The sequence below is a fragment of the Aphis gossypii genome, chromosome X (genome assembly GCF_020184175.1).
Source record: "Aphis gossypii isolate Hap1 chromosome X, ASM2018417v2, whole genome shotgun sequence".
NCBI lineage: Eukaryota > Metazoa > Arthropoda > Insecta > Hemiptera > Aphididae > Aphis > Aphis gossypii.
Window position 1 is genome coordinate 39,292,373 of NC_065533.1, and position 64,468 is coordinate 39,356,840.

The 64,468-nt window shown below is 26.6% G+C and overlaps 3 protein-coding genes across 5 annotated transcripts; all 3 read left to right on the plus strand.

Annotated features, from left to right (window-relative positions):
* The first annotated feature begins 202 nt into the window (after positions 1 to 202).
* Positions 203 to 29,857, plus strand: LOC114129464 (histidine decarboxylase). 2 transcript variants are annotated; one of them, XM_027994203.2, is made up of 17 exons: positions 203 to 328; positions 12,417 to 12,489; positions 12,844 to 13,016; positions 13,092 to 13,205; positions 13,300 to 13,422; positions 13,942 to 14,076; positions 14,547 to 14,690; positions 15,669 to 15,735; positions 15,868 to 16,030; positions 18,938 to 19,008; positions 19,443 to 19,462; positions 19,532 to 19,630; positions 19,687 to 19,870; positions 20,649 to 20,801; positions 25,841 to 25,996; positions 26,073 to 26,222; positions 26,408 to 29,857. In XM_027994203.2, exons 2-17 carry the CDS (start codon positions 12,462 to 12,464, stop codon positions 26,545 to 26,547), a joined length of 1,920 nt encoding a protein of 639 aa, XP_027850004.1. In that variant the 5' UTR covers positions 203 to 328; positions 12,417 to 12,461; the 3' UTR covers positions 26,548 to 29,857. The 2 variants fall into 2 exon arrangements, with proteins under 2 accessions (XP_027850004.1, XP_027850006.1); XM_027994205.2 differs by lacking the exon at positions 203 to 328 and adding an exon at positions 3,587 to 3,894.
* Positions 29,858 to 44,557: 14,700 nt separating this feature from the next.
* Positions 44,558 to 44,944, plus strand: LOC114129433 (protein GVQW3-like). Its single transcript, XM_027994160.2, has one exon. It carries the CDS (start codon positions 44,558 to 44,560, stop codon positions 44,942 to 44,944), a length of 387 nt encoding a protein of 128 aa, XP_027849961.2.
* Positions 44,945 to 51,588: 6,644 nt separating this feature from the next.
* On the plus strand, positions 51,589 to 60,910 carry LOC114129450 (uncharacterized). Of its 2 annotated transcripts, none has more exons than XM_050207606.1 (13): positions 51,589 to 51,925; positions 54,047 to 54,095; positions 54,305 to 54,360; positions 54,438 to 54,546; positions 55,711 to 55,759; positions 55,967 to 56,031; positions 56,963 to 57,014; positions 57,078 to 57,157; positions 57,716 to 57,829; positions 57,939 to 58,155; positions 58,307 to 58,497; positions 59,023 to 59,139; positions 60,729 to 60,910. In XM_050207606.1, the coding sequence occupies exons 1-13, from the start codon at positions 51,828 to 51,830 to the stop codon at positions 60,834 to 60,836; spliced, it is 1,305 nt and encodes a 434-aa protein (XP_050063563.1). In that variant the 5' UTR covers positions 51,589 to 51,827; the 3' UTR covers positions 60,837 to 60,910. The 2 variants fall into 2 exon arrangements, with proteins under 2 accessions (XP_050063563.1, XP_027849984.2); XM_027994183.2 differs by having other exon boundaries at positions 51,590 to 51,925; positions 54,047 to 54,140.
* Positions 60,911 to 64,468: the final 3,558 nt, after the last annotated feature.

Consider the following 64,468-nt stretch of genomic DNA (forward strand, 5'->3'; position numbering starts at 1 on the left):
AAGTATTTAAAGTACAATTGTACGACTTATAGTCTAACAATGGCTTGATAAAAATAAATCCTTATTTTGTCCAAACCTCCAATATATCTAAAAATTTGACTGTGGCATTTAATTATTATAGTTAGCACATTGAAACCTAATATAGGTAGATACACTCCTACAAGCAAGCTGTACGCCAACGAGAGCGCTAAAAAAAAGGCATGCGCTAAACTCCCAACAGTGAGCGTTGGTATAGCCGGCGGACAGTAGTTATGGACATTATTCTTTTACGTTTGCTTAAAAGAAGTCTTGTCGGTATACGAATATATCGTCTCGCGGCATCTTAGAGGTAATTATTATGTATTACATTTTATTATAATATTAAACACTTTTGTCATTATTCAACCGATAATATTATCACCTGCTATAGATTTTTATAATATGTATTTATAATTGTTTTTATTTATTTATTTATTTTTTATGTACATAATATCGTAACAATTTTTGACACGTTCATAAAATCAAAATATCTAATTTCCCACATTTATGGATTTTAATGACATTTATTAATTAAAAATTAAAAAAATAATCTGATTAAATATACTATTGAAACATTATTATAATTAAATTATTTTCCATGTTCAATGTAAATTAAAACATTTATTAGTTATTTAATGACAATTTATTTATTTTATTTTTTTTGTATTAAGTCATATAAGATTTATATTTTTTCAAATACTTTTTCGTAAATAAAGTTAAAAATTTCGACTTTTCCAGTACAAAAATAAATACAAACTCTAAATTTAAAATAATGTTTATCACAATGACCCACCAACAGTTTTTTTGTTTTTTTAGAATTTTATTTTATTTTATAACTGATTTCATACAATTTAAATAATTATAATTCAAATGTGAAATTTAATATTTAAATTATTTCTGAGTTAAAAAAAAGTTAATAAAAATAAATTATTTAATTAATACCTAGGTAATAAAAGAATATATCAGACATTTAAGGGTTTAAACAGATGTGAAGTTCATAGTGTAACAGCTTAAAAACAACACTGTTTTCAAATTTTTTTTTTTCGTTAAATTGTTTTAATTCAGAATAATAAGAGTCTTTATAATTAGTTGATAGATTTAAGTAGTTGATCATAAGAAATAAGACAAATATTTCTCATTGCATTACTTACATACATAATTATGGCTTGAATTTCGTCCACCCTTTCTTTTTTCAAATGCCTCATATATAGGATATCATTATTAATTAATATTGCTATAGTTTATCACAATACAACGAGTTAATATTTGTAAACGATCATTTTTTTTTAATTGTATCGAATAACCATTTTCAAAAAAAACTTTTTTTAAGCAGACTGTACGAACCGAATACGAAAATAATTATAATATATTTATAATTTACATAATTTATTTTATCGTTTCTTCGAGGATGATATTTTAAAAGATTTTGTTTTATTTGTGATCTCGAAGCCTAAATTATGCGAATAAAAATATCCTTGAGTGGCCATAATAAAGGGCTAAATATCACATTTTTGATTTCTCTTGATACCACATTGGTTACAATGTAATAAATCTATTTTCGAGAACTGATATTTAATTTATTAAAATGAAAAATTACATTCGATTAAAATCAAACATTTAAGATATAATTTATATTATAACTGAATACACTCATGCAAATTCATTACATGTCGACTACAGAAGAATTAAACACACACTACTTATCTTTACTTAATTGATTTTTTACCCACCTGTAAAATAAAATATGAATAAAAATTAAAATATTTAGTAAAACTGTAATAAATCATTGTATTTCAAAAACTATTCTGAGCATTAAAGATTTATCAAAAAATTTAAATACAAATGATTGTTCATGTTATATTTCTTCAAATAAGTATTATAAAGAACCAAGATATTGAACATCATTTATATTATAATAATAATGTAGGTAATTACTTGGATAATATAATATATGAAGTGTTAATTTAATTCTAAAAAAAAACTGCTTAATGTTATATTAATCTAACTATCCTAGCTTTTTCCAAATAAAAACTCCTACTTAATACTTTATTTATTTTCTATCTATTAGTTATGCCCTAATTTTTTACTGAATTTTTAATTTGACAAATATATTTGCAAATTATGTAATAAAAATGAATTTGACTATGTTTTAAGGTTTTGAAATATTATAATAAAAAATAAATATTTACGTGATAATCTTCTAACATAATTAATCTATAATGATAAGATTTTTAACCGGAAGTTTATCAAGAAAAATCATATATTTTTATTTTAATCATACTATGTAATAGAGAATTATACTAAAAACACTAAAGATAGATTTAACCCTGACTATGATATAAATTTTGATCAAATTTTCGTCAAATTTTTAATAAAAAATAGAAAATTATCACTGGATTAGGTATAATACATATCAGTATTTAAAATTAATGGCTTGATTTATTAAAATTATGCCGGTAGCACAATAGAAAATTGAAATATTATTGAAATAATAATATTATGTTCATCTCCAAAATCTAGTTAGTTAGTTAGTTAGTTATATATATATAATAATGTGTTTATAGAAATAGAGATCTATATAGATAGATGACTGAAATGTGAATTTATTCTAACAGCTTTAAGATATAAAACCAACTACAATTGTACACTTTATGTTATTGATTATCTGATTGGCATAAAAACAAGCACATTACATAATTTATCTACTATTGTTGTTTTTCAAATAAAATATCACAACTGAAAATCTCATACCTACATAAAATATCTGCATCCACACCTACACGAGATACGTATGATTACCTAAGTAAAAGTCTCAAATAATAATGACCGTACCGGGGTATTTATATTATATAAATATATGCATAGGTGTATTTATATTTTATTTTTTTAAGAATTTCATATTATTCAAATGGGTATATTACATACATTTACGAATGTTTACTATTGATTTTGTATATCAAATTACACGTTAAGTTCTATGGTTTCGAAGTTGTGTTATTTGCTTACAACTTATATGTAACAATTTCTCTGGTTTCGTTAAGTATAAAATGAACAAAAACATTCATTTATATGATTATTATAAGTTTAAACATCCTAGTTGATTACGGCTACGAATAACAGTAAATTAAAGACATCTTTATTCCTATTTACCAAATACTAATTTTAGTTTATTGACTGCGCGATATATCTAGTAATAGCTAGATTTAAACAAAAACAAAAACTTCCTCGTTTAAATAGTTTGAAAATCATTGAATTATTATTTTTTAACCATATGTTTGTAATGATATGCTCGCTTTCACATGTCATAATTGTAAATGCGTTATTTTCATGCAATAAAATAAATAACGGTAAAGTTGTCGCACGCATGTAATATACCCTAAAAACCCCCAATAAATCAAATCACTGATGATTGGGACGATTCCCATTATCCAGTCACGTACAGGACACTGTACGGGATTATAACGATACGGCGCAACACATGCAATTTCTTTCATGTGCCGCCGGAGATAAGGGATGGTCCGGTCAGGGTCTTTGTCACCAAGGAATAAGACAGTTTTCTTTGGAGACACCGACACTTTTGATCGGGCCACCGATGACTCTGGCTTGACCAAAATCGTCTTCTCTCTTCAGTGCATGAGCAGTGAGCACCTACCAAAAAATTCAGTGCACGAGTACCTCTCAACCAGACAAGTGCAGGAGCACATCACAGATAGCCAAGACATATACTCAAAAAATCTTGCGAGCGACAACTGTGCCGTTTCATTTTTTTTAAACAAAATTAATAAGTTTTCAGTCATTTCTTTTTGAGTATTTAAAATAATTCTTTCTCTCCTTATTAACGTCGACTACGTGTTCAGACAGCTACCTACGGATAAGGTAAGGTGCATGCGCATCGATATTTATAAAGTCATAATTTTATATAGGTATCATATTTTATTTATTAATTTATTAGCATTTAATAAATTAATAATTCACTTAATATTTTATCAATGGTATACTTGATCGTTCTCGAATCACGACCTCGAGAGCCCTCCAACGATCAGGAGAAAGGTAATTACGCAAATTTAAAATAATAAGTCATAAGTTAAGATAACTAAAAACAACTAATAACTCTTAATAATATAAATAAGGCATTCATTCAAGACTTGTGTCCCTTTTGATTGTCTTACTTTTATTTAAACAACAATTCTACTCCCAATATTCTATATCACTTTCACAATTATATTTATAACTTTTATTTATTTAATTTTCTTTTCTTTTATTTTTGCGTTATTACATGTTTATTTAGTTTATCAAAATTAAATTTATTTGTTTTTTATTTTATTCGATATAATATTTAATCAATCATTTAATTTATTTTTGTATCATTAGAAACCGAATTAAACCGAATCATTATATTATACATTATAATATAATAATACGGTTTGAGAATTATTATTATAATAATAATCATATACCTAAATAAAAGTACCTATATTTTAACCTATTTTTACGATCAAACATTATATTAAATTAATAAGTCTAAATTGGGAGTCATAATAAATATAAGTAGTAAGTACAGATAGTATAGTCACATCACCAAATTGCGTTGTATAGTTACCATGTAAAAAATTAACATAATATTTATATTTTTATTAATATGAATTATAGTTTTTATCAATATACAGATGTACTAAATAATATTAATTATAACTTAATAATTAATACACATGTAAAATTACTTGTTTATTAATAACATTGATGAAAATATAAAATTAATATTATTTCTAAATTCGCAATAACTATGGTGTTTGATTACAATAATGAATATTTTTTGGTTAATACCTATCTGGTATTGAAAGAATACTTTAAAAATACTAAAATACATATTTACCTACTTCTAAAGAATTTAAAATGCATATCGAACAATATTGTAATCAATGTATTTACGACTTAATATAATCAAATATTATGTAGGTACTTGTTTATATTTATTTAAAAATTAATATTATTATTAATTTAAAATACTATACAGTTTTCAATTACAAAAAGAAAAAATATAATTAAATATTTAAGTAATAATTAATATTAGTTCTTGTTGTAGTTCAATAATATTATGATTATTAATTCGAAATATGCATGTATATTTATCTACAATATACTAATAGGTAGTTGTATGGAATTTCAATTTGTCATTAAGGCATAATATATAATAAAATAATCTGATCGTTTATAATATTCAATTGAAATTTGAAAATATGTTTTATGAAATAATAATATAACAAAAAAATAAGTCACCTGAAAATAAATAATAAAGTGCCATCACTCAAAAAAATATACATGTTATTTCAATAAATATGTTGGTTAATTTTATAAAATATTTGTTAATAAAACATATTTTTTTGATTAACAAGTAGAAATTCGGTTATAAATTAACAAATGATTATTTAAAAATTTAAAAATGATTTGTTTATTTTACAAGATTCATTATTTAATTAATTAAAAATAATGATAATATTTTTTTGATTTAAACATAATATATTTCGCTGAACTAACAACATTATTTTATTAAATCTATTAATTTACTACAAATTTACCTTTTTTAAATCTACATAGTATTTTTTATTTTAAAACACAATAAAAAATTTATTTTGTTATTTTTACAAATTATATTTTTAATTAAAAAACAATTAGGTAGTACAATATTATAATTTAAAAATGATACACACAAATTATATGTCATTTCAATTTTAATACATTTAAAACAACAAATAATAGGTATTTATTGAAACTACATATAAAATATTACACATATAACACTAAAATAATTTATTGTATAAAATGCAGTCTTTGTAAATATATATATATTTTTAATGAAATTTGTATGAAAATAGTCTGATACTTAATGAGTAATACTAGGCAACATAGTTATTAAAATTTAACTGATATCTGTTTAATTATAACATTTAATTCAACATATTTAGTTATAAAAAAAGTTTGAATTAATAGCCAAAAATCATTTGATTCAATAGGATATTTCACATTAAAGACGTGGAATATTTTGAAACACATAGTTTTTTTCGAAAAACTAACAATTTTGTATTTTTAAATTCATCAATGATCTAATGACTAAGACACGTAGTTGAATTAGACCGTAACTAGGCAAATGTTTAAAGTTGCATCCATTTCCACAACTATCGGTTTAATAAGAATGAAAGAGTTTTGTGCATCCTTTATATTTAATTTAATAAAATCTTATTTCACTATTTTCATCATCTATTATATACTATTTCATTATAAATATATAAAAATTACCTTTTTTATTAGTTAGGTATTAATCAATTAAATAATATTTTCGAATTTACAAGTTTATAACTCATCGGTTTAGTATACGTACCTATACCGTATACCGTATATATCAAATATAGCTTTAATTTATAATAGTTTCTTTAATAATATGTTGGCAAATATCTACTGTTATTTTTTCAAATTTCTTCCAAGTTAGACAAAATTAAATCTTTATCCATTAAATATGTGAACTCATGTTCTGATTTTGGTTCAGTAGGTATAAAATAAATACCAACGTAAAATATATTTACATATTATTAACTATTTCTATTTAAATTAAATTATATTTTCAATTATTTATTATTTATTATAAATTAGTATTTATTATTATTTACAAATATTATCATGAGGTTTTGTCATTTTTAAAGAATATTAACTACCTATCTTTTAACAAATAACTATTAACTATGAATACTGTAATAGTTAACGATTAAAGAAATACTCAGCCATCTAAATTATTTTAGATGCAAGCTACGTTTGAAAGTATGTATTTATATGTTGTCAAATCGCCTATTTATTTCAAAACAATTAATTTGACTATTATGCATTATAATAATTTTATATTTAAATATGAGTAAAAGAAAATGGACGTGTATATAATGTACATAAATATAATCGTATTGAAGCTTATTATAACATATCATACTACATTAATGCTTAGCTTATGAGAAACCTTATATTAATTTTTTCATTGTATTATTATAAATATTAGTATTCAAATCGAAAATTTTACGAATTTATGACTACATTAATACTTGAAAATTATCGTGGTTTTAAAGAATTCCCTAAAAACATTAATTGTATCAATATAAATATTATTTTATAATTTATTAAAAATTATTTTCAAAACATGTACCTATGTAAATAATATTTAACTTTTCGTTCACTAAAACGTAATATTTCTAAAAAATATTGATATTATTATATCATAACGTATTTTAACAATATTTTAAAGTATAATAATATTATCTGTATTTTGTCAGAAGATATTTTTATTCAATGTTTTTAATTTCTAATATAATTACTTAAAAATACTCCTTATATTATTCTTTATAATTATTATAATTTAGCAACACCTATTGTTCCATTCAAGATCAAATTATACATTTATATATTTTAATTGAGACATTGAATTACATTTTAAACTTCCTACTTTTGCTTGTAATATTTATAATTTTTTTAATTATATATTTACGTTTAAATAAAAACGTTTAATGATCTCTTTTTATTTTATTTTATTTTTTTTTAATTGTCATAAATTCAATATTATCCATTTTATAATGAGCAATAAATAACAACGAGTATCTAATAAGAGTCAAATGATAATATATGTCTACAGTATGCTATACTACTAAGAGATTAGATTCTATAATATACTACATATTATAGTAAGACTCTCGTATAGTCAAGTCATAAGCTCTTTCGTAAAATTGAATCATTTTCGAATAAAATATACCCATCATAATACAGAATTACAGTCAATACATTTTTTCATTTAGCAACAATAATAAATCTAATGTTTTACGATTTTAAAATTATAATATAAAAACAATATATGGGTATAATTAAAAAATAGTATAATAATCAAAAAATTTCATATGACAATACATTATATAGAAATAATATGTACTTAATAGAAAAAAAAAAGTTTTTATAAACTATACAATTTACTAATTCACACATAGATAAACATAAACACATTCTTTGACACTTTTATTAATCAGTTACTTAAAGAATAAAGCTCGATGAATTAATAGCATCAATCTATGCACGTTGCACCTGCTCGTTTGACGGTATTTAAGATATTAGATAGGTGTAATACACGTAATGTCAACAGGAAATTAAGTTAAGCAAATCTCTATATACAGACACTTTAGACAGATGTCTGATAAATAACAATCATAAAAAGTAATAGAGCGTTATTTGTTACTATGTAGTTTTTCAAATGTGTCTTTATTAGAATTTATCGATCAAGGTATCAGGTGAAGTCGACACTTAACAAATTACAACTACTTATCCTAAACTAATCTTATAAGTGTTTTCATCAAACATTATATAGTTTGTTACTTAATACACCAGAATTCATCACCAATAATAGATGTTGGTCGTATTATTAAGATTGTTAAAAATATGTAATTACTGCATTAAATTGATTAAAAAATAAAAGAAGAAAAAACTGTATTTCTTTACATTTCTGTCGATTTAACGACAGAAAATCATAAAAAAATATATAGTAGGAACTATAGTAGGTATTTAATTACTTAAATTGATACCTTCTTTGTTAAAACATTAATGTCATTAATAATCGACTAAACTCAGTAGATTTGCAAAGCGATAATCGTGAGAAAGCTGCCTCTAACATTTTTATAGGAGTGGGAGTGGATAGATATAATAGCCAACGGATAATCATTTACTATAAACTACGATAGGTAATTAAAAAATTTGAAAAAAATGCTTTTATTAGCTTTCGGGTAGATGAGTTCGTGGTGAAATATTATACTACAGTCTCTGAAAATAAATAAAAAAAACGCGGTCAAGTGAGTACCGCTCTGCTGCACATTAGCTGCCACGTGGATCACTATTATATATAGGAGTGTTAAATTTGAATCTTATGTTAGGTACCTATCATTATATACAAAAACGATTCTGAACGGAGATGATTTGTCAGCCTAGGATATATATTTTAAATTGAGATTATATTATAACTTGAATACCCCAAAATTAAATCTAGTATAAAAAATACCAATTTAAACAACTGATGTATGTTTCAAGTTTCTACGACTAGTAATTTTTAACTACAGCAAAAATCTTAAATTATTTGATAGTATATCGTTATTCTACGAGTGAATTTTTCGATTTCGTAGAAATTTAAATTTTTTGGATAAAAGTTTTTTAATCGGCCAACGCTCATTTTCTTTTATAATAATTGTAAGCCAAACTTATGGAAAATCTAGTATTAAACTTTCAATTCTTATTACTACTTATACAACATTTTTTATAAATTTTAACTACAAAATAATTTACAAATATTCATGATTTTGACGAATTTTCATTAATATATGAACTTCAAACGCTAATAAAAAAAAAACTGTGCCTATATGTATTGTTATAATTTTTGAAACACTATAAGACTTACTTATGAAGAATTTTGTATTAAATTTTCAAGTACAATTTTGATTTAGCCAAAAAAAATGTTATCGATATTTATAAAAAAAACCTAAAAAAAACGAATATTTCAAATGCCTATAAATAGCTTTAAAATAAGCAAAATGTTTTAAAAATTAAATTATGTAAAGATTGAAATTTTCAAGTATCTACGACTTATACTTTTTTAATACCTAATAATAAATATAATTGAAAATCGTTTGACGATAAATCATTATCGTTACCTACGTGATTTCGTAAAAATTTATAACTTAGACGCTTATAAAGTTATAACATTTTTTTCCTATATTTACGATCGAGTTTTCTTTATAGTTTTTGAAAAAAAACTGATGAAAAAAGTTGTATTGCATTTTTTAACCTCAGATTTAAATACTAAAATTTTTATGAACTTTCAACTACAAAATTATTTGCAAGTTTTAAAATTTTGACATATTTTGTAAAAATTTGAACTTTAAACTCTTATAAAAAAAAAATTGGGACTAACGGTTTTTGATTTTTTTCAACTATAATAAGAACAATTTATAAGAAACGTTCTATTAAATTTTCAAGTTTTTTTGGGAATCCAAAATTTTTTTAATGGCATTTCAAAAAAACGATGCTTAGAAAAATCTAAAATATCAGTTGTCTATAAATAACTAAGAAAAAAACAAAAATATTTGAAATTAATAAATATTTAACTGTATATATATTACACTTATATTAATACTTGGTGAAAATTTCAAGTATTTACAATGATTCGTTTTTGAGCTACAACCTTATAAAAAATCGATTTTATCGAAAACTAGTTTTGCGTAAAAATTCCGGTTTTCCGTCACTTTTTTTTAGTTTTTCCCGATTTAAAAAAATCATTTATATTACAAATACATATACCACCAATGAAATATTTTTGAAGTACTAATAACCAATAATAATAATTAATATTATTTCATCCAAATTTTAACTTAAAATATCTAAAAAAAAAATTATGCTGTATATTTAATAAAATTTGTTTTTATTTATATGGCACTTTGTGTTAAATTTTGTAGCTTTAGCAAAAATATTGGACATTTTAAAAATTTTCAATTGCCAAACTGTTTTCAAATTTTCATGATTTTGAGGAATCTTGTCAAATTTACGTTATCTTACGGGTAAATATATTGTAATATATTTAAATTTTAAATTTAATTAAAAAAAGTAGTCATAAAAAATGTATTTGATTTTCTGGTAGAAATGTATTTGTAATATAAGTTGAAAAACGTTTTATGAACTTTTTATTAAATTTTCAAATCTTAGAATACCCACACAGCAAAATAATATTTTAACAACATTTTATATTATTTGTGTATTAAACATAATACATAATTTTTATTTAAGTTTAAATAGACAATGTATTTAATAGGAAACTATTATTTTGATTTTTTTCTTCTCTTCATTTTCTATTCAAAATTTTCATCGACTTTTAAATTTCTATGAAATTGAATACGTTTTACATTAGCTGAAACTTTAAGAAATAACTTTCGTACCTATATAGGTAAATATTTCGTATGATTTAAAAGTTTCATTAATCTTTTCTTTGTTAATTGATCCCATTCATCGTTATTACTATCATCAGAAGGCTCATAAAAAGTATTTCCAATCGAAGTTCTAAAACCTGATTTTGTAACACACTTTACAAATTTACAATCATTTCTTTGTTTACGTGTCACTGTACTTTATTACATAGCCGTATACTGTATAGTATCCAATATGTTTATTACAGCGGGATTGCTATTATATAAGCCGATGTAATTTTTTTTCACATTCTCTTTTCGGTAAAATATTTTAAAACTATATTAAATTATGATTTTATTTAATAGTAGTAGTATAGACAATAGACATATTATTGGGAGGTAAAAATTGCACTTGAATAGCATTAAATGTCGAAGTTAAATTGTATGCTGTACAATTATCGATAAAAAGTAAGATTTTCCTTTTTTCAACAACTATTTTTTTTTTATCTAATTGTATTAAGTGCAGATTATACGTTGCAGACGTCTTACAGGATTTTTATTTACATAATACTTTAATGGTACGATTTTACATGTTTAAAATATTGTAGTTTTTTCGGCTAGCCAATCAAAAGTGATCTTAATTTTTCAGTGCCCAACATATTTCCTCCTATATTTTTTCTGTGCAATGTTTTCCACCTGAACAATCTTGGTAATTAAATATGAATGTTCTTCAGATAAACATTTAAAAAACAATCTTGTTTTGTTTATATTAACAATATTGTCTGGTAAATTATTTTTGATAATCGTTGATAAATTAATTATTGATCAATGCTATACATTTGTTTAAAAACTACATTATTTCTGATTTTACTATTTGTTAATTATCCACCGCTAGTTTTAAAATATTCAGGCTCTATCATCAATTTTTTTATCGTAAAATTAGTCCATGTAATGACATTTTTTTTTTTTTTTGTCAAGACTTTGATGAAGTCTGTTAATAAACAATATTTGACGTAAAAGTATTCTCCTAGTTTCATTTTTTTACAAGTTGCCGAGTTATTTTTTGGCAAGCACTTTTACAATGTATTCTATATTTATATTATGATATAAATCTTTCTCAATGTGGAGCATACAATTTAAAACCGAATCTGCTCTATAGTTGACCCCAACCAAGTTTTCACCCTTATCAAGGCACCAAAAAATCGTTTACGTGTAATTAAGCTACAGGTGGAAATTGTTACTGTAAGTTGCAAGTATTTGAATAGATTAAGATATATTGATGGACTAATAATAAGCTCAATCATAACTGTTAGATCAAAATTTAAATACATTTTTAAGAGACAAGATTTAACTATCATTTGAACTTCTAATGATTTTTTAACAACTTTAACAACTTACAACATTTTAATTAATTTGTGACTTGTTTTTTTTTTTTAGATAATTTATTTTGATAAGCCTAATTTGAAACCCTTATCTTCACTAATGGATTTCGATGAATATAGAACAAGAGGTAAATAAAAATTTGTATAATAATTATTATTTGTATTTAAGTTAAGACTATTTTAATGTTAATTTCTCAGACCTACTGTAAAAAATGATTATTTCTTTATTATTATTATTTTATTTTTATTTTTTTGCTTAACAATAAGACTTTTTCAACATTTTATTGTAAAATATACATGTGTTTTACTTTTAAATTATTATACGTTTATTATTTATATAACTATATGGAGATAGGTTGGAGATAGGTAACTATTTTTAACCGTTAAAGAAATCTCAAATTATCTTATTGCTAGCAAATTTAAAATCAATCAGTAACTATTATTTATACTAAATCATATTCACCAACATAAGATATTTTCAGGAAAAATAATGATAGACTATATAGCCGATTATTTAGAAACAATACGGGAACGGCGTGTCTACCCGAACGTGCACCCGGGATATCTAAGGAACTTAACACCAGACTGTGCTCCCGTTGAACCAGAATCGTGGGACCACATAATGGACGACGTCGAGAACATCATTATGCCTGGGGTAAGCGTGTAAGATTACATAACTAAAAGGACAATTACATCAGTCGTATACCAATTTCTCCTCAATAAAATATAGATCACACACTGGCAATCGCCTCAGATGCATGCGTATTTTCCGGCACTAAATTCGTTCCCTTCACTATTGGGTGACATGCTAGCGGACGCGATCAACTGCCTAGGATTCACATGGGTAAAGTCCCACACCTGATGATTATAATAATGATGACGGTGATAATTTTATATATATATACTAATAATTTTTTGCCACGCATTTTACTTTGCAGGCCAGCAGCCCTGCTTGCACAGAGTTGGAAATCTTAGTAATGAACTGGCTGGGAAAGATGATCGGACTTCCCGAAGCGTTTTTACATACGCACAACGAGAGCAAAGGAGGAGGCGTCATCCAGGTAAGAATTTTTTTTACAGTGTATGACATGTATACATATTACAGCTGATGAATATTCTGTGTTTTATGCTCAACGTGTCTCAGCCATTGCAGGATTCATCAGCTGTAATAAGTATACATGTCATACGGCTAAGACACGATTGAGCATAAAAAAAACTCTTTTTTGCGACACAATTGAGCAAAATTGTCGGCATATCAAAGGAAATTAAAATACAAAAGAAAACCTACACGATTGAGCATAAAAAACTCTGCAAAGTTTCCATTTTAAATTTTGAACTGTATTATACAAAAATATTTATTCAAATAATTATAATAAAAAGATATTAAAATACCTAGTACAGATATCATGAACTATAAAGATTCTTAGTTCGTCGTGGTTATTTACCGAAATCTGAATTACATAAAATAATAAAATACCTAATTTGTTTATTGTGGTAAAGTGGACAATGCCAACTATTTTTACATAATTAATTTAAAATGTATTTTGTTGCCTAATTGACCTCTTACATTGTTTTTTTAGACTACATCAAGTGAAGCGACATTTGTTTGCTTATTAGCTGCCAGAACTCAGGCGATCCGTCGGATACAGGAGACAAATCCAGAACTAGAAGATGTAGAAATAAATAGCAGACTGGTGGCTTACTGTTCTGATCAGGTACCTCTCTAAATCATCTGCTATGATAATTTTTTAAATATACCTAATTATTGTTGGAATTAAATACTATGAAACATGTTCAAAAATTTTTTAATACATTTTACACTACAGTTTTCGTGAACAATTACAATTTTTTAAGTTCATTATTAAGTAATAGCGTTTGGTTGTTAATCTAAATCGGTAAAAATAATTTTGTTTAAATTTACATTGATTTAAAATTAATTAAAAGGTGATATCCAACTGCGACCTAGGTGATTTTTACATAGAAAAAACTTATTAAAAACCAGCTATGAAAACCAAATTGTAATTTCACCAAGTCATTTAAATAGATAAATGTACAATATCTTACCTCAAACTAAAACAGGGTGAACTATGTAGTAATAATAATTATTTTAGAATACCCAGTATTCACGTATGACATATACAGTACGTATTTGAAAACTTTATTTACTATATTTATTTGTTTACAGGCTCATTCATCAGTCGAAAAAGCTGGTCTCATTGGACTCGTGAAAATGCGATTTATTGAAAGTGACGACTCCTTATCTCTTAGAGGAGCTCAAGTGATGGAAGCTATCGCCATTGATAAAAAACAAAACTTGATACCATTTTTTGTGAGTATTAAGAGTTGAGTGATGAATGACACATTAGTTACGGATGAAATAAATCGAATGATACTATTGAATGTTATTATGATTTTATGAATAAAATAATTTGAAATAAAGATAAACAAAGTCGTTAGAGATATTTGATATAATTATAAAAATAATAGTTGTTGTAAGTGTTAGGTATTAACGCCACAAATATTATACCTTATATATTTGTATTATAATTGATTGTAGATCTTATGTATACTCAATGTCCAATGGTATGACAATAAAACAAAAATGATCACTTTTGTTATATTATTTATCGATTACTGAAAGTTGATTTAAATTCCGTTAAAGTTGAAATGATTATGATTGCCAAACATAAATATTAAACATGATAACGTATCATGCGAGAACTCATTTTCGTCTACGAGACGTGTTAATTCATACATACGGTTAACTATGACCAATATTAAATATCGGAACAGATATTTCAAAAAATATCTTAAATATAATATACTCAAAAATTAGTAGACGTTTGGAATTATAGTAAAACAATTATGATAACGCTGGCAACCAGCAATTGAGACTTTTCAAATAATGCAAAAATAAACACAAAACAATAATCGTATTTGCCTATAATTGATATCTTATTAATTATTTTTATATCTATATATGTATATTTTTGTACTTATGTCAAATTTGAACCATTCAAAATTCTTGAATAAACAAACTTAACTTGTCACTATGTCGCTTTAAATATGGTCGATAAAGCACTGTGGAAATTCAACCCTCACACTTTTAATCTAATAATTATATTATTATATAGCTATAAAAATCTATATTTACTATTATAAATCATATAACAAATTAACGACCAACGTATGTATAGCATAACTTATGCTGCATAGGTCAGTATAAGGTGTATTGGATTTATATGCAATTAACTGGCAACGAATATCGCATAACATAAACATTCTATTAGTTGTGTGTTCTTTATAGCTATGTGCGACGTTGGGTACAACTGGCGCTTGTGCGTTCGACAAACTCGAAGAACTCGGACCGATATGTAAATATAATGGAACAAACATTTTTGTTTTTTTTATTATTTATAATTTTATAAAGTTTTTTAAAAAAATTATGATTTATTTATTTAAGCTTTTTTATTTATGATTCTCTGGTAATTGATGTACAATTTTAGGCCACGCGGAAGACATGTGGTTTCATGTCGACGCTGCGTACGCGGGTACTGCGTTTATATGTCCAGAATTTCGTCATTGGCTCTCGGGTGTCGCATACGCAGATTCGATTGCATTCAATCCTAGTAAATGGATGATGGTCCATTTCGATTGCACGGCAATGTGGTAAATGCTCTTACAGTGACGCATTTTAGATGTATCGATTACAGTAGTTAGAACCAAAAGCTTATACGTATACTTACGTAATTGCGTACTTACATTTCTCATTATGAGAATGAAACTAACAATCACCATTGTTATACTTAAAATGAACTTTTTTATCACGAGCCATAATAATTTGTTTAATGTCATGAAAATGATATAATATGTATAGGTGATAAAACAATATAATATAAATAAAAGTAATAAAATCGTATTTATTTTTATGATTATCTAGAATCCAGATTACCCTTACCTACTATTCACTAGTACTCTCATTGCGTTAGAGTAAAATATTAATTAATATTAAATATACCTACACGTACATGTGTATAATAGTTGATAATTCAATAACCCTGCAGATACTTAAGCGTTTTTACCATGCAAATCTCCAATTTGCAAAATATAATATCTAAATAAAATAAAAAAGTAAAATGGGAGTACCTAATTGAAATATAAAATATAATATTGGATATTTATTTTATAAAGATTAATAATCCTTATATTAGATAACCAAAATTTATACAACTTAATATTTTATATTATTACCATATTTTAGATTCTGAATGGAGTGATGAATGAATTGATTCTACAATGATTTTTTTTTTTGTCTGTGTACAGCAAAACTAGTCGAAATAATGCTTCAATTTCAAACTTCGATGGTGGTTTCCGATGGAAAAGTGAATATCCTTGGTGCATTATAGAGGTCAAAAGTAAACATTTTCCAACAGTTTTCAAAAAAATCGAGAAAAACAAAAAAAAAGTGACGGAAAAACGGTATTTTTACGCGAAACCAGTTTTCGACCAAATTGATTTTTTTATATGGTTGAAATTCAAAAATTAATCACTTTAAATACTTAAAATTTTCACAAAATGTTAGTGTTATCTATACACAGTTAAATTTTCAAAAATTTTGACTTTCTTAAAGTTATTTATAGATCACTGAAATTTTCGATTTTTATGAGATTTTTTTTTTTAAAGTGTCGATAAAAAAATTTTGAATGACCAAAAAAACTTGAAAATGTAATACAAAGTTCCTTACGATTTGTTTTTATTATAGCTAAAAAAAAAATTAAAAATCGTTAGTCACAATCTTTTTATATAAGCGTTTATAGTTCAAATTTTTACAAAATCTGTCGAAAACGCGAAAATTTCCAAGTAATTTTGAAGTTGAAAAATCATAACATTTTTTTTGTTAATAACTAAGGATTAAAAATAAAAGACTAAGTTTTCCATAAGTTTTTCTTCAAGTATCTATAGAGAAAACTCGAAGCATCATTGTAAGAAAAATTTTAAGTGCGTTTGAATTTTAAATTTTTACGAAATATCGTAACGATAATGATTTATCCTCGAAACGATTTTAAATATTTGTTATTATTCAGAAAATATAAGTCATAGATACTTAAAAATTTCACTAGTTATTTAAATTGGCATTTTCTTTACATGATTTAATTTTCAAAATATTTTGACTTTTTTTGAGCTATTTATGGACAGCTGAAATTTTCAATTTTTTTGAAGTGTCGATAAAATTTTTTTGGCCCAATAAAAATACTTGAAAATTTAATACAAAGTTTCTCATAAGTTACTCTTATAGTGATTTAAAAATTATAAGAATACATAGGCACAATTTTTTTTTTATTAACATTTAAAGTTCAAATATTGACAAAAATTGGTCAAAATCATGAATATTTGCAAATTATTTTGTAGGTATAATTCATAAAAAATTTTTCATAAGTAGCTAAGAGTTGAAAATTTAATACAAGATTTTTCATAAGTTTAGCTTACAATAATTATAAAAGAACTTAAATTTTGGTGTATTCAGGCCATTAAAACAAAAACCACCTTTTTCACCAACCACTGGAAATTATATCCTAGACTGACAAATCATCTTCGTTCAGAATCGTCTTTCGTATACAATGATAACTATCATTGGATTCAAATTTAATACTCCTAAAATATATAATAGTGATCCACACGGCACCTAATGTACAGCAGAGCGGTACCCACTTATCCGATTTTTTAATTTTGGAACTGTACAAAATGTTTTGTACCTACATACCTAATAATGTAGGTTGAGGACATTTTGTAGAGTCGCTCAGAAAAAACTTAAAATGCGAACAGTTTGTACTATTTCAAGTTAGGTTACCCATCACATAATTTGTTTTTGCTTATTACATAACACAGGTAGTTAACAAACATAAATAATAATATTTATGATAATATTTTGTACTATGTAATGGCTTAATGAACTTTTTAAATATTCACTATCAATAAGTCAATAATAATAATAATAACTTATAAGTCATAATATAAAAATTTAAAAATTTAACGTATGGCAGATTATTTCAAGTAATTGTTTATTTGTTATTAATAATAACTTATTCTTTTACTTCCGTGTTATGTACAGGCTTCGTGAATTGTTTTTTGTGTATTTTGGTTATTTTTCTTACATTTTTGTTCAAATGACTAGCACATTCATCCAACTGCAAAGATCGCAAAACACTCCAGAAACTCTAACTAATCTAACTAATTTATTGATTGAACTGTTCTATCCTTCGCTAAAATTATTTGTTCTATGTGAATTATTAATCATTTGGTGTCTGATATTTCAAATTTGAAGAGGGGAATCTAGATATATCATTCTTACTCACTAATATAATATGTTGAATCAAAATAAGATATTATTATATTTCCCGTGGATTTATTTATACTGTTTAAAATGTCCGCAGTATGCTACTCAAACAATATATAGTACAAAGTGTCCGTTTACCAATAATTGTATATTATATGAACCACGAATGGAGGAAATAACTCTGTTTCATCACATATACAGCACATACTGCATAATTGATATTGTTATAATTGCTATTATAGGGTCAAAAACAGTGAATGCCTTCATCGGACTTTCAACGTTGATCCGTTATATTTACAACATGAAAATTCAGGTGTGTATAACATAAACAATTTGCATTTTTAAAAATAAAGTACCTACCTATATTATAAATAGTGTATTTTGGGGTGGATAAGTACTAAGTTTTTTGTAATAAAAAAAATATTTAAAAAGGCAAATAAAATAAAAATATTGCTATTGAATAATGATTTACCAAAAGGGTAACAAAATTTGTGTGGTATAGACACTATTTTTTTTTTACTAAAGCAAACGTCTAATGCCATTATATATGTTTATTCATTTTTATTTTTAAAATTTTAATGTTTGTTTGAAGAAAAAATATTAATGTGGTTTGTATAAGTTAAGGATTAAATCTCAATACATCCCGTTACGAATCTATATTTTATATTCAATAATTTTCTATATAATACAAATTTCCACCAATTAAAAAAAATATAATTATCTTAAATAACAATTGTTATTTTTTAGGACTTGCTATCGACTATATGGTAAGTATATTTTGATTTAAAAATTATTATTTAGTAAATGCATTCAATAAACAAAATTTTAATTTGAAGCACTGGCAAATACCATTGAGTAAACGATTTAGAGCATTGAAACTGTGGTTTGTGATTCGATGTTTTGGAATAAAAGGTCTTCAAAAACATATTAGAGCAGTGAGTACTATTTAATAAATATATATCTATATATAATGCATAATTTGTATTTATAGGGTGTACAGTTGGCCAACAAATTCGAACTTCTTGTGTTGAATGATAAAAGATTCGAAATACCTGCAGCTAGACATTTAGGTTTAGTCGTTTTTCGTCTGCGTGGAGAAAATCATTTAACAGAAAGACTGCTAAAGCGCTTAAATTCTAAAGGAAGAATTCATTGTGTTCCTGCATCACTTAAAGGTAAAAGAGAATTGATGTAAAATTCAAATATTAGGTACTTAAATTCATCTTAATTACAATTATTCATCTAAATCTATTTTTGAATTTTAAATAAAATAAAACAACTTCACCTATTACTAAGATTATTTACTAAATATTAGAATTAGATAACCCGTGTCCATTACTAAACGAAACCATTATATTTGAATGTACCTAAGTATCTAGATACTTGTTTAGTGATATTAATGATATAACAATTCTGGAAACATAAAAAAATAGGTAGACACTAGGTTAAAAAGCTTGAAAATGTAATCCAAGGTTGAAGGTTTATCATGAACTGTCATTATAGATGTTTAAAAATATTTAAGATACATATTACACAGACATTATTTATTAAGTTCAAATTGTGTCAAATTTAAATATTTTTACGAAGAATAACAATCGTTATTTTGTTTTGATTAAAAATCATTATTTATGAGGAATATTACCTATAGTATACATATTTTTTATTGTTATTTACAATGTGATTTTCAAAATATTTAAATTAATTTTAAACTTTTACCTATATTTTGCTTATAAAATGTTCCCTATGCTTATACTTGCATTTTCAATACACATGTTAAAATATTCAAAATATTTTGATTCTTTTTAAGTTATTTATGGACAGTTAAAATTTTCAAATCTTTTTAGTTTTTTTTTTTTTTAATTTTCTATAAAAAAAAATTTAGCACTGTAATCAATAATCATATTACACAATCGTTAATACACAATCAATAGTTAATATACATTTTTCTTATAGGTAAATACGTTATACGTTTTACTGTAACTTCACAATATACTACGATTTCGGACATTACAAGAGATTGGGCTGAAATTAAAGCGACGGCTACTGAAATCATTAACGACGACAAAGCTGACTCTACCTACAATAAATCAAAAGTTTCATTAGCTGGTAAATTTAGAATTTAATTAAATGCATAATTATATTATATAGATGCAGGCGAAGACTGGCTAGAATGTAATCGTTCAATTACTTGCATATTTATATCTACGGTATTATTACGTTATTATTTTCTAGTTCATCGGTTGAATACTAGACATTTCTATCTAGTATTTTTATGTCTAAAATTAAATAATCATACTTAATTCTATGTAAAAAATAAAATGCATTTTTGAAATACAGTTTTTTAATATACGATTGAATAATGGAGTATAGATGAGTTTCTGTAAATGGTCCTGTTCATGTAAACAAATTAATCTGACTTAAGAATGGCAAAGCTTTTATCTATATATGAGAATCAGTGATTTTAATTAGTAGTGTACATCGTACAAGTTGAATTGTTGACAAAAATGTCGACAAAATTTATATACAAAATCAATAAAACATAAATATAATTTTCAAACCAGTTTAAGTATATAAACAAAATATTATACTTCATTTCAATGAAAATAAGTAATTTCAACCAACAATATAATATAATACAATTATAATAATAATAATAAATTAATAAATTATTAATAATAATAGTATCACTAATTATAATCGTATCACTTAACCTAATATACCTATTAACCTTTAACAATTTTATGATTAGCATAATCGTGTAAACATAGTTTATTTACTATTTTCTACATTTAGATACCTATATTAATTTGTTGTTATGATTATTAAATGTTTTAGATATTATATATTTTCAACACTTTTATACTCATAATAATTCATTCCTACGATTATAAAATATTAGAATATATAACTAATAACTTAATTTTATTAGAAATAATAAAATTAATTTAATAGATACCTGATATCTACCTATTATTAAGACGATTGTTGTAAGCGTACATATTTGTAGTCCATCGTAACAAATTATTAGTTACATGTTATAAAAACGAAACAAATTTATCAACAACTTTCTACTATTTCCTCTTAATAAATTCTTTTTCACTTTTTCTTAGTTACATTATTTAAAATTCAATCGGTATGAATGTATGATAAATATACGATGGACAAACTACTTACTTTTGGTGAAAAATTAATGAAAAAAACGTTCTCGTTTACCACAACGTCGTAGTTGCTTGTGCATTTGTTCACAGAAATTACACATTATTATAGGTCATAGGTTTTTATTTTTTACGCTTACTACTACGTCTACGCAGATCGTTTATTTGTAAGTACATATTTTTCAAAATGAACTGTAATTTATAATAAAACAAGCTTACAGACCATTAAGTTCATAAAAATAAAACACTTATAAATTTGACTTTTTAAATTTATTTTGGGAGATGGAATTTTGTATAGACATCTATATCTATATTTATATCTATATCTATATCTATATCTATATCTATACTACTATATAAAATTAAGTCGCTTTTTTTTGTTCGGGATAAACTCCGAAACTACTTATTCAATCGTCGTGCAAATTTTTTAAAATTAAAGAGGACATCACAGAGAAGTTTCTTACGGACGAAAAATTTGCGAAAGTTATCGGGTTAGAGAAATATGTAGTTTAAAAGTTATAAGTTATAACTAATAAATATTTTAAGTTTCGGTGAACGGAATGAAGAGGTATGGGAATTCCCTGCAAAACGTTGGTCTACTACTCAGCTTACCTAAACTATTTTTTATTCCGACTACCGATTAGAAATTATAAAAAAAAATAAATATTTTCTAAAACATTAATAGATTTTAAAATATTGAATGTTGTTCGATAAAAAAAAAAAAAATCGTCTTGTTTTTAGTGGTATTAGAGATTTAATTTTATGATCCAAATGTTTTAATATCTTATCTTATAGATATTGATCCATAATAAATTTTAAATGTATTTTTTTATTTATTTACTTTTTTTGTTACTAAATAATTTTTACATAACTCAAATTTTAAAATTGTATACACACGTTTTTATAAAATCTATATACCTACGATTTTCGTAAAATCTGAATTTCTTAAGATAATAGGATATTTTTAAAAACCATACCTATTTTAAACGAAAATATACCTACGTAATGAAGTTAGATTAATATGTTAAATGCCGCATAAAAATAGTATACGATTTGATTTTGATATAAAAGTATAATTATTATTTACTATACATATTAATATATTAAAATATATGTTTGAGAGTTAAAGATTTTAATAATATATCTACTTAAACCGAACACGATATCCTGGTATTAAAAGTACAATATTTAAATATGGTGTTCGTCATTTACTGATATCGCGATGAAAAAACATTGAGGTATTATTTTCTGACCGATGCTGTTCACGTGAACTATAGGTTTGTTACGTGCATTTTAACCATTTGTACAGTGTTTACAATATATGTCTTAACTTTTAGATAACTTTGAGTCCCGATCAAACGCCAATGTCGAGCTAAAGTTACGTCATAGTGAATGTTCTTTCGACATAATATAATAATATATAGAGATGTATACATTTCTATATAATATTATGATACCACTTTGTAATAATGATTCAAAAACTAAGCCCGGTAAACATTTTACACTTCGTTTTTTTAATTGATGAGTTGTTCATGCACGTATAAACCGCAATACATGTTTCACTTTATTATTGTACCAGTGCGAGTAGGTACACGATATTCCAACATTATTATAATTGACTATACAATATACGCTATAAATCATCTACTTAGCTGTAATATGATATTCATTTTAAATTTCATACCTACGTATTTTATTACCTAGTAGAATTTGTTTTAGATCATGTTTTTTTATGTCATGCTGCTGTTTAACTTGTATAGATAGGTACATTAAAATTTAAATTTAAGGATTGAGAGATTTGGTATCGTTATTTTGGTATATAAAAACAACATTGTACTACAGACAAAGGACCTCTTGAAATTACGTAGAATAAATATTGCTTATCATATAAAGACATTAATTATAAACATAATATACCTATTCGTAACAAAGTTTACGAAATTTTTTGTTTAGTTTGAGTCTCCTAATTTTTTAATTTAAAAATTACTTTACTGTAGTGAATTACTCAACAATAAGTACCTATTCGACATTTACTAAGCAAAAATACTGATAGGTGAATTAGAACGGTCGGTTTCCTATTTGACCAATTTTTAATAAGTTTTTATTACATACATGGAAGATGGAAGATTATGGATTTGAATTTAATAAAATGTTGTCCAGGTATTTAATAATAAAAAAATTATTTAAAAAAAAATATATATATATATAATAAATAATAATATACATTTAAATACCTATATTCATTTTTGATATTTTACGCTGTTTAAAGTAAGTACTAATCTAATTTTCAAACAAATAACAATGAAAATAATATCGTACATTTATTTTGTTTATTTTATAATTATTTATGTATAATTATATTGCATATTTCTTTATTTTCGAGAATTTCATTGATACATTATTTGACTATTTCACTGTTTTTTAGTGTATTCGATTCAACATTCTGTTAAAAATATTATTGTATAGGTATCTAAAATATTTATTTTTTATAGGTACTTATGAATTTTTTAGGTAGATTAATTAATAACATATTATAATATTATATTATAATTATGTATTATACCTGCAGCATATATAAATATATAATTATAAAACTACATAAGTAACCTATAGTAGGTAAGTAGTATAGTAACTAAGAATCTAAGTAGAAAGTTAATGTGTTATTATATTAGTACAATCCTTATTATTGTGTCTAACTTACATAAAAAAATTCAAACGTTTTAAATTATTTTATTAATAAATAGGTACATCATTTATTAACTTTCATAACTTTTTTTTGGATTTTTATCATTCAATGCCATTTCAGTGGTGAATTTTCATAATTTAGTTATCCCACAATAACCATCATAACGAAAATCTCGTTTCCTTTAAGTACTTGGCTATTTTTTTAAACAATTTAAAAATGGGTTTAATCATAATCCAGCTAACCATCCTATATCGTGCATAGATTTAATTTGCAAAAAAATATAAAAAAATATTAGCAATTCTATTTGACATTACTCGCATATATTATGTTGTCTCTGACTTACACTTAAAATTTGCGTTCAATAGTTCAAATTTTATGTAATTGGATTTTATATTTGAGTAAATTGAACTATATTATCAAACTTTTAATAATTAATGTGATTCAAGAACGTGTTCTCTCGTTGTTTTAAATAATATTTTTAATTTTTAGGCAAGTAATAATACATTATAAAATATTCATAATTTATTTGAAAATTAAAACAAACTAATCAGGAGACTCAGATAAGCTCTTAACTTTAAGTTTCATAACATAGGCCAATTTACTTTAATATTTAAAGTAACAACTCAAAATTTGGACAAATGAACGTAAGTTTTGGTATGCTATACATTAGTAAAACTGATATAATACAAACGAGTAGAATCAGTAGGTACCTACCTACGAAAATGTCCTCTTAACTTTTTAATATTTTTCAACACACGGGATGGATTAACTTTCATCGAAAAACAAGCGTCTAAAGTAATTTTAGTTTCAAACTACATTTAGTTTGACGTTTAGGTATATCTAGCTAATTTGATTAATAGAACATATAGTAAACAAACGTAAAAGACATGTATTTTTCTAATTGTTAAAAGAACTTATTTCATTGAATTATATTATATTGAATGTTTTTCGACATTATACCTATTACCTCACATACTAATTTTTCTCAATACCTACTACATAAAATATTGATAAAAAAGAAAATGTTATGTATATTTCTTGACAGTTTCTTGCACTTTTCTGTCAGTCCACGCCTGTTTATAGTTTTTAGTTAATAGCAATAGGCAAAGTACAATATTTTGAATAGTTTTAACTCTTGTGTTAAACTTAAGCTCATCTCTATAATATTTTTATACATGAAAACATTATTACATTTCATAAAACGTAACGCTTTTTTACAAACTTTTTTTAGTAATTTGTTTAAGCTTGAGTGTAAAAAATAACTATTATTTTGTTTCTTTTTTTTTATTGTTTTCAAATTACAGAGACACGTAATTGGAACAATAACTTCGGTGCCAGTCTACTATTAGCCAATTCACCTATGTCACCAAAAGTTGTAAACGGAAGCTTTGCCGCATTGTTTGATAATGGAGACGATTGGTCACGAAAACTATTGAGAAGTGAAATGAAAGACAGCTCTTGTAAATATATTCTTGAATCTTTGTCATGGTTAATGAGAACAATATTTAATGTTATTTTAAATTCGTAATTTTTAAGCAATGAGAAGAAGAATTCGCGGGATTTTAATGTCTGGAAAACAGTTTTCTCTGGATTCACGTATGGATTTAGTCCAAGGAATGGTTCCAACTGCATCAAAAAAGGCAATCATGACAGATTCCGTTAAAGATTCATTAGAAGAAACGTCAGGTGAATACTAAAAATAAATTAAACGATACCAATATTATTTATACGTATCTACATTATGAGAATAATTAAATCGTTCAATACTAAACAAATGCAAACCATAAGTTATTGAATAACATTCCGTTGTAAAATTTAGATTAAAAAAACGTGATGAATTAATTTTTTTATTCATTATTCATGATTTATAGAAAATAAGAGCACAGAGAATGATGAAAAAGAGAAGAACGGAGAACCGAAAAATCCTAAATCTCGTATTTTTCGTCTTCCACAACATGAAACCAATCTAACTCCTTTGATGGAAGGCAATAACACAGATCTTATAGATTAGTTAAATCACCATAATGTGGTAAATTAATCCTTTATTTATTTCTAGATGTTTGTATTATTTTTCAATAAATATCTATCAATAGCAATTACAAATTTTTTTAAATAATTATAATAAGTATATTTATTTTAGAATCATAGCATTTTTTTTGTACAATATTCTATCTTTATTTCATTTGTTACAAATTACATTTATTACACATTTTTAAACTATAACTATATTATTTAATTTAGTATTTATCAAATATCAAATAAGAATAGAGGCTTTAAAATTGCTATTTAACTGCTTTGATTTCTAATTTGCTATCAAGATATATTGTTATTTAAAGTCTTCAGATATACCTAATGTAATTTAAAATCGAGAACTAATTTAAAACAAAAAAACATATTTACTTTTTTATTTTGTAATCAAAATACAATCATATACCTACCTACTATTATGAATATATATTTCTTTTTAATTAAAACTTTAAATTCTAACTGTAAACATAACTTTAAATCTATAATTATTAAAGGAATATAATATTATGTCAAACGTACTTACACGCAGTTAAGTAGAGTACATTATTAAACATATAATAGAAAGGTATCCATAAAATGCATTTTATTTTATAAAATATAAGATCTACAATATTATTACCTATTTCAAACATAAACTATGGTTAAAAAATAAACATATCTATCCATTTACACAATTAGAATAAAAGAATTAACAAGTCATAGATTCAGATGTTTATCTGTTAAAAAATTCCACTAAAATGTTTTTGAAATCATATTTTAAATGTAATAATATAAAATATTATTTAGGTTTATGTTTTTATTGATAATTGTTTTAAAACAAAAGTAGTAGTATATCGGTATGTAATATATATAGTGTGATTTTAGACTGTTAAATGTTTATAGCTCCATCATAAATATTTAAATTGGAGGGAGGAGATAAAGCTACAGATAATCGTTATAATAATAGTTAATACTTAATTATCAAATTTAATCTAATAGGTTTAAATAATTTGATATATTTTTAAATATTATGACATAATACATAATATCAATTTAGGTGTACGATTCTTGTAGTTTTGATGAGATAAGTTTTGTGAGAACTCCATTCTTCCTTCCGAGACACTTATTATAATGCCCTAATATAATAATAAGTAATAACATATAATATTGATTAAGTTTAATGAAGAATAACCAGATACATGATACATATTATACATTTTAATATTTATAAAAATTTATATAGGCTATATAAATATTAATCAATATATTTTCAAGCATTACCTTACTCATAAATGATTTAAAATTAAAAACTATTAAATTATATTATAATATATTATCATCTAAACATATTTTAAATTTCTGACTATCTAACGTTTAGTATAGTAAACATATCTATTTATACAACTGTAGTTTGACTCTATGAGAATCCATCGGGTCTAGTCAAGTATCTAATCAACTAGGAATTATTTAGAATAACGTAAATCTATAATCTCTAAATATCGTAAATCTCAAAATGGTTTGATTCACATTACTCATATATTTTATTATTTGGATTTTTTTTTTTAGAGTATTTTAATCCTATCCCTATTTTTATTTTTTAAGTGTAAATATTGTTCTGTGTATGACTTGTATACCTTCATTGTATAATATAATACGTAGGTACTAAAAAATCCATAGAATCAATTTTCAGTTATTTTTCCGTAGGTAACAAATTAGGTTAATATGTACGTTTTTTATTATTGCAGTCTAAGCTAATATTATAATTAGTATGCAAGTAGTGAACTTATGATCTTAATTTTGCTATATAGTATTTTAATTTTAAAAATTTTAGTCACAATAAATACTATAATAGGCATTAGTAAACATTCCAGTTTATACGACTATTAAAGGATTCGGTTAAAAATTAGTCAACTTAATTTATTGTACTTACCTAAATACTTTATTGTCTTAAGAGGACGTTACCCATGCATTTGTTGTCTCCATCTTACACACACCCAACATAGCAAAATTTCGTTCACTAGTTTCAATAGTGTGTTGTTAGTATTGATATTAGATTAAATTGACCTATAATCAAACTTTTAGGTAAGAACATTATCTGTGCTTAAGCGTTGGCGATTTTTCAATTTTTTCAAGCATACTGTGAGCAAGAATGTAGTGAAATATCACAAAATAAAAATACTCATATCTCGCTTAAAAATTAAACTATGGAATAGAAGCCAACGCTTAAGCACAGATAATGTTATTATCTAAAAGTTATATAATAATTGGTCAATTCACTCTAATATCAAAATTAACAGCACACTATTGAAACCAGTGAACGAAATTTTGTTATGTCGGGCGTGTGTAAGACGGAGATTACAAATACATGGATAACATCCTCTTAAATATAACTATCAATGGCTAATAATATTAAAATACCTACACTATTGTAATAAAGAAATACATCTAAATTTATTATTATTTTTTTAACTATAAGGATATTGTTTGGAAAGTTAATAACTTACCTATATAAATGTTAGCGATAATTTGATTTAAAAAAATGTATATTGCCTAGGTATTATTCATACTATATTTTCGTTAAATATTACAATAACGAAAATGATAGTTAATCCTGTTCTCATTATCTAAAAACAACCAAAGATTGCTAACAATTTGTTTAAAAAAACAACCAATAACTATGGAAAATGTACGCTGAAAGAAAAACGCTATATTATATTATATCTCATAATTCGTTTTTATGATAATAATATTATAATTATTATTTTGGAATATTTTTTAAGGTCAAAATGTGTCTATTTTTATTAAAATTCAAAACAAACATTTACTATAATAATACTGATTTCATATTTTAATGACTAATAGTTATCATTTGTATTTACTAGACCGTTTATCATTTAATTATTGTTTGAGACAGTTTGACACAATTTAAAATAGGTACCTATTTAATTATAATTTAAAATATATTTTCTAACTTTGCAAAACGGTCATTATCATTATTGGTTAGCAATACACTAGAATTACTAAATACCGACATTGCCGCTTACACTTACCTATACATATATATAATATATATATATATTATAACTTATAATTACTAATAGATGCTTACATACTTGTATTTAATAGTTTAACGTAAACTTACAATATTATATAAACTATTTAACCAATATTATTGTATCATTATATTTATTTACGCAATTGACATATTAAAATTATTATTTTTTGTATAAGCTAATCATTGTAATTTGTTTAAAAATGTATAATACACTTAATAATAATTATCATTTACCTATATATTTTAGCATTTTAGTGATTGCAATTAATATTAAAATATAAGTTAACATAAGCTATCATCATATTATGTTGTTATTATTTACTTCCTTACTGTGTTACCTGCCAACTTAACTACAATTTAATTAAATACACCGCATTTACGTATTATTTCAATTGTTGCTTCCCGACTAGGTCGATTCATGCATAAATGTACAAAATAAATACGTCGCGTTGTTCAAGTATAAGTTAACGTTTATTAAAATATTTCTTGCACGAATACAGTTGTATTAGCTTAAAATTAAATTATACATAGCAAGATGGTGAGTGGTGTTACGACCGGCCTCTGAGTGTCATAGATATCCCTATTCGTTGGTTATATTGTAACCGTCTGTCGAGCTCTTGTCTCGGTCTACCTTATATATGATTTCTCACAAGAGTGGGTGGCGACTTCGTCATACTAGGGGTCCTGGAAAGACTGCTTGTGTATTCTTACCCATGATTCTTATCGAATCGCTAAGACATCGAGTTTTGACTTTTTGTAAGGAGACGTGTGGTTTTACTTTAATTGTCAAATTATTACACTAATATAATATTCCACTCTCTCGTGTCCTGTACTCGTATGCCTGTAGTATTAATTATATAAGTTATGGAAATTTGACATTGTATGATCTTATGCGTGTAAAATAATTTATACGGACAGTGTAGATCCTTAACACAATATTTGAAATTAATTATTATTACATAAGTACATTCTATAATATATAGGTATATCAGTTCAGATTTCCTTGGAAGGTACCTACTACAGTAATACAGTACTTACTCACTATACACCTACCTATTAGCTATTGTACAAATATGTATATATTTTTTTATTGAACAAGAAAAAAAAACATCAACAACAAAAGTTATTAGTTTTTATTGTACAAAATATACAACAATATAAGTTAAATTGTATAGTATAAGTAGGTTTTTCATGGGAAGATTAAGATATTTGAAATGTTTTCAATGTCTGGTCCTAATAATTCGTCCATGTTGGGTAAAATTTTATACTGTTTAAGATCGTTGATGTATTGATAACACTCGGCTAATATATAGTTGATTTTTAAAATAATCACATAGCTTGTGAATTAACCTTGTATGACCTATCTGGAATTAAAATAAATCAAAATTCTTTCTCTTCTATTAAGATACGAATTTTGTCATTTATTACTTGAATTTTTTAATTTCTATAAGTTTGATCTGTTATTTCAACCAGTTGGCTTGCCATTTTATCTGAGTTGAGTTTTTAATATGTATTTTTATGCCAGAATATGTTAAGATATCCATAACCTGTATATTATTATTAATTATTTGGTTTTGTAGCTTATTTTTCTGTCCTATCTGTCATTTCGTTACTCTCTATCTGTTTGGCCCAGTACCCTAATGAAAGTGATATTAAATCAATGGTTTTTTCACTAATATGTTGTTCGGTAAGCCCTTCCTGTCAATTTATTTTATTTTTGAAAATTATAAATCTATCAATAACAAAGATAATAACGTTTCAAAGAATATTAACAATAACCCAGTTGAACAGATTCTAAGAATACTTGAAGAAGGGGTCTTCATTAGCAATTCGCATAAGATGGTTGATAGGGGTGTTAGCTAAATAATTTGTAGAAGAAAATGGAATTAAAAATGAGGGATTGTATCTAGTGGGACGAAATGAAACTTAAAAACTTACTTGGGAAAGAAGGGTATGGCAGTCAGTTAAATTAGACAATAGCTTTTTAAAAAATGATAAATTAGCACAACGTCTACGATCAGTAAGACTAGATAAATTTAAAGCAATACAGACAAGCTCGTAGTCATGAAAAGGACAGGATATTTTTAGTAAAAAATCAGCAAATGATACGAATTTCTTTTGAATCTTTTCTATCATTTAAGTGTCAATAGAAAAATGAGAGTTCCAAATAACAAATCCATATTCTAAAATAGGTTGGACTAAAGAGGAAAAGAGGATCTTTAATGAACGGTCTAGCTTGAATTCATAAGAGATACGTTTAATAAAACCCATTAATTTCAGAGATTTACAGCAGATCTCCTGAATATATAGCCTAAGGAATAAATTTGGGAGAAAATGAAAGCCTAGGTCACGTACTGAGAATTTATTTGAGATTGGAATATCATGGATAGTGTAATCGACAGTAATGGAAGAGGGTAAACGGAAATAGACATTTTGAAGCATTTAAAAATATTGAGTGACAGACCCAAGGATTCACCCCAACTAACTAAACAGTTGAAGTCTGATCGAAAAAGACAAACATAATTTTCATTTTAAATACGCATAAACAGGTTCATGTCATCGGCAAATATAAGAAGGCGTGCATGACGTAAAACAAAAACCACACTATTTACAAATAGAAAAACTACTTCGATGGAGTTTTCGACCACTCTTTCTCCAATAAGTGTATAGGTGCAAGTCGAAACTACTTTATCACGCTTATAAATATTAGATATTCAAAAGTATAATAATGATAATATATAATAGTATGTCGTAGTCTTATTTCTGATAGCAGTTAAATATTTATACTTTTGTTTGAATTTTAAAGCTTTTGAACACATAAATGAAATATTGCCAGAAAAAAAAACAATTTGTCTTGCTGGTGTTAAGCACTAAATTTCACCGGTCTCGCATTGTAATGGCGGAATAAATAGTTATATACCTAATAAAAATTGTCCATAAGCGGGCACCAAATTATATGTGCTTCTACTTCGCACTATCGATTTTTCGCACCGTTGTTCATGGATGATTCTTCTACATTCCCGAACTGTTTGATTTTCTGTCCCATCACTAAGGCAGACGATTATTAAAGATTTTCTTATGAGGCCCAGTTCGTTTTGTTAATATTAGGTCTATAATGTATACAGTTAATTATAATGTACGTATAACAAGCAGTTATATAGATATCCCGGTTCTCTTCACATTATACTAACATTATCCAGAAGATGGTGTTTTTTTATTTGTTTCGTAATACTGACTCTTAAGAAACGACAGAAACAATATTATTACCTGTAGATCGGTCCAATATGATCTCTCGATTATGGTTTTTTTTTTAGTTTTTATTACATTATAATTTTTAACTGCTCTTAAGAATCGCCTTTGCAGTATACGCGTAACCACGGTTGAAAAGTAGGTTCTCGCGCTTTCGAGAAAAAAAATTTAAGGATAAAGACATGAATAACATCAAAAAACTGTAAAATGAAGTGTCAAAAATTCTAGTTAAAAAGGTATGTAGCCAATTAAATGAATTAAGGAATTATTTAGAAATGTTTTCATAATTCTTTGCTTTTTTGAAGTTCAAATATGTGTTACGAACATTAGGCGAGGAGGATTCCAAATCAGTTTTATAAGATAGAGAGATGGCTGTATGATAAAGATCATATTTAATTGGAGGGTCAATTGAACGATTAACAATAATCGAGAGTGTATTGGTGAAAACTAAATCAAGTGAAGAACCGTGCGAATTTAAAATGGAGTTAATTTGGTAAAGACCATGAAATGCAAATGTTTCGGGATGACAAGGATGATGAATATGAGTGGTAAATGAATAAGACCATGACCATGTATATCATTAAACCGGGTTATTTCTGGGATATTAAAGTCACCATAAAACATGTACGTAGACCGCGGAAAGCTATCAATAATTAAGTTAATAGAGTTGGTATAAATCTAATTTATATTAGGCGACTAGATGGGGGTAAATAGCATCTATAAGGATAGTTTTAGAATTAAAAGAAAAGGCAACAAATAACTGTTCAATACTATGATCAGGGCACGGAATAAGAAATGATTGATCATCTATTCGTATAGCTATAATGACACGACCATAAAAATTGGTAAGAAGTAGCAAGCTATTACTGAAGTCTTCCTTGACAATATGTTAACAAACAGCAGAGCCTTGGCAGTTGAGGCGGAAGTCATGAATGATAGATACCAGGAACAAAAATTAGTACTTGACGAGACTCGCGACCACCTATGCGAGGTCCTGCCTTCAACCTGTTCAATTCTAGCGACATCTTATGCAACAGTTGCGGCTAATGACCAGTCCAGTCATGAACAAGTGCCAACAATTGACATGCAAACAGTTAACAGCAGCATACAGACCTTCCCTCTGCTCGGCAATACCAAGGCTAGAAAAAAAGGATAAAACGAAGACAAGCATTGAAAGTCAAGCAGAAAAGTTAAGCAAAGCGAAAACCTGCCAGCCATGGTCATTGAAGGCAGTTCAGACGTTAATAACACATGGAAAGAAGTGAAATCCAAAATCCCAGCACATAAGATTGATAGCTTTAAGAAAGTGGGGACTACCTCATAGCAGTATCTGATGGTGAGACGGCCTTGGCATTACGCAGCCTTGAAGAAATAAATGGTGTCAGTATATTAGAGTCGGGTCCAAGAAAATCTAAGGATTAAATAAAGGGCATACCAATAGACTATGATGCAGAGTTTAAAACGGAAGCAATTATAAGTCCGAATACAAAGACGGTTTCTACAATTTTTACATACACCAAGCCACTATTCATGTACAGCAGACAATATGGCGATAACGTAGATTTATCACCGGCAACATACAAACCTATTCTGAACAAACGGACCTTTGTCGGGATTAACTCAGTCTTCCCGAGATCATATATCTCTGCACCCCACTGTATGAGATTCCTGTCACTGGACCATAAAACTTCGGAGCGCAAGGGCAATATTAGATCACAACAATGTTCTGCAACCGGACATAAATATGCACCTTGAAAGATAAACCACCGATATCCGCACATTGCGGAAAAAGCCACACCTCTATGTACAGGGTTTGTGACAAATGGATTTCAAAGATTACGGCAATCCAAAGACACACTAACTATGACTGCTGAATAACTAAAAATTGGACAGTTAAATATGGCCAGATCTATGGCGTCTCAGGTGAGCTTACACATACTGCCTGGGCAAATTACTCGGCGCCACGGAGCCCCCTTACATTCCGAAGCACCATTCTCGTTCCTGTAAAGTAATGGTGAGATGTTTGGACCGAACTTTGTCGGCGTTGAGCCTCAGCTGTGATCCTACCGAGATTGGGCCTTGTACCGCGGGCTCGTAGTGGACCCTTTCGGGCAGCGTTAACCCCCTTTGTTTTTGGGATGACCGCAAATCGAAAATAGATTTTACGAGATTCCCGGAACCCAATTAATCTATAAGTTATCGACAGATACTATTTTGTCATTTTTATTACCTACTGTTCCTAGTAAAAACTGATACGTAGGTAATAAATTCCCAATGGTCAGTTCGTTTACTTCTTTCTTGTCGAGGGGTTAATATTCTTGTTTGTTACAATGGCTCCTCGTAAATACGCAACTTTGACTTTAGATCAAAAAATCAAAATAATAAAGCTAATAAAAAATAGCCAGAACTATGGTATGATTGTTGAGAAGTACGGAATAGGTAAATCAACTGTCGGTGGCATAAAAAAATATAAAGAGAAAATTATGAAGTTTGTCAGCACAACTGAAAGCGTGGTCCAGGCACACGTAAAACTTTAAAACAGCCGGAAAATCTTATTCTCGAAAATGCTTTATTAATATGGTTTATGCAACAGCAGAGACGACACATTCCGATAAGTGGTGAAATAATTTGCGAAAAAGCACGTTTATTTCACCGTGAAATAACAAAGCAGGGAGGTGGTTTCACTATTAGTAGAGATTGGCTAGACAATTTTAAACATCGTCATGGTATTAGGCGCTTTAAAATAACGGGTAAGATATTTCATGTGACGAAGCATCAATCGAACCATTTCGAAATGAATTGTAGTGAGTCATAAATGAAAATAATTTGGACCTAGAACAAATTTATAACGCTGATAAATCCGGTTTATTCTGGCGAATGTTACCAAACTATACATTTGTTTTGAGAAAAACGCCCTGGGAGAAAAATTATTAAAGCTCGAATAACATTCATACCTTGTGCTAATGCAAGTGGAACACGTAAGCTGCCTTTACTCATTATTGGGACTACACAAAACCCACGTGCGTTTAAATCAGTTAACCTTCCCGTATACTATCGTGGACAATAAAAATGCTTGGATCACTCGTGTTTTATTTTTAGGCTAGTTTCAAAAACAATTTGTTGCTGATGTTCGTGAGCACCTTTTAATTGTAAATTTACCTCCAAAAGTTTAACTATTGTTGGATAATTGCCTTGGACATCCATCAGCAGGAGAATTACGTAGTGATAATCCGATGAATCAAAATGTAGTTCAGAATATTAAATTAAACTATCGTAAGTCTCTCTTAGTCAATGTTCTTGCTGATCCGGTGCATGGTGAAAACCTTGTTGATACTCTAAAGTACATAAATTTAAAAGACGCAGTTTTTAGTCTTGAAAATTGTTGGAAATTGGTCCTACCAATGCTCATAACGAAAATATTGAGAGAATGCACCAGACTCTGAAACATATTTATTTAGAAGGTAAAAAAGTTAAACGACTTGATAAGTCTTTATATGCGTTGTTGAAATTTCTTAGAGACAAATTTATACACAGACTTGTTGTACTACATAAAGGAAAACTTACTTCTAAAATTAAAGAATTAAGAAAAAGACACAAGAATAGTCTAGAAATGTAAACTAATAATGTGCTTAAAGATGGAGAAGATTGTTGAAATGTGATGGCAAGTGGTAATGATCAGTGTTGGGACTTATCTAGATAATTATCTAGATGAAAACTTCGGTCATCTGTATCAATTTATCTAGATATTTTTTTATACATATTATGTATTTTTAATATTTTCGTATATACATTTCTACATTTTTGTACGAAATCAAAAACCATAACAGTATACTGTAACAGAAGATACATAGTACAAACTATTCTATAATAATATTCTATTCTGTGGTACAAATTTAAAGCATTCACAAAGTATAAATATACCCTGAATCTTGATAGTCAGTAATTAAATGGTCGTTGGCTGTTGTGTTATTTCCGTTTATTATTTATTTTAATGTTCCTGTAGGTTATTACTTATTAGTTATTTCTGACCGCGGCGACAGAAAAACATAATGATATAATTACTATTATTATAATAAAGATTATAAATATTTCGTATTTCTGCGTATACCAATTTATGTTTATCTATATTTACTATTATATATATATATATATGTTTACAATACGTATAATATTATTCCATTGTTTATCCTGTAGAATTACCCATAAACAAACACGGGTCTATTTCATATAAGACCCTCAGACTTTGATGAACTAGTACTGCAGATATAAATAGTCTTATAATATATGATTATATATACATATATATATATATGTGTGTGTGTGTGTGTTGTGTGTGTGTGTGTGTGTGTGTGTGGTGTGTGTGTGTGTGATGAACCAATAATATCCATCTATACATTATTGTTGGGTAATATACACAAATACATTACAGTTAATATTATAATAATATGATATATTTCAAAGTTTTGATTATCAAAACGACAAAACACTACCACAGTGCCACAGTTAATTATACTAGTATACAACGTGGACAGTAACTGTCATCATTTGTGGTTTTCTCCTGTTCTTGTTTGTTTACCTATTAGCTATATCCTTATTTTGGTTCTTGACCAGCAATATTTAAGTATGAAGCGATTTTTAACTAAAACATGTATGGATGATTCTAAAAAATCCAGAAATGTATCAAAAGCTATCAATTTAGCTGAAGTATCTAAAGACGACCCAGGACAATTCGATGAAGCTCGTGCACCACCAACAGAAGCGGATGGATTTGAGTGAATAAAACATTCCTCAATTAATTTATCCAACCATTACTTATTTGACGGCAAATTTTATGACACTGTGTCAAATATTGGAACAAAGTTAATTGCAAAATGTGTACTCTGCCAAATTAATATTTAAAAGAGTTATATTAATATTGTTTTTTTATTTTACTTATAAGTTCTTATGTGATAGGTTCATTCATGGGTAAGTATATTTATTGAATTTGAGTAAAAGTATCAATTTAAAATCATAAGATTAATGATGTAGGTAATATGTGTACCAAAATTTTTGATTTTTTAAAAGAGAAGATTAATTATAAAGAAAAAAATATTTATTGATAAATCGTTATAACTTATAATCGAATTCATCGTTCCAGTGACCCTATTTAAGGTTGCGAAGGGGTCAAGCCTTTTCTGATCTGTGTACTAGGTACTGTACTATATCAGTAATGCTAAATATTTATGGTATTTAATCTAGTGGTCCCCCATTAAAAGATTTCTGGCTATGTCACTGTATGCAAATATAAAAAAAACAGCAAAAAAAATTTTATCTATTTTTTTATCTAGATAAAATTATATTTATCTACTACCTTTATCTAGATACTTTTGGAATTTCTATCTATTATCTTTATCTAGATAAATTCCCCTCAATAATCTATTATCTTTATCTAGATAATATTTTAGTTATCTATTCCCAACACTGGACTAATGATGATATATGCACTGCCAATAAATTTAAAGACTCCTGTAATTGCCAAATTATTTGTGATGAATGCAAAATTTGTATTCATTGTTTTTCGTGTGCATGTATGGATAGTGCAATTGTGTTATACATTTTGTCGTCTGCACAACCTACATTACTAGCATTGAGAAATAACATTTGTAAAAAGCCTTTAAAAAAAATATCATAAAATATTTCACCAAAAAATAAAAAAATTATACATCAGCGTCGATTTTTTTCTACTAAAAAGACTAAAAAACACTCAAAAGCTTAAACTATTTTTATTCAGAACAATATCAAAAAGAATAATATAAGTGCATTAAGTTAGCTTTCTAATGTTAGAAATCAATGTTCTACTGATCGTCTAAAAGGTTTACCATAATATAAAACTGTAAAAGAAAAAAGCATACCAGATCGTTCTGATGAAAAACCTTTATAAAAATTTCGTTTTAATTGTAAATCTTGGTTGGATTTACTAAAAAAAAAAAAAAATTTTACATGACTGTTGGAATTCAAAAAAAAATTACATACAAAACAACGTATTTGTCGGTTAAAAAGTTTTACTGCTATGAGATAGACATACTACAACAAACTGTTCTTTAAAATCATATAAACCACATATAAATCGATTATTTTAACATAAAAAAAATAGTACCTGCAAAATCTGACAAAAATCCAACATTAACAAATAGCTTTTTAAAAAACTCAATTCATTTAAATTTTTCCAATTTTCAAATTATTTACATAAATAATTATTTTCAGAATTACTAATAAACTCTGCTATTGATTTCATTCAAACAATTCAAGATTTATGAGTAATGAAAACTGAGTTTATATGAAAACCTATTTTCAGAATCAAAATTAGTATGGGAAGCACAAGACCTACCGCTATATGTGTGAAGTCTATGAATGTAATTTTATGTAAATTAAATGATAGATTTAGTTGTTCTGAAAACCTTCAGAGTTTTCGTGAGGTTAAAGTACGATTAAAGTACCTAATAAAAATGATACTGAGAGTGATGATTCTAAAGAAACAATACATGTTATAGTCGTAAACTCTGCACTGAGTAAAATAAGAATGACGTCAGCTTTTTAAAATTTATTCGTGGATTAAAAAACAGTTTGTACTTAGTTACCAACATCAGCAACTGCAGAACGATGTCTTTCCAAGCTTGATTGCTTAGACTTATTAAAACCAAATTACACCCTACTGTTGGAGAAAAAAGATTGGATAATTTAATATTAATATTATATAACTGATATAGAAGTTGCAATTGAAGATTATATCAATACAATTACTTCAACTTCCAGTGTTTGGTAGAAACCAAGAAAGAATTAATAACATTCTCTAATGTTATATTTTTCCAAAAAAAATGCATGAAAAAGAATTTGTTAAAACACCAACTTCTAAAAAAAATACTTCTCTAATTGAAAAAATAATCGAAGAACATAATGGTAATATTCATTTTGCAAAAATTGACGTTGATCAAATGTGAACTAGACTGTCTGCTAGACGTGATTGAAATGGGTAATATATTGGCGTCACACTATATACAATATAAAAATCAACTATAAACCGCAAAAGGAATAATAACAATGTATTACTAGTCAGTCGGCAATATGATTTTAATATTCATGAGGAGCAGTCTTGTAGCTGGTCTTGTTACTGCAGTTAAATGGAGATTTCCTTTAACTGCATATGAATTTTGTCTCATTACTAAAGAATTTTTAGATAATAAAGGGATAATAAAAAAAAATTCAAAAACAATTTTCCTGATTATGACTGGATTAAATCATTTCTTGAGCGTCTTAAAATAAGTCAGAATATTTGATAAATTCATCCAAATCAAGTACCTCTGTTAAATTTTGTGGTTCAACTGCTGGTACTTTGCTACCAACATATATAGTTTACAAGGCTAAACATTTGTACCCAAGTTGGACATATAATGCTCTAAAGTACACCCAGTTCAATAGCAAGGGCCCGGGTAAAAAAGTAATAATAGTTGATAACCTAGCTAGTCATATATCATATATCTTCAGCTGTAATTAAATCTTATGGAAAACATTTTCGAGTTTTTCCATTAGCATATGCTCAAGAGTTAACAAAATCTGAAACATTGTATCAACTTCTTTTTTAAGATATAGTTGATTTGTGCAAAGACAATAACCTACCTATTGTGAAAAACCAAGCACGGTTTTTGTATTAATCTCAAAGTACTTTGAGAACAATTCAGTCATTCAGATTTGTCAGCAAAATCAAAGATATGGTAATGTTATTCGTATAGACCCACTTTTTCCACCCTAATTTTGGTCTATATCAGAACTAATGGACCATGAAATTCCTAGGATACAAAATATTATCGAAGCTTGCCATCGACGTTGGTCAACGTTGGTTGGTAAAACTCATGTTGGAATCTATACAATGATTGGAGAACTTAAAAAAGAACAACGAGTTGACTAAGACATTGAAAATATTAATCATGGAGAACCACAATTAATACAGAAAAGACAAATAATTTATAGAAAGAAGAGGTTCAATAGCGATCGGCGGTCACATGCTGAATATTATATCAAATGATAAATATAGTAATATGATGTATAAATATAAAGTAACATTATTTGTGTTATTAGATTAAAAGTTATTATTTTTTATTATAATCAAGATCTTAAACCATCAGTATTTCGAACTGTTTTTGTTTTAAACAGTCGAGATTGTGATTTTTCCGGATTTGGTACATCGGTATTTTACATATCAGGTTTTACATTTTGACTCAGACTCGAAAAATTTAATTTCACTGTTGATTAAATTAAAAGAGCTTTTGAGTTGGATATACAATGATTTTTACTAGTTAAGAAGGGGCATGGTAAGAGCCTGCAAGTGACGTTCCCTGCATCGCGATATATGACTCTAGACTAGGATAAAATATCGCGAACTAATCTTACCCAACACCGGTGCTAGAATGTCTAGGCATTCAAAATCAAAAAGGCCCTTTTTAGGGCCACCCCCACATGCAATTAATGTGATAACACAAAATATCGAAGGCTTTTCTGTGATTAAAGGTGAGCTTCTTGCTTCACTCTGTAAGTCACAGAGGTGCGACGTTTTATGTGTCCAAGAAACGCACCGGGATGAGGCCAGCATAAGGCCAAAAATACCGGGAATGAACCTTGTCATTGAATTACCACATTCACAATATGAAAGTGCAATATATACTAAACCAGAACTGGTGAATCGAAAGCGCATTATATAGTCTTAGCAGTCAGATTGAGATACTAACTATTGAAGTACGAAATTGTACAATTACTTCGGTGTACAAATCACCAAACATCGCGTTCGCTTTCGAAAAACCGGATAACTTTGACAACTGTAATACAAAGATAGTTTTGGGCGATTTCAACAGTCATAGTATCACGTGGGGATACCAGGAAACGGATCAAAATGGAAAAAATGTTGAATCATGGGCTGAGGCTGAAGGCCTGTCTCTAGTTCACGATCCTAAACTCCCCTCATCCTTCAATAGTGGTCGGTGGAAGAAAAGTTACAACCCAGACCTAACTTTCGTAAGTGATAAAATAGTCTCTCAAACCATAAAAACCGTATGTAACCACATACTAAATACCCAACAACGAGGCTTGACATTAAGTATCACAGACGTAGTAAGACCCCAAACCGAGCCATTTAAAAGACGATTTAATTTTAGGAAAGCTAAGTGGAAAGACTTTAGGGAAACTCTGGATAAAGAAATACGTAACTTAGACCCAAAGCCAGAAAACTAAGAGAAATTTATAGAAAAAATCAAGAAAACCTCAAGACTACATATTCCACGGAGATGTAGAGAACAATATATAAGTGGAATGACGGAAGAAACCTGCGAAATACATAAGAAATATAGAAAATCATTCACTGTAGACCCATTTAGCGAAGGGACCGTAACACTAGGAGAAACCCTGATTAACCACCTATGTAAAGATAGAAATGACAGGTAGCATGAACTCATTGAGACTACGGACATGAACCAAAAACAGCAAAAAAGCATGGCGACTCATCAAGAGGCTAAGTGGGGACCCGGTAACACACACTAACGATATAAATGTAACAGCTAATCAAGTAGCCACACAGCTACTCTTAAACGGTAAACCAAGGGCAAAAATCAAAAGAGAAAAACTCATTAGAACCTTAGACACTGAACAAAAAAATTTTCAGCTTGACTTAACTCTTGATGAACTAAATGAGAGCCTGAAGGAGATGAAAAACGGAGACACCTGGGTTGGACGAAATAATGAAAGAGCAAATAAAAGAATTCAGCATAGAAGCTAAACAATGGTTACTAACTTTTCTAAACTCATGCCGCGATAAGGCCTTAGTACCAAAAATGTAGAGAAAGGCAAAAGTAGTGGCACTGCCAAAAACAGGAAAACATTACAAAAACTCAAAAAAAATACAAACCGATATCTTTGCTATATCATACCTTTAAATTGTATGAACGTATGATCATGAATCGTATCAAGCCAACCCGTCATTAATAAAACAAAACATTGGGTCTTAGTAGGTTATTTATGTAATAATTTGTTAATTCTTGAAGTGATCTAGTAAGTTTACGTTCAAATATTTCGAAAGTTGTGTCCTGCGCTGCTTTGGCTAAGTCGTCTTCATATAAGATTGTGCATTGTCGACAACATATAGAATGTCCTAGGACATTTCAGGTAATTGTCGCTCAAGTCTAGTAGTTCAAGCGATTACAAAAAAAACCAACGAAGACCCAATCCAGATAAGACAGAGATATGCAACTTCCACCTCCGAAACCGCGAGGCAAAAAGAAAACTAAAAGTTGAATGGCTTGGAAAACCATTTGAAAATACAAAACACCTAGTTTACCGAGGGGTCATACTGGACAGAACTCTTACGTTCAAAGAACAGTGTAAAAAAACTAAAATGAAAGTTGAAGCAAGAAACAATCTCATGCAAAAACTAGCAGGTAGCAAGTGGGGCGCAACTCCCATAACTAAACACGATCCGTACTTCTGGACTAGCACTTTGTTTCTCCGCTGGTGAGTATGCTAGCCCAGTATGGAACCAATCTTAACATTCAAAACATGTTGATACGGCCCTCAACGAGACTTGTAGGATAATAACCGGATACTTTAAGCCAACGCCACTTAAATTTATATATCCATTAGCAGCTCCACCAAAAATACGAACATATGTGGCCACATGCATGGAGAGAACCAAACAAACAATGGATCAAAGACACCCCATGCATGGCTACTCAGGACCCCAAAGGAGACTTAAATCCCGCAGAAGCTTTATTGCCAGTTCAACCACGATCCAAGATCCACCGGAATAACACAGAATACTAAAATGGAGAAAAGAGCTACAATGTGAAAAACCTGTCCCGTTTGCTGAGCATCTACCGTGTGGAGGAAACCAACCATGGACTATATGGAAGACATTAAATAGGTTGAGAACTGGAGTAGCAAAAACAAAAGCAAACACGATGAAATGGGGATACCAGAAAGAACTGGACATTGCGAATGTGGCGAAGACCAATCAGATGACCACTTACTACAGTGCACATTAGCCCCGTCAGGATGCACGTCCGACGACTTGGCTTTAGCCAACGAAAAAGCAATACCAATCAAAATTCACAGGCTAAAACAAAATATTTAAACATTTTATTTTATATTTTACATTTTATACTCATATTTTAACCTATCTATTTTTAGACAACTTTATGTATTTATGTATTTATGTAATAGCATATAGCCCTAGCACCGGACACGATAAGAAGAAGAACTTGGTATGAAAGCTTTTGTGAATTCATTTGTTAAAAATGTTGATGCTCTTAACTGTCTGCAATCATAACATTTAGGAAGTGTCTCCTAACTGGATATTGCCAAAATTTAAATTCTTAACAGAAAATTGTTTTTAACCCTTTAACTATTCCCAAAAAAAGTTACTAAAATGCCTCATTATTGTCTTATTATGTGAATAAAAATAGACCATTAGGATCAACTCACAATTCTAAATTAAAATACGAGGTCTGTTCAAAAAGTACCAGGACAAATATATTGCGACTAATCTATACATGGTAACGTTTTAAATTATAAATATATGTATTCCCAATGTATTAGAGAATATTTTGAACAAAACCCAAAGTCGCTATCTTATCTCAGTTTAATATTATACGTGGTTAAATCTAGTCAGTTTGTTTCATTCTCCGTTTTCGTCATGTCCGAAATTAACGAACGTGTGTGCATCAAATTTTGCTTGAAACTTGGTAAAAACGCATCTGAAACGTACACAATGATTAAAACTGCTTTTGGAGACGATTCTTTAAGTCGCTCTGTTACTTTCGAATGGTTTATACGTTTCAAGGATAGTCGACAGTCAATTAAAGATGATCCACGTTCTGGAAGACCGTCGACATCTAGAAACGATGATGTGGCGAACATTTACGAAAAAGTGCGAAATGACCGTAGATTAACTGTTCGCGAGTTAGCAAATGAAGCAGGAATTTCAATTGGATCTTGTCATGAAATTTTAACGGAAAAATTACAGATGAGAAGGGTAGCTGCTAAATTCGTTCCGCGGATGTTGACATCGGAACAAAATTAAAATCGTTTAACGATTTGTCAAGACCTTAAAAATCGATCTGCTGATATAAATTTTATAAAAAACATTGTTACAAGGAATGAGACATGGGTTTATGGGTACGATCTGGAAACAAAGTTACAGTCATCTCAGAGGAAAACAAAATTTTCCCCTCGACCAAAAAAAGCTCGCAAGTGAGATCGAATGTCAAGACAATGCTAATTGTTTTTTTTAATATTGAACGTATGAATTTGTGCCCCATGGACAAACAGTTAATCAGGTATTCTATAAAGATGTATTAATACGTTTGCGAGAGAGAATTCGCAAAAAGCACCCAGAAAAATAGCAAAGTGGAACCTGGTTTCTTCATCACGACAATGCACCAGCACATTCAGCATTGTCAATTCGTGAATTTTTGGCTGAAAAAAAATACCTGTGGTCCCACATCCTCCCTATTCACCTGATCTAGCCCCGTGCGTTTTTTTTTCTTTTCCCGAGAATAAAATCTGCGCTTATAGGACAACGATTCAAGACGTAGGTAGTGGAAATTAAAGCAAATACGGCAACAGAACTTAAAGCTATAACTTAAGAACAATTTCAAAGGACTTTCGAAAAATGGCAAAATCGCTAGAACCACTGTTCCACTATCGTCTAGAGGAGAGTATTTTGGAGGCGATATCTTTAAATAATATGTAACTTCATTTTTGTAATTATTAAAAATAAAATCCTGGTACTTATTGAACACATTTTTTTTAATGTAGGTACAAAGTTTAAAATATATGTTTCATACTAAATATTTATTATTTTATTCTATTTATATTGTAGTATACTACAATATAATATACTTTTAGGTAACAAACTGTATTCTATATAATTTAATTTAATTTAATTTAAAGATAAAAATAACCAATGAGTATTTTAGTTATATTTATTTTAATTATCAAATAATAAACCAAGGATGGTTCATATGAATGTTTTACATCAACTTATAGAACCTCATTTGAAATTATATTGTAAGAAAATTCAAAAACTTTGACCCATATGGTATTTTTCATACAAGTAGGTAGGTAATGTAGAAATTTGATAAATTTTCTAGAAACTATGAAATAAATTTGAATATATAACACTCTAAATACCACACAAAAAACAATCAAAATTTTTATCCTTGTATGAAATTGATATACAAGTAAAACAATTTTAATAATATTATATTACTCTGGTTAATATCTACAAAAAAATTAGTAGGTATTTTTAATATGAATTAGTACAAATTGTACATTACAAAAGGTATTCTTTTAAAAAACATAATTTGTTTCATATGAAAGACACTTTAAAAACAAAATATTTATTTCAGCATCTTATTAATTTTTAGAATTAACTTTTGTTTATTTAAACCTGTTGTGCAAGAGTTTGTGATTCAAAATATTTTGTCAAGAACTTTGGTAAGTTTGATTATTCTAATGCAGTTTTCATAATTTAATAAGAATAACACATAGAATTTAATACAGTTTAATAATTGTATTATATGTTTAATATAATTATAGTTTTTGCCAAACAATTTTGTTCATTGACACAAATAATAAGTTGAATCCAGTTTTTTGTCACATTTAATAATAATAAATATTATGCATAAATATCTATGAGACAAGTGTCAAATTATTAATGTCAGATATTATATCTGTATAATGTTGTATTATAATTGATAATTTTATAAAATAAAACATTAATGTTATACCTTAACTACAAGGCTAATGTTTTGCTCTAGAAAATGAATTTTTTTAAGTCTTGTACCAAACATTTATATCTTTTCTTTCAATTAATACTTCAATTAAACTTAATTATTCATGTAATATATTGGACGTCTAATGTACCATGACTAAAAAATTACTGAAACTTGTTTATTACAGTTTTTCTAAGGCATTATTCTACATTTCTGCCTCATTTCCAACATCTATAACATTAAATACAATACAAGTAATACAACTCCTAGTTTCAAACAAGCAAGTTTTTCTAACTTATAGCTAATAAGTTTGCCATCATTTAAATAGTTCTTAGTTATATTAATAAACTATACTATATCATGTATGATAGGTACACAAAACAACTATTTTATACATATTTAGTTGATGTATAGAAACTATTTTGAGCATGAACATTTATATGCCTGTTGTATTTTAGTATGCTGTATCAAAGTTAATTTTAAAAATTAATAATTGACATTACAATTTACCATTTATGCAATACTAATGCTTCTATTGGCATTGTTTTTTTAAGACTCAGGCAGTTCATGCAGTTGTATACATTTGTATACATAATAGTAATACACTACCAATGCATAATACTAATACACTTATACATAATACTCGTGATGTATTGGTTAAGACCATAGTTAAATATTAAATGTATTATAATGTAGCTTCTTTATCAATAATTTAATATATTTATTGAATTACGAGAATAAATCGTACAGAGGACAAGCCAACGTGAATAATGGATAAATAAAAAATAATGAAACAATTCATATTCAACGAACGTAATATGAAATTGGTCGTAACAATTCTCATTACTAGTACCGATCACAATAATTATTCACAAATCAAAATATTACGGTAAATGCGATTTTATGGAAAACCGAAAAAATAATGACAACGGCGTGTCGACTGTCGCAGTGTCGAGGAGGCGTAGGTTAATCCGTAAATGCAATATTGTAATAACATGGAGGGAATATTAATTGTTCTAGAACATTCGCCAGATGTGTTGTCGCGCAGCGCGCGCACCGGTAGGTTGTTGAAAACCGTTATGAGAGCGGCGGCAAATTTGAACAATAACTAATGCTAATAAGCTGACTAAAAAATGATTTGCGCGGTAGACACAGGGATTATTTCGATAATTTTTTATCTATATTTTCGTGGAGTTCTTGCATAGATACTGATTAATACACAATATATTTTAAGTTGCCCCAAATTGTCATATAAAACAATATAAAAACAAATATTTAACACAATTTCAATGAGTATTCTTTTATTTGATTTTATAATACACTTCGGACTACTGCCCAAGATACCATATATATTATAAGGTATTATATAGATTTAGAATAATAATTATACAATAGAATTAATAATTATGTTACATTTTAGAACTACTGGAAATATTTCAAATGTTGCTGTTTCAATGTGTTCCATTGACCCATTTAATTCTGCAAATGAAAGTTTTGTTAAAGAAAAGTGATTGAACCAACAAGACGAGACACTAAATGATAATACAACAATTCACAATACCTAATTAACAAAAAAATAACGATGAAATTACGAATTGCCAAGCAAGTTTACTCGATTTGATAGAAAAATCCTCTATATTGATGCAAAAACCTGATGACAATGAGCCTGATAAATACTTTTTATTTAATTTTTACCAGAGATTAAGAAAATCAATGAAAATCAAAAATTGGATTTATAAACTGAATTTTCCCAATTAATTAAACGCATTTTGAATTCTTCACTACCTCCATCAGTCGAACATCATAATTTAAATTATCAAAGTGATTATACGTCTAATTCAAACATTACACAAAATCGTCAAATTCCATAGTATTATTAACAATTTATTCTGAATAATCAATTTGATATACATTTTCCACAACTAATTCGTCAAAATTAATTTTAATGAAAATTTTTGTTAAGATCGTATAAAAAAACTTTTCATAATAGGTATTATACAAGTGTAATATTATTATTGATACAATATCTTTCATTTTTAGATATTTTAATATTTAAACCTTATAATAATAAAGTTTTAAAATTTATTATATTTAATAGATATTTTTATTTTTAACAATGATTTTTATAAGTTCTGCAGACTTCAATTTTTATTTTGGATAAATGAATGAACCCAAAATTCTTTTTCTCTCTTAGGAAAATTTAAATAGGTACCCATGGAAATCTGCCATCGATATTACTCTCATTGATATAACTCTTTGTTATAATTACAATCCATCCTATATAATGATAATATAATATATTTAAATATGAGTTATATTATTTAAATAGTTACTTAAGAAGCTTTTTTAGAAAATCTAAATTATGTATGCCCACGAGTTACAACAAAAAAATTTTTATTTTTAAAATTTAATATTTTATAAAAATAGTTGAAAACTACGCAAAGCACAACATATCTGATGACCAACAGACAAGTGCAAACTGAGTGGCAGAACCGCGAAATAGTGTGACGCCACTACGCCAGACGCGATCCTAAAGACATCAAAACGCCGCAGTAGCGGTTTTGAGGGTGTGCCTCACCCAAAATTTTGTAGTAAATAATAATACTCTAAAAGTATAATTCTTGGCCCAACGATAGCACATATTTCGCTAACAATTTTTGACGTATTTATGGTTTTATTTGAAAGTAATTCTTCTTTACGAAGTTGAATAAAGAATAATATGAATTATCATTTATTTTACTATTGTATAATATTATTCCGTGTTTATTACCAAAAATAGTGATAAGCCGATAAGAAACATACGAAATAATTATTACGTAAATAAACCCTCATATTTCAGCCGGCGGAAATATTCCGATGACGTCGGAGATGCACCGTTTAACGTCGCCTCTGAATTGTTACTTGTGTACACGAATTACACACACACACACGTAAGTACGCGAATGCACGTGACTATTAAATAAGCAAAATTGCGCATGCGCAATGATCATCGTGAGGCTCGTTTTTCTTCGCCTCCAAGTACTAAAAATAGATGAGTAGGTAATATGGTCAGCCCGCAGTTGTAATTGCGACACTATCAACAACAACATATATATATAGATAATCATAAACTGTTACTATTGTCACAGAGCCTAATGAAACCGATTTTAATATAAGTTTAATTTTTGTTATGAAGGGAGGGGAAGTAATACAAAAGTTGCCTCACTAAAAAAATACAACTAAAACCGCCACTCCAAAACGGTCTACAAAAATTTGACAGAGTTCGTGTTGTGCGTATCGCTAGCTACAGAACCATTATTACTGACTGTATTAAATAACGTATTATAAATAGTATGATTCACAGTACAAAAACACGTAAAATTGTAATAATAATCTATATAATAAAACAGATAACTAGTGAGTGTGTGTGAAACTGTGAAGTGAATGTGCTTCGATAGACCGTTGACCCATATTACGGACATGATTAGCGGGTACCTAGTTTGATGGTATGCGATACCATTACTGTTAACGGATCATAATACTATAATAGTATAAAATTATAAACAAAAATAGGTACTAGGTAATTTGGGTACCAACAATATGCCTATCGGCAATCAGTGAATTCAGAGGAAAAATTTGATCAGCGTCTGAATTAATTAAAATCGCTAAAATCACTCAACTCCCTAAAAAGCTCATTTTAAATTTTACTACTACGATAAGTTGTTTTTTTTGCCCTACGAGAATTCCTGATACCATTTCGTATTTTGCCACTCAAATTCAAAATGTTAAAATAATACTAGCAAAAACTATTTCGACGAAAATAACAAAACGTTATATTAAGACCGTATTTGATTGGTATTAAAATTATATTTATAATACCTACTATAATAGTGTTGGATCTGAAAAAATCAATACGAACAATTTTGGAAGATTCGATAATAATACGTAAAAACCTATATCTAGTCATTATACCTGTATACAGGGCCGGTGCAAGCAAATTTTTATATGTAGGCAAAAATCAAAATTGCCGCCTCTTGTTTTATTATTTTTTCTTATATGCCGCCTCTATATATAAATATAAATTTTGCCGCCGTAGGCTTGTGCCTACGTTGCCTACGCCTATAACCGGCCCTGCCTGTATAATGATATTAATCAATGATAGTATTATGATCGCTGGCGATTTACGTGCTAATAGCTATACCAAAAAAATATTATGAAAATGCAATATTCTTAAAAATAGCGGAACTGACTTTTTGACAAATTGTCTCCGTTCAGAATCGTTTTTGGTACTCATTGATATATTATTGAATTTAGATTTAACACACCTATAACAATTACCCACTCGGGCACTCAGCACCTATTATAGCAGACCTGTACTTACTAGCCTACATTTTTTTACTATTGTTAATGTAAATTTATTATAATTGAACTTGCATAAATAGTAACGAAAAAAATATTATAAATAATATTCTAGTGGATTATCTGTAATATACCCAATGGTGTAAATCGTAGAGTCGAGAAACGAATCCTACAAATAAAATATAAACAAAAACGATGCAATATTGTAGATCTAACCAAGACATTAGTGTAGAACACTAACAATGACTACCTAATAAAATAAAACTTATTTTCGGTACATAGTCAATACGCAACGTTAGATAAATAACTCAACATAACTACGTTAGTATTTAGAAGTATCGAAGAAAAATTGTCAAGAAAACTCACGTCTCATGCCACTAATTATTATTGTGTATCGAATATTGATTATCGATTAAAATCTGATACATGTGTGAAAATAAATAATATAATGAAAGTAACCATGATTTAAGAACGACTTTTTATTATTTATTTTTACTTATTTTTTATTTAGCTCATCTTAATCCTTGGTACCAACATAAGACAGTAGATATAATGGTAACATATTGTATAATTTTATTTACAAAAAATAACCAAAATAAATATGTAATTCTTATAGTGCGCGGGTTAGTCGTCGACTGCAGCGCACTGCGCAGCTTGTGATCATTTAATTGTACGAATCATTTTGTGATATTCTTTCGAGTGGACGCTGTCGAAGACAATTAGTGTTATTGTTGTTATTGTAACTGTGATATTAATAGTATACTTGTCTATGGTTGAAACTGAAATATTTAAGCTTAAATTATCAATACTATTAAGTACGGTTTTTGTTTCCACGTGAATTTCGTCGTCATGTCGTCGCCTCATTCGGTCGCCACAGCCGGTCAAGAGGACTTATTAAACGACTTTGATTTGGACGACTTAGGCAGCACTTTGGATATAGTACACGAGTAAGTGACGAGTTCATTGTTACAAATCGAGTTATTATTATTGCACGTCATAACTCACAAGCATAGAATATTCTGTAGTTTATTGTATAGAAACAATATTTATTCATTAATTGATAGATAGGTATGTTCTAAATTAAATGTCGATAATTTTTTTTAACATATGTTTCCAATATTTTCTGGGTTTATTCAATTAATATTATTTCTGTGAAGTAGTGGTGCCTAACTAAAATTAAATTGGTGAGAATAAAAATTATTTCTTGTTACCCACCATCTTTAGCATCATACATGACTACCTACAAAACTTACCAAAACAAATAGTATACTGTTTTTATTATTTGCCGGCCAGTTGTTTATTCCTATCCTTATAACTTGATTAGCATAATTATGAATTTATAACTTACATAAATAATTGTTTGGGTATACATAGACCCCACCCACAAAAAAAAAAAGGGTTGTCGGTTGAGTTATAGGTTTGGGGCCTCTGCTGACCATTAAGTTGTTCTCTATATTTAATGCATGGAAAATGGATTGCATTAACTAATGTTTGCTATGTGGTGGTTAAATTATTAATGGATTTGACCCCAAGGTTAGGTTAGTAATAGGTAATAAAACACTATAATTAATTAACTAATTATGTGGATTATAACTTTTGTTTAAATTAAAAGTAAATTTACCATTTTACTATTCTTTATTATACCTATAGTGTAGTTCTGTATTAGTATACCTAGATGGGTATACTATTATATAATTATTATATAGTATAACATTAGAATACTCGCATAAATGTAGGTACCTACCTATTTATTATCACTTAACCTAAGGTGTCTTAAGATTTAAAAATAAGATGTATATATGTACATGTATCAGATTTTTCATGTATTTTGGGCTTTTATAAAACTCTAAAGTATGATTAAGTTGACATTTTGAGTTTTTAATCAGTTCAATTGTAATGGTTACATATTTTTAATAATATTTTTATTATTATTTTATTTTTCATTTAACTCTCAAATAACATTATAGATTTTTGTACTATGTTTACTTGTGGTAAATATTCAGGACTTTTAACACTAATAAAAACAAATAAAAAGAATTTATTAAATATTAAAAAATTTATTATTGGACATTTTAATACTATTAGGTACTGTAAATTTATAAATCAATTGATACCTACTAGGTTATAATAATAATTAATAATAACTTAATAACTACAAAATCTCTTGAAAATTAGTAAAAATGTGTTGTTGTATTACTTCATTATTTGTATTTTTTATAAGTTAGAAACCAATATATTAATGATTTTTTTTTTTATGTCACTAGTATACCAGCATTCCACCATGTCCTATTGATTGCCCTAAATTTCTTTCTAGCTTCAGATTTACTGATCCCTAATATTATAAATTATGTTATAATATTCAACAACTAAATTACACAAGAATTATAACTTTCAGGATTGTATCTTTTAATTCATATTAAATCTATTCTCTTTAGATATTCTTAATGAGTTAAAGTGTTGATTCAATTTCTGTCCCAGAATATACCGAACAATAGAAAAAATACTAGAACTTTTGAGTCCTGGTTATAATAAATCAAAAATGATATGGAAATAAATTACTAAATAAAGTTTTACTCTTAATACAACTTAAGTCATGTTTCTCATGTAAACTTAAAAAAAAACACTTAAGCTTTAAATTACTGACTTTTTTATTTATAAAAATATTAATTTTATTTAAATAACACAGTACCTACTTAGTTATTAAGCCTTATGATGTAATATTTTGAATATTATTACAAATAGACTTGTGTAATTCACTAGGTATCATATAAAAATATTTACCCTTTAACATATAAATTTGAATGGTACAAATATCACATAATCTGACAGTCTACATTCAATTATAACTTTTTTTACAATGTTACTATACTATAGAATAAATAAAGTTACACATTAGATTGACTCAATTTCAATACCTATTTTAGAATATTATATGTATATTATGATTATACATGACCAACCTATCCTTGTCTGTTGTACATTTTAATAATGATCTATTTTTATAGTAAACAAACTAAATAATAATTTGTCTATATATCTAATTGTTTAATTTTTTGTATATTGCCTAGAATTGACAAATTTCTCGAAGGACTTGCATCTGATGGTCCCGATTTACCAGTAAGCAATGATCAAAAAATTAATGAAACAAATATAGCTGATTTGGTAAGAATCTGTTACATATTCAATCTATTGAATATCATCTGTTAATAATTATATTACTATATTAACTTATACTACCATACGTATAATGTATATGTTATATGTGTATTATATAAATATTTTTAACCTATTATCTTTATGAAATATATAAATATATGATTTTTCAGGAAGTTGTTGATAACAATAGAACTTCTACCACTCAGGTTGATGTAGAATTTGTCGGGTAATACATTTTTTTTTAATTATTTAAACATTTATTATTATGTGGAGTTAATATTTTAAAACTTAAATACATTTTAGTAAAGATTCAGCTGTATTTCAACTTCTAGAAGACCATGAGAACTATGGCGTATATGAACACAATCCAAATGAATGTAACTGGAATGTTTTTTATAAAACACTTCCCCCTGTGAGTTATTTGTATTTTGTAATAAATAATTTGAAATTAAACTGGTTGACAAGCAAGTGTTGCTTTGTTAAACATTAAGTGTTGAGCGTTCATGTAATAAATGTGTTAAATTTTAATTCCATAATGTATTATTATATAAAAAAAATTCTGAGTGGAAATAGTTGTAAACCTATATCACTAAATAATTTCATGATATATTTTTAGATATTGATATTTAAGTAAATTCATTTTAATATTAACATCACAGTAAGTTAATCTAAATTTTAACAAACACATTGCATTTATTATATTATTAATATTTTATTATGATAAAAATATAATTTATATCATATTATTATATTATTATTATTAACTTTTTCACCTCACCGTAAAACAGTATGAATACGTTTATAGAATAAATAGTTGATACCTTAAAATTAATCTTCATGTTTTTTTAATATCAATATGTAAAATAAAATTTATAATATAAGTTAATATTTATTTATTTCAAATAATGTTTAAAGATTACTTTATATAATAAAAAATTGACATCGTTGTTTTTTTATTTAAATGTAAAATTTTGTCCAAATTTGAACTTCAAATATCTTAAAATATGATTATATTTATACATTTTTTTATATTTTTGAGTTCTAGTATGTACTACCTATTTATGAGGAATATTTTACTAAATTATCTAGTCAAAATTCTAACTTCAAATTCATTTAAAGAAAATTGTGTACATTTATTTTTAATATTTTTGTACAACTTCTTTGGGATATTGTATTAAATATTCAAAAATTGTATTATTAATAAAAAATGTTAAGTATTGTTCTCGCTTGTAAATATCTCAAAATGAAATATGGAAATTATATCATGTATATTAAATGATTACGTAAACATTTAGTGAAATTTTCAAGTTTACTTTTATTTTTATTTTTTCCGGTTTATTAAGAAAGAAATCAAAAATATTTTATTTTTGTAAACCCAGAGTACCAACTAGATCCAATTTTCTACCAGAAGCCCCCAACATTTAAAATTAAAGCATGTCTCAATAAGTGATGACAGATTTAAAAAAAAAAATCATTGTAAATCAATACATTCAATGGTCTGCTCAGAATATGAAATAAATATAAACTAAACATTTGTATTTCAATTGTTTCTTAAGAGTATTATGTATTATTATAGGGTGAAGAACCGTTTGTCAAAGTAGAGCCTAAGACTGAAATTGTTAATGGTAATTATAAATAAATATTGTATCTTGTCAACAGCTTGGTAATTAGATAAAATACTTCATATAATAAATATTGTTCTGCTATCAAAATTTAAATAAAAACTTTTCTACATGTTTCACATTTATTATTTAAATGTATGATTATAAACTATTATGTTTGGATATCGCAATCACTTTTACAATTAATAATGAGCATATTTATATTTTTAGATTACTTCCTCAGTGACACAGAAAATAAATTGGAAAGTTTCTCTTTTAACCTTGATAATGTTCCGGTAATAATTTATTAATACATATTAATGTAAAATTTGTATAAATTATAATGTAAATGAACTTAAAACTAAAGACCAAATCTGAAATTGTAAAATAAAAGTTAAAATCAATTTTGTAATATTTGTATTTACTTGTTCCTCCAGCAAATTATATAATTGAGATAAAACTATAAAAAATTAATAATAAATTGTAACGTTTTTTTAACAAACTTAAATTTTTGAAAATATGTATGTAGCAAAACACAGATCATTTTAAAAGTATAATACAAGTAAAAAGTTAAAATTACTAATCATGTAAAACATAAGAGTATATATTATATTATTTAAATAAATAAAAATATATATTAAAACATCAAATTTTTAAAAATAATACAATGTAATAATATAATGTATTGTAATAATAGATTTATTTAGTCAAATTTTTCTTAATCATGAATTATTACATAATTACTTATACAGGATTTAAAAATGACATGTATACCACTGTCCATCAATACCCCCTTTATAGTTGTACCATCACCACAACTCGCATAGTGTAATCTCTAAATACGGGAGGTTTTTTAGCCGGACCCTGTATTTATAAATAATATAACTAAAAGAAATACAAATAAAACTTACAATCAATCATATAAAGTTAATGGTTAAAAATACTTAAATACATAAAAACTATATTTTAACATTATTTACAAAAAAATAAATTAGTCAAGGTTAACGTACAAATAATGTTATCTTTAGATCATTTATAGCATTGAGAAATTTAAACAATTTATTTAAGGAATATTTTAATATAAATTGCATTAAATCGTACAAAACTTTTATTTTATAACTCCAATAAAAATTTAGATTTGGCCTTTAACTAAAGTATTTTACATAATAAGATTAAATTGTAATAGTCATACTTCATAATATATATTAAATAATTTTAAATTTATAGGAAAATTCAATTTTCGAACAACATTCTTTTGAAGCATCAACTGGTGAAACTGGTAGTATTGTTATTACTTATTAATTTTGTTTTTAAAGTACTAAATTTTAACTAATCCTTTTAGATGCTGCCACTAGCGAAATTACATATTCAGATAATGAATTGGAAAACTTTTCTTTCACATTAAAAGCTGATAATATTAAAGTAAGTTATGATTATGTAAATTAGTGATTTAAAATAAATAATTCAAAATTTTAATGAAATGCATAGATTAGTAATTCACAACTTCATACATTTTTTATGTTTAATCTTTTATTTTTTAAAATCCTTTGTCAATGTTTTTATACATTATGTACATCATTGTTTAGTTTTCAAGTAATTTTATTAAATTTCAAATAAAATATTTCAATATAATTTTATAAATTAAACTTATTCCTGGTAACATATTATTAATTATTATTATACAGTGTGTTTATTTTTAGCAAATCAATAGTACTGATTTAAAATATAATAAAGATATTATAGTGCAGTATTTTTAAATCTAATAAAACCACTAACTATCACCTTTATCGTGGTCTACAAAATAAAATGTCAAAACATTTGAAATTACCCATTTAGTAAAAGTAATTATTAAGTTTGACAGATTAAAACCAATTTTGATGTTGTGGTGACTAAATAATAAAATACATTTTAATGCATAAAAAAATAATTGAAACTATTCATAAACAAAACTTTTAAATCATAAATTAAATTAACTTTTAGGATAATGTATCTAGTGCTGAAGTTAAAAGGCGAAAACCATATAAAAAATTTAAAAACTTTAATTTCAAAAGTAATGCGCCTATACCTCATCAATTCAGAAACAATAACTACAAGGTTAGTTTTAATGTTGATTTATTTTCTTTTTATTAAATAATTATTATTATGTTATCCTCTTGATATTTTTTTTTTTTTTTTTTGCTTAATAATTAATATACAATTTTAGAATACATTTAGAAAGCCACATCCGTGGCACCGCAAAGATTCAATGGAAAGAAATAATGGTTTTCAACAAGCATTTAAAAATCAATATCAGGGAAATAGTTCATTAATGCCTGCACCTAATAATGATAATGCTGCCTCTTTTCCCCCAAGAAATTACAATTTACAATCTAATAGAGCTAATTCCAACAATTTTAATAAAGTGCCAAATGAAATACAAGGTATGTTTAATATTTTAAAATATAATAATATTAATAATTGATATAAGAATATTATAATATGAATGTGTCATTTTAAGTTATCTACCAGATTACTGGAATTAATTAATATCTATATTAAGATTTCATAAATGTTATATAAAATCAATTTCAGGAAATAAAAATGTTGCACAAAGTGATGTATCATTTACAAAAGAGGACGATGAAATGAAAAATTTTAAATTTGTGACTGATAATTCTCAATTTATTATGCCAAAGTATATTGAAAGCCCGAGTATAAATATTGCAAAGCAAATGCATCGCTCATCTCCACCAATCTTTAAATCTCATAGTGTAGTTGGAGAAGTAAGTATTTTAAATTAAACAAATAATTAATATTTTTTCTATTTATTAAACACAAGTTTCATTTATTAATAAACAGTAATTTCTAATGAGATACATTTGGTGTATACAATTCTATATATTATATATACATAATTTAGATAATTTATCTTTAGATTTAAATAAATTAATAACTACTTAATACTTCTAATTCATAACTCTATATATAATAGTGATCCAATCGGCATCTTAAGTACTCACTTGCCCAGCTTTTTTTTAAATATGTGGTTGTCGTTTTCAAAATTAGGTGTGTCCTGTTACATGGTATAGGCATTGTCCCATTTCATATAATTTATATATATTTGAGATTTTATAAGCATTTTTAGGCTCGTATAGTCCATTCAATTCACAGTCCTAATAATAAGGAATTCTCTTATAAAAGTTTGAATATGCTGATAAAAAATAATTTTTAAGATCGTATTAAATCTATTATGTATAAGTACATAACAGTGATTTGTTTATATTTTTTTATAATTTATTTGATTATAGTATTTGTGCCCTGTGTCTTTGGTTGGAACAACAATAAAATTTTTATCAAGAAAATTGGCAAATACAGGCATACGAGAACAAATTGTCGTAGAATTAACTAAACATGGTATCTTAGAGGCAAGTAATTTAAAATCGTATAATTTAATTCTTCAATAACATTCTAATGTTTTATAAATATTTAATTATATTATATATGTATATATATAATTGTAATTGTATTTATAAAATATTAACTTAATAATAATCTCTTGTCTTAATAAAATTGTTTATGTGATTGATAATATTTTGTGTAGCTTTTAAAATATTTAATATTCGTTTTTATTTTTATTTACTTATTTGATTAAATTTCATATAAATATTCCACACTGAGATAAGCCCAGAGTCTCTAAAATTTAGAGTTTTAGATTTAAGAGTAAATAAATTTTTGTAAATATCACACACATCTATTTGATAAGTTCATGAATAATATTAAATTACATTACATTTTTTATCACTATATATTACCTTGAGACTCTTTTTACCATAAAAAATAAAGTTTTGAAATAAATTAATTGGAAAGTTTAATATATTACATTCAATTTTTTTGTAGTTTTATTTTAATTATTTCAAAATATCTATCAGTTATGATACTTTTAGATTTGTTGAGTATTTTGTATCAGCTATACTTCTATACTTCTATATTAGTTGTACTAAATTATGGTTTTACGGGTATGTAACCGTTATTTTTAGATATTTTCTTAGTAAATACTAGATTGAATTCTTCATATAAATTGTCCACCGTGTACATTTGTTCTTTGTTGATAAATATTTTAAGAATTTGAATTTGATGTAATTTATCTGTGACATAACATTATTGAATACACCACCCCTGCCTATTATACCATTAGATATAATTAATTACATTAATGTTAACTTTTCAATTCAGTTCTATAACTTTATTTAGTTTTCTTAGTATGTCATAATTTCCTTCGACCTTTTTTAATAGTAAATTAATTTGGTTTTCTATCACATATTGTAACCAATTTCCATTTTTCAATATGTAAAATTATAAAAAGATTTCCTATAACCAATGGTTTACAAAAACAATTATTTAATTATGTACAATGATCATTATAGGTTTTATTTAAGTTTCTGTAGATAATATATTATTCATTAAAGAACAAGTAATAACACATTCTGTTTTATTTTTTATTTGTTCATATTCATTCATTGAAATGACCAATATGATCTTTCTATTAAGAAAAGTTAAAATATATCTAGCACACTGCTACCCCTTCCTCTAAGAAGAAAATTTTCACATGTGTGGATGTCACTCCCAGTGCAGTGGGTCCGATGGGGCAAGATGAAACAATTCAAATGAGAGACTATAAATTAGTATTTTTTTGCACTGTACCAAATTCAGCCTGATGACTAAGCGCCACGTGGCCAGCTGTGTGACCATTGCTCTTTCTTCTCTACCCACACATGTTCTATGATTGAACAAAAAACAAATTTTTCTTAACAAATCATTTTTTAGTTTAATTTATAGTCATCATTTTTGTTTTTTTTTTTTTTTTTTTAATGTTTATTTTATTATTTTATAGTACATTACTAGTTTTCTAGCTTTTTCAAGGCCCAATTTTTCCGTACAACTTGATTTTAATCAATATTCATTAAAATTTATTAATTAATTAATTAATTTAACAAATGATTTTTATTTTTTTCAGAACAATTGGTGGACACCAGATGATCTGTTTTATGTAACATTTGCAGAAAGAAGTATCGCTCAACATGTATTTAAATTATATCCTCATAATTCAAAAAATTCATATTAAAAAACGAAATTAAACCATGGTTTTATTATTTTTAAATTTATTTAATTAATATAATTATATATTTAATTAAATAATTTATATTTTTTATTTATTTATTAGGCATTATTAATTGCATTACTGTAGCAGTAACAGTCTTGTAATTAAATTTAAAAAGAGATTTTAATTTAATTTATATATTGTATTTCAGCGCATGCTGACTTTTCATAATGAGCACTACTTTTAAAATGAATACATTACATATATACATTATACAAACAAAATAAAGTTATACGTTACATATTCAATGTTACTAATTTATAACAACCTTTAACCCTATTTATCACATCTAAATATATAAAAGTGAAATGTCACTCATTCACTCACTTTTCGACTAAACACAAAATCTCGATAACTATTTGACGTAAGAAACTGCAATTGACAGGTAGATTGTTAATAGTGTTACTACTGACTCGTCGAATCATGCATCAATGCAAGAATTAAAACATAATATTATATTAAGTGTTGAAAATCTTTATTTAACGCTAATTTAGAATACAATATGTACAATATACTACAATACTGATAAGTAGTATAACGACTTGCCTATGTGTTTTAAGTAACCGACTGCCAAGTTCTTGTATTGATCTCTCTTATATATAATCAGATCATAAAGATTGGTGGTCGTGGTGGTGATGGTGACTACTGTTACAAGGGGTCTTGTAATATGATATAGACATAATATAGTATATTTGTGGGACATTAAGTTTCGACTTTCCCAAGAAGAGACGTGTGATTATACATTAATCATTAATGGTGAAATTAATTAATAATACAATATTCACGCTCTTAGCCTTGAGCTCAACATAATTGTGTTATTAATTTATTTGATAAAACGTGTCGCGTACAAGTGTTTTATATTATTTAATTCATAACCTTTTTTTACAGCGAGCCACGTATTATTTTTCAAAGATCTTATAGGCCACATTCGTAGTAAAAACATGTATTTTATGCAAAAATTCAGTTTTATTATTACAATTTTTATGATTACATTTTAAATTACAAATTATTATTATTATTAAAAGTTTATTATGCTCGTTCCACAATCGACAGTCAACATTTATATCTAGGTAGGTAATTTAATTTATCTTATCGCTTATTTCCGATAGCGATGGCTTAACCAATTTTATCGAAATAGAAAATAATAAATATACATGCTAAATTTCAAATGTGATCGCGGGTTAAAGACCCCTGCGCTAAGAAGTATCACTAAATATTTCAATTCGTTGACCTTTTATTAAAATGAAATTTTAACTGAATTAAAAATAAAACTTTAATATAAATTTTACATTTTTAATACTTTCGATAGGCGCATGCGCTACACAACTTACTTTTTTTACAAATTCGGATAGAGTATTTTTTTCTGAACAATTTTTGCAAAAAAGTTTTTTTTTAATTATAAAATAAAATTGGTGTATGAAAATTAACGATGAAATTTTAATTTAATATTTACGAACAATTTGTTTTTGACGAAATTTAAACTAAATTCAACTTGTTACTTAAAAATCGAAATAATATCTCTTATAATTTATATTGTTAAGTATCCGTTTGCACACAGATAAAATATCGAGTAATCCACTGTATATATATATATATATATATCATAGCCTTTCTAAACAACAAGACACAAGTATCTATAAGACATCAGATTATGGATTTTGCGATAGTGTCAAATACAGGACCTAAAGGCTACATGATAACTTTAAGTTTATATGAAGTGTATTTAAGTGTTTGCTGCAAGAGAAATATACATGATTTATCTAGTCAATCTATGATAATCTATACACACTCTATTAACTTACGATAACCTAAGACTCTCTTAATTCAAAGATAAAAATTAATCTACTTATTTAACGACGTGCGCCCCTTCACTACACAAGCACCGTCGCGATGACGATGAGGCAAGTTGCCCAGAGGATAGGTATTACGAGGGACGTCTAGAAAATGAGGTTACAACATGCGTTAAAAATTTAAAAATAAATATATTTAAATGAGATTTACAAGATAAGTGTTAGACCATATCATTATTTCTCTACATTATCACACTTTAATTTTTTATCTGTATTGATACATTTTAAGTTCAGTATTTCAAAACCTATTATTTAAATATAAGTATTGTATTGAACGCACAGTATACGCTACGTTTATTTATTTTTCCAGTGGAGTTTAATTTGTGGAGCTCATATAATTTTAACTTTCTCGAAACAAGAAACAACTGTTGTTCAAACTGTTTCTATGGGATTGCTGAGAAATGTTATTAAATTAAACAATTACTACCTATTCACTTTTTGGTTTATCTATTTTTCATTTGTCCAGTGTATAGAGATACAGTAGGTACTGTCAATCGAGATGATTTGGAACTGCGAGGTGAAATGAAATGAACAAACGATTCGGTTTCTCTTTAACATATCACGTTATATCTGAGAGAAAATGATATATTCTAATTCTACCTTTATTAAAATTAAATTTACAATTTTTGTGATAATAAATGTTATTACTAACCAAGTGATTGGTCTTATTATTACTTCCAAAAAAAATAACCAAACATTTCGTAAATAGTATGATAACAGCGATTTTATTATTGCTCTCAAAAGTGCTTCAGATCTTGATGATTGAAGTCAAGTGTAAAGGTTTATATATTTTTTATGCTTTAAAGAACACTACAAAAATCAAAAGCAGAATTTTTTAGTTGGGGGTCTAAAAAATTTTTTTCCAATTTTATAGTATAAATTTTATTTTACAAAAAAAAATTGAGTGACTTATAAGTATAACACCAAAACACACATATGAAGGGAGCAAATAATTAAAAAAAGGCAAAAAAAAGGCAATTTCAAATTTCAATAGTAGGTACCTATTGTTATTAAGTTCTATTTTTCTATTTAAAAGTTTTTTTATTCTGTTTTTGTAATGTTCCTTGTTGATATCATTTTTATTATTTTTAAAATTAAGCGTGTATACACTTAAAAAAAGGTTAAATCAACCTGTTTTTTAAGATATTCAATTTACATGTACTTATGTTACAATTTTTAATTTTTTTTTTTTTTTTAAATATTTTGTTACAAGTCAACCCTAACGGGTTTGAATTGAATTTCTCATAGGTTATCAATTTTCATAGCTGTTACGAGTCACCCAAAAATTGAGATGACTTGAAAGTCAGTTGTAACACGTATAGGTACTTTTTATTTTATTTTATCCTATTCATGAGACATATGCACACATTTATGTATTTTTTGTAGCCCATTGCGATTTTTTTTAAGCTCGGAATACCTACCTAGAAGCATGATAAAGGAACCTTTACCGTGCCTAGAAGAATATCAAAATTGTAACAAGTCACCTCGATTGACGGTACATAATATTACTATATAAAATATAAATACTATATAATACAATATACTTATTAAATAACATCAACAAAAAAACATCACGTAGATATAGTTAATTCCAATATGTATTATTTCCAAATTATTTTTTTTGTTTTTATACTAATAATAATAATAATAGAATATATTACTCTATAAAACATTTTTATAATTTTCTGTACGTGAGTACATGATAACATTTTCAAAATATTTTGACACCTTTTGAACTACCTTACC

Excerpts from the sequence above, each read along its gene's own strand:
- LOC114129433 (XM_027994160.2), top strand. The coding sequence starts at position 44,558 with ATGTCCGAAATTAACGAACGTGTGTGCATCAAATTTTGCTTGAAACTT.
- LOC114129450 (XM_027994183.2), top strand. The coding sequence starts at position 51,828 with ATGTCGTCGCCTCATTCGGTCGCCACAGCCGGTCAAGAGGACTTATTA. Across the intron at positions 55,760-55,966 it reads TAAGACTGAAATTGTTAATG|ATTACTTCCTCAGTGACACA; the intron begins GTAATTATAAAT and ends TTATATTTTTAG. Across the intron at positions 57,830-57,938 it reads TCAGAAACAATAACTACAAG|AATACATTTAGAAAGCCACA; the intron begins GTTAGTTTTAAT and ends ATACAATTTTAG.
- LOC114129464 (XM_027994203.2), top strand. The coding sequence starts at position 12,462 with ATGGATTTCGATGAATATAGAACAAGAG. Across the intron at positions 14,691-15,668 it reads AAAACTTGATACCATTTTTT|CTATGTGCGACGTTGGGTAC; the intron begins GTGAGTATTAAG and ends TGTTCTTTATAG. Across the intron at positions 15,736-15,867 it reads CGAAGAACTCGGACCGATAT|GCCACGCGGAAGACATGTGG; the intron begins GTAAATATAATG and ends GTACAATTTTAG.